We start from the raw sequence: 61379 nt of genomic DNA, 5'->3' as shown, positions 1-61379 counted from the left end.
GGAAGCAGGTTCAGCCTTGTCTCCAGGGTTAGAGCACAGCTTTGAATGAGCCTTGATCTGGACCCTGTGAGATTCCCAACAGAGTATACAACCAAGCCTACCTAGACAACTGACTTACGGAAAGTATGAGATGGTAAATTTAGGTTATTTTAAGTCCAGTTTTTGTGGTAATTGGTTACGCTGACACTATATATTTTTTTCCTTCCAATTTTTTTATTTAATTATTTTTCAAGTACAGTTTTCTGTCTATTACTCCCATCCCATCCCACTCCCGTGCTCCCCCACTCCCTCCCATTTCCACCCTTCTCAGTTGTTGTCCATGTATCCTTTATGTATGTTCCTCTAAATCCCTCCCCTATTTCCCCTGAAATTCCCTCCCCTCTCCCCTCTGGTCACTGTCAGTCTGTTCTCTATTTCAGTGTCTTTGGTTATATTTTGCTTGCTTGTTTGTTTTGTTGTTTAGCTTCCTGTTAAAGGTGAGATCATGTGGTATTTGTCTTTCACTGCCTGGCTTATTTTACTCAGCATAATGCTTTCCAGTTCCATCCATGATGTTGCAAAAGGTAGGAGCTCCTCCTTTCTTTCTGCAGCATAAAATTCCATTGTGTATATGTACCATAGCTTTTTGATCCATTCATTTACTGACGGGCACCTAGGTTGCTTCCAACTCTTGGCTATTGTAAATTGTGCTGCTATGAACATTGGGGTGCATATGTTCTTTGGGATTGGTGTTTTAGTGTTCTTAGGATACAATCCTAGCAGTGGAATTGCTGGGTCAAAAGGCAAGTCCAATTTTAGTTTTCTGAGAAAATTCCATACTGTTTTCCATAGTGGTTGTACCAGTCTGCAATCCCACCAACAGTGGACCAGAATCCCCTTTTCCCCACACCCTCTCCAACATTTGTTGTTTATTGCTTTGTTTATCATAGCCATTCTCACCGGTGTAAAGTGGTATCTCATTGTAGTTTTAATTTGCATCTCTCTGATAGCTAGCGATATTGATCATCTCTTCATGTGTCTCTGGATCCTCTGTATGTCCTCCTTGCAGAAGTGTCTGTTCAAGTCCTTTCCCCATTTTTTAATTGGGTTAGTTGTCTTCTTAGAGTGAAGTCGTGTAAGTTCCTATCGTGTAAGTCGTTTAATCTCCTATATTTTGGAGATTAAACCTTTATCTGAGGTATCATTGGCAAATATGTTTTCCCATACAGTTGGTTGTCTTTTTATTTTAACGCTGTTTTCTTTAGCTGTGCAGAAGCTTTTTTATTTTGATGAGATCCCATTTGTTTATTTTTTCCTTTATATTCCTTGCTCTAGGGGACATATGAGTAAAAATGTTGCTGCGTGAAATACCTGATATTTTCATGCCAATGTTCTCCTCTAGGACTTTAATGGTGTCACGGCTTATATTTAAGTCTTTTATCCACCTTGAATTTATTTTGGTGTATGGTGTAAGTTTGTGCTCGAGTTTCATTTTTTTTGCATGTAGCTGTCCAGTTGTCCCAACACCATTTGTTGATCTTCTTTTCTTAAATAAGTTCTAATATTTCATATAATAATGGTTTGGTGATAATGAATTCCTTTAGTTTTTTCTTGTCTGGGAAGCTCTTTATCTACCCTTCAATTCTAAATGATAGATTTAGTGATAAGATTCATGGGGGTAGAAATAGAAAGCTGTCCTTCAGTTCCCAGTATCCCATATCCATCCCTACTGACATGAAAAAATTTCAGTCTCATCTTCATCAAGGCCAAAACAAAGGCCTGTGTCCACAGGCCTGGGACATTGTTCTGGCATTGTTCTATGCCACTGTTCTGGCAACAGCAGTCACAACCCTACCAGGTAGCTTAGAACTGTTCCCAGCTGCAGTCAGTTGCTGTGCTGCTGTACCCAGGCTCCTGAACAAAGACTGTGTTTTGAGACTTGGAGGCTGCTAGGGCCATATGATTACTAAGGAGAGAGAACATGCTGAGCAAAGCCTGGGTCAAGGGTGGGGGGGCACATGTTTCCCAGGGAGAGAGAGAGGGAAAGAGAAGAAAAGAGAAGTGAAGAGAAAAGGGGGAGGGGAGAGGGGGGAGGAGAGGGAGGAGAGAGAGGTAGGGAGGTAGGAATAGAAGGAGGAAAGAAGGGAGGAAGAGGGATAGAGAGAGAGAGAGAAGTTCTTTGTTAAACTAGGTTATATTATCTTAGACTTGGTAAGGACTGGGTGCTTCTTTAAACTAACCAATGTACTTCCCAAGCTCTGGTGATCTCCTACTGGGCCCACCCTGTAACCTATCCATTTTCTAGATCTTTCTGGAGTTTGCATCTCTTATCCAATTCCAGGCTAGACTGACAGGCCTCTAAGGTCACCATCTTTGTTCCTACTGTGCAGGTGCTCACCTTCCCCATTGTATTGTCCTATTTCTTCCCCCATAGATCTGCTGGCAACAGACTTGTGGTTCCCTGGGGAATATGTAAAGCTGCAACTTCCTAGGGAAGCATGACTGTGCTCCCTAGTTGATTATGCTTAATAATGTCTGATTTCCTTTGCTCCCTTCCTTTATTTATATTTAGCTATCTCCACTAACAGGTAGATTAAGAGTCATTTTTAATTGTCATTGTTGAAGGGGAAGGGCTGTGGCCTACCTACTGGTAGGTAGAAGCCAGGGATGCTCAGTATCTTAATCAGGATTGTCAACTTTAGCGAATGAGAATATTTGTGGGTAGGGTGGACAAATTAAATACAGGACTCCCAGTTAAATTTGAACCAGGTAACAGCATTGTTCATCTGAAATTCAAGTTGAACTAGGTGCCCTGTATTTAATCTGGCGACCCTACCTACCTACAAAGCACAGGGCAGGCCCTTAAAACAATTATTCAGGCCAAAACATCCAGAGTGTAGAGACTGAGAGAACACTGAACAGAGAAGTGGTTCTGGAACCTCGGTTGGCCCCACAATCACCAGGAGGGCGGCAAGGCGAGAATTGCTGCACGGGCCCTCCAAGTGTGGTTCTATAGGTCTGTGACGGACCCAGCATTTTCATTTCCATCAAGTTCCCCATTGAAGCTGTTGTTGGTCACGGATCACATTGGAGAGCCACCGTCCTAGAGACAAAAAGTGAGGAGAGGGAGGAAAGGGTCTAGGCTAGCGTGGAGGACACCAGGGTGAGCGAACTACGAGTGGCTGGGGACACCTCAGCCATCCGGGCCGGGGTCTCGTAGGCACTTCCGGGTTCCCTCTAGGCTCAGGGGAGGCCCGGACGTCTCGATAGTTGCCCGGTTCGGGGCGGGCCGTGATGGGGCGTGGAGGTGGGCCGAAGCGCAGCGACTGCTCTCGTGCTGGACGTTGCGCTGTCGCCCGGACGCGGTGCAACGATAGCTGCTCGTGGTGTCCGGCGCGGCCCCTCGAGTCTCCAACTCTGCCAGCTCAGGTAGGTGTCGCCCAACTCGCGCCTCTGACTGTGCCGTGGCTTGGGTACAAGAAAGGCACGCCCTGGCTTGGCGTTCTCTCAATAGTGCCCGAGGCTTTTGCCCTCGTCGCTGGGAGTTGATCGGGTAGGGGAGGGATGAGACCAGGGACAATGGGCCTCTGGGCGTCAAGCTCCGAGGGCCGCTAGGGGGAGCTCCGGGCTCGGGGCCCTACGCAGGCCGAGGTGGGGCCGAGGCATGATTGGTTATATTGGAGGGGGCGGGTACCTGTGGGTGTGGTCTCTGCCACACCTCCTAGGGGAGGGCTGGCTCCACCCTGGGACGCGCTGGCTACTGGGTGGGTCCTGGTGTTTTTTCCGAATATTCCCTGCGTCTGGGGTCGCCTTGGTCGTACAGGGTGTTTGTGTTCTGCTCTTCGTCTTTTTCTTTGTTATTTACATGGAGAGAAGACGAGAGGAGGCCTGTATATTACAAAGGCCTTTTCTGAGCCGTTTTGCAACTTGTTCAGCTTTGAAGCATTTACGTTTATAAAATGTCTTATTTAAAATTTTTCATTTTTAATAATTTTAAGAAAGTTAAAAAACTAGAAATCTCAGGTTCTATTCACCTAGTTTCCTCAAATATTAACAACTTATTTAACAGAAAAGTTCTACAAGTTTTACTCAGATTTGCTCTTCTCACCCATTTCCTTTTTGTGGTATAGGATGCAAGTTGTGTCTTATTGGAAAATTTTACGTTTTCAACAGTGGAGATCCAGCCCACTGGAGGGTCTTTCCCCCAAGACCCTTCAGAGTGGCTCTGGGAGCACCAGGTCTCAAATGAAAGAGCCTTTTCTTCTTTGGTGCCAGTGCCAGCTAAGAACTTCCAGCTGGGCCTCTGGGCAGCTTGGAAACAGGTGGTCACCCTCTGCATGTTGACCCACCTGGCCCTGGCTGCTCAGCCTCTCCTGTTTTCCTATGGGTCAGGCTGACCTTCCGCCCTCGTATTTCTGAAGATGCCTTCTTGGCCATCTTCTTTTTCCGTCTGGGCTTCCTCCCTGGGTAATCTCTTGTGACTTCAAGGATTCTATGGTTTCGAGCATTCCATAAATCATTAGAAAAAGCACTTATTTGTGACTCCAGCCCAGACCATTTCTTTCCCCTAGACTCACAGAGAAGTCACCCACATCTGGACCCTTTCTGGTGCTTAAAGCCTCTGTGAATGGCACCACCCTACCCCAGCCACTCATTGGACTCTTGATTGACAACCATTTCCAATGAAAGGGTTGAGAGAATCCTTAGGAATGAATTTCAGTTAGGATCAGTACATATCAAGTCCATATTTTCAAGTAGATGACTGAAAGCCAAAAGGTGGAGATAAAAATGCAGGCCTGCTGCAGGATGAGGTGGAGGGGTGCTTTAGATGTGGCAATTTGCTCTGCAGCATTAGTTACTCAGTTCAGCAAGTATTTATCGGTTGTATCCTGCGTATCAGGAGTCATATTGGCCTTTGGAGATACAAAGATGAATACATTCTGCACCCACACAGTTATTGTGGCATGCGGTGGGGTCAGTGAGTAGTAATTGAGGTGAAAGCTGTAATGTGAAATCCTTGTGTTGGATAGCATTGCAGGGCACGGGGAGGACTGAGCTGAGGTCCAGGGCTGGGCGGGGGGACCAGACTGTGACTGGCAGTGGCCTTTGACCTTATTCTTGGGGCCTGTGGGATTGTGACCTAGGAAGGTTCTCTGCAGAATCTGAGGATGGGCTGGTATTAGCATGATAGGTTGGGGGCTGTCACTGAATGTTGATGAGTTGAGTGAACAAGGGACAGCCTAGGGCTCAATGGAGGAGAGAACAATGAGATGACCTACTGAGGGTCAGAGTGATGGAGATGGTAATACAGGTCATATTCCCTGACCCAAAGCTGTCATACATGGGTTAAAAAATCAGAGTATTTGAATTTTGTCAAAGTTATACTGCAGCACTGCTTAATCAAACATATTTCTGTTGCAAAATGTATAAATATTTACAGTAAGTAAAAGAAATAGAGATTATAAAGAGTCTCAGATCATTTCATATTTTTCTGCCAAAGAGTTTATTGCCAAATTTTGATATTTACTTTTCATAGCATTTTTTAATTCTGAGCATTGTTGATGGGGTTGTGGATCTGAAAGTTAACTCTTACAGAGCCTGCTATGTGCTTCACATGCACCAACTCTCGTCACAAGAAGCCTATGAAGGTAAAATGGAAATCTCATTTTACAGGTGAGCAGATAAGGACACAGGAAAGGTACGTGTTCTGCCTATAGTCACATAGCTTGTCACTGGTAGCTCCATATTCCACATTTCACCAGGCTATAGACTTATGAATGGGAGGTGGTGGGGAGTTGAAGGACCAAGCTTCTTTCCCTACTCTTCAGACATCTGGCATCTTCAGTCAGTCTGAAGTGCCCAGGAAGGTCAAAAGAGAAGGGAGGTTGTGGTCACATACTCAGACTCACTAAGAGTCCACAGAGTGGTTTCCAAGATGCCTGGAGCTGGTCTGGTCGGGGATGAGCTCCTCTCAGGAGCTGTGGAGGAAGTTAAGTGCAGTGTCAGGGACCAGAGGAAGAGGTGGGTGGTCAGAGCTGCTATGTAAACAAGCTGGGATGTTGGCTGGCTGGGCCTTAGAAAATTCAGGTAAACAGTTTCAGGAAGATTCTACAAAGAGATTGTTTATGAGATTGGATTGGGGAGATGACAGTATTTTAAATTTTTTCCATTAGGTGTTCAAGATACACAAGTTCTGGAACCTCACTGTAGACAGAGGTTTTCCCGAGTGGCACTGAAGGGGTCAACAGTATTTGCTTACTTGTGTATTTCCTCTGGGAGTGTGCAAATATCTAAAAAGCATAGTAACGGTTTAAAGAATAATTAAACAATTTTAATATTCTTATTTTAAGAAATAGAACCTTGTCAAAACCTTGGACATCCCCTGTTTGTCTGTCCTAACTGCATCTTTTCTCTTCAAAGGTAACCACTATCTTGAAGTTCCTCATAATCATTTCCTTGCTTTTCTTCATAGTTTTACCATGTGTGTGTGTGCATCTTCAGATTCATTATATATATCTAAGGGTGGGGCAAAAGCAGGTTTCCAGTTTTAAATACACGAAAAAGAGTATATTCTTTATTAACTGTATTGATTTCCATATGAACAACTGTAAGCCTACTTTTGCCCCACCCTGTATACAAATATGTATTAGTTTTTTTTTACTCTGGTCCTTATGAAATCATGTCGTCAGTTTCCTGGTTTTTTGTTGAGTGTGTTTTATTTGGGATCAGTGGTGTGTGGCTGAAGTGCTTCTTTCCCTTTTCTGTAGTCCACGGTGTTCTTTTTGCTGGTGGCCATTGGAGTTCTCTCTGCTTTTTGCCTCTTTAAAGAGACATTGGGTATTTTTGTCCGGATCTCCTGGTGCACAGATGTAGTTGTTTTTCTAGGGCTACTGGCTTTCAAATCGGATGGGAGAAGGAGGTTGGGGAAACAGAGAGATGCTTTTGGTTGTCCTGACTGGGAGATGGGATGCTAGTGTCTCTGCTGAGCCAAGCATGCCGCTAATTACAATGTAGGACAGCCTCCAGCCTCCTTCAACCTTCCCACACACCAAAGAATTGGCTGACCTCAAATGCCAGTGCCTGCTGAGCATCCTGCTCGGGGGCAGACACCTGCCAGGGGAGGTGGGGAGAGCTGCCAGGAGGATGGTTTGCATGATGTCAAGCTTACTGATGTACCACTGATGTTCCTTTCAGCAGCATGGGGCCTCTTGTGTTACTCCTTGTACTCTCTATAATTTTCATTTCCTGAATAGTAATGAGATTGAATGTCTTATCCTGTTTGTTTGCTGTTTGTATTTCCTTTGAGAAGTGCCTGCTAATACACTTCTGCTAATTTTCCTGTTGTGTTGCGTTCTTCTTAATTGCTCTGGAGATTTTGTCATTTATTCTAGGTACCAATCCTTTCTATTTTTTGCAGATAACTTCTCACATTTATGAGTTTCTTCTGATGAACAGAAAAGTTCTTAGTATAAATGTGGTAGAATTTACCGTTTTTTTAAAGGTTTATGCTAATAGCAGGCAGATGTGGTTCCTGCCAGATCCCCAGGTAGATGGGACTGCCCCCAGGACCACACTTGAGCAGGACTGGAGCCTGGTCACAGTGCTGCTTCACAGTTGGGACTAAGATCCACATCCCACCACTGAGGGTCCAGCCAGGCATGTCTCCCACCAGTTCCCTTGGAAGGCAATACTTCCCCTAGGCTGTAGCAGAGTGATGCTAAACCAAGTCTTAGGGTTGCTTCAGGTTCCACAGCTGGCACTGGGGTCAGAAAGCCTGCCACCAGGGGCACAGATGGGTATTGTTTGTTCCCAGGGTAAACAGGGTTAACACTGGGCCACAGGGCTGCTTCAGGATTTGCAGTCTGGTCCAGTCTGGCGAACCTATTACCAAGGCCAAGGGTATGAGCAGTGTGGCTCCTTCTGGGTCCCTTGGCACATGGGGCCTGTTACAGAAGCTTAGCCAGGCAGGTCTGACATGAGTCCATAGGGAGCGTGGGTTGCTTTGGGTTTGCAGGTGGGACCACATTTGGTGAGCTTGCTGCCAGGGTGCAGGCTTGTCTTTTCAAAGCGTCTCTCCTTGGCAGCCTCCTGCCTTGATCCCAAAGCTCCCACAAAGGCTTCTTAGTCTGTGGTTGGCTGCCATGTCATTGTCTGTGTGGGATTTGAAAACTGGGGACTTACTGTTCCTCCATCTCTCTGACGTCACTACCTGCCTTGTTTGTTTAGGATAGATCAAACATGTCAGTTTCTGCTTATCTCAGTAACTTTGTCTGCTTGATCATTAATTACTGAAAGAGATGGGTTGAAATCTCTCACTATTAATTTGGATTGGTCAATCTCTATAGTTCTGTTATCCTGAAGTTATATTGGTAGATGCATAAAATTTAAAATTAAATATTTCTGGTGAGTTAAACCTCTTTCCCTCTGAAGTGACTTTCTCTGATAATGCTTCCATTTTTGTTTAAATTTTGTTATCTTTGATTGTAAAAAAAGCAAAATAAAATTTATGTTAATTTTAATTTTTATTATATTTTATTGATTATGCTATTACAGTTGTCCCAATTTTTCTCCTTTTGCCTCCCTTCATCCAGCACCACCCACTCCCTCAAGGAATCCCCACACCACTGTTCATGTCCATGGGTCATACGTACAACTTCTTTGGCTAATTCTATTTCCTATACCGTACTTTACATCCCCATGGCTATTCTGTGACTACTGATTTGTACTTCTTAATCCCCTCACCTCTTCATCCATTTCCCCAAACACCCCTTCCAACTGGCAACTACCAAAATGCTTTCAACATCCATGATTCTGTCTCTGTTTTTCTTGTTTGCTTAGTTTGTTTTTTAGATTCAATTGTTGAAAGGTAAGTATTTATTGCTATTGTACATAGTTTTGATCTTCTATTCTTAAATAAGTCCTTTTAACATTTCATATAATAATGGTTTGGTGATGATGAATTCCTTTAGTTTTTTCTCATCTGGGAAGCTCTTTATTTTTTTATTTATTTTTAAATTACTTTATTGTTGTGCAATTACAGTTGTCTGCATTTTCTCCTCCCTGCCCCCCACATTGCATCCAAACCCACCTACCTCCTTTGCTTCCACTCTCCCCCTTAGTTTTCTCGATGTGTACTTTATAGTAGTTCCTGAAAACCCAACCCTTCTCCCCACTGTCCCCTCCCCCCTCAACTCTGGCTATTGTTAGATTGTTCTTAATTTCAGTGTTTGTGGTTATATTTTCTTTGCTTTTTTCTTTTGTTGATTATGTTCCAGTTAAAGGTGAGATCATATGGTATTTGTTCCTCACTGCCTGGCTTATTTCACTTGGTATAATGCTCTCCAGTTCCATCCATGCTATTGCAAAGAGTAGGAGCTCCTTCTTTCTTTCTCTCTGGTGCGCAGAACTCCATTGAGTAAATGTACGATAGTTTTCTGACTCACTCATTTGCTGATGGGCACTTAGGTTGCTTCCAGCACTTTGCTATTGTAAATTGTGCTGCTATGAACACTGGGGTGCATAGGTTCTTTTGAATTGATGTTTCAGGGCTCCTAGGGTATAATCCCGGCAGTGGAATTGCCAGGTCAAAAGGCGGATCCATTTTTAGTTTTCTGAGGAAATTCCATACTGTTTTCCACAGTGGAAATTCCCACCAACAGTGCACTAGGGTTCCCTTTTCTCTGCATCCTCTCCAACACTTGTTTGTTTATGATGGCCATTCTGACTGGTGTGAGGTAGTATCTCATTGTGGTTTTAATTAGCATCTCTCTGATGTAGTGATGCTGAGCATCTTTTCATATGTCTGTGGGCCCTCTGTATGTCCTCCTTTGAGAAGTGTCTGTTCAAGACTTTTACTCACTTTTCAGTTGGGATTTTTGTCTTCCTGGAGTGAAGTTGTGTGAGTTCTTTATATATTTTGGAGATCAAACCCTTCTCTGAGGTATCATTGGCAAATATGTTTTCTCATATAGTTGCTTCTCTTTTCATTTTAATGCTGTTTTCTTTAGCCATGCAGAAGCTTTTAATTTTTATTTTATCATTTTAAAATTTATTTATTTTAATTGTTGTTCAAGTATAGTTTTCTGTCTTTTACTCCCATCCGAGCCCAACCCCCCCACCTCCAGTGCTCCCTACCTCCCTCTCATTTCTACCCCCCTTAGTTGTTGTCCATGTGTCCTTTATACTTGTTCCTATAAATTCTTCCCCTTTCCCCCTGAAATTCTCTCCCCTCTCCCCTCTGGTCTCTGTCAGCCTGTTCTGTATTTCAGTGTCTTAGGTTATATTTTGAATGCTTGTTTGTTTTGTTGTTTAGCTTTCTGTTAAAGGTGAGATCATACTGTATTTGCCTTTCACCGCCTGGCTTATTTTACTCAGCATAATGCTTTCCAGTTCCATCCATGCTGTTGCAAAGGGTAGGAGCTCCTTCTTTCTTTCTGCAGCATAGAATTCCATTGTGTAGATGTACCATAGTTTTTGAAGATCAACCTAAGTGCCCATCAGCAAATTCATTGATTTCCATTCATTTACTGATGGGCACCTAGGTTGCTTCCAACTCTTGGCTATTGTAAATTGTGGTGCTATGAACATTGGGGTGCATAGGTTCTTTTGGATTGGTGTTTCATGGTTCTTAGGATATAATCCTAGCAGTGGAATTGCTGGGTCAAAAGGCATATTAACTTTTAGTTTTCTGAGAAAATCCCATACTGTTTTTCATAATGATTGTACCAGTCTGCAATCCCACCAACAGTGAACTAGGGTCCCCTTTTCCCCACACCCTCTCCAACATTTGTTGTTTATTGCTTTGTTTATGATAGCCATTCTCACCGGTGTAAAGTGGTATCTCATTGTAGTTTTAATTTGCATCTCTCTGATAGCAAGCGATATTGATCATCTCTTCATGTGTCTCTGGATCCTCTGTATGTCCTCCTTGCAGAAGTGTCTGTTCAAGTCCTTTTCCCATTTTTTAATTGGGTTAGTTGTCTTCTTAGAGTGAAGTCGTGTAAGTTCTTTGTATATTTTGGAGATTAAACACTTGTTTGGGGTATCATTGGTAAATATGTTTTCCCATACAGTTGGTCCTCTTTTTATTTTAATTCTGTTTTCTCTAGTCGTGCAGAACCTTTTTATTTTGATGAGATCCCATTTGTTTATTCTTTCCTTTCTGTTCCTTGCTCTAGGGGACATATGAATAAAAATGTTGCTGTGTGAAATATCTGAGATTTTCCTGCCTATGTTCTCCTCTAGTATTTTAATGGTGTTATGGCTTATATTTAAGTTTTTATCCACCTTGAATATACTTCTGTGTATGGTGTAAGTTGGTGCTTGAGTTTCATTTTTTTTGCATGTAGCTGTCCAGTTCTCCCAACACCATTTGTTAAAGAGGCTACCTTTCCACCATTTTCTGTTGCTTCCCCCTTTGTCGACTATTAATTGACCATAGAGACTTGGGTTTGTTTCTGGGCTCTCTGTTCTGTTCCACTAGTCGATGTGTCTGTTTTTATGCCAGTACCAAGCTGTTTTGATTACAGTGGCCTTGTAATACAATTTGGTATCAGGTATTGTGATCCCTCTTGCTTTGTTCTTCTTTCTCAAAATTGCTGCAGCTATTTGGGGTCATTTTGTTTCCATATAAATTTCTGAAATGTTTTTTCTATATCTGTGAAATATGTCATTAGTACTATGATAGGAATTGCATTGAATCTATAAATAGCTTTGGGTAGTAAGGGTGTTTTCATCATGCTAAGTCTTCCAATCCATGCACATGGTACATGATCCATTTGTTTGTATCTTTCTTTCTTTTTTAAATTTTTAAAAAATATTTTATTTATTTGTCTTTAGAGGGGAAGGGAAGGAGAGAGGGAGAGAAACATCAATGTATGGTTGCCTCTCATGTGTCCCCTGCTGGGAACTGGCCTGCAATCCAGGCATGTGCCCTGACTGGGAATCGAACCGCGATTGTCTGGTTCGCAGGCCCGGGCTCAATCCACTGAGCTACACCAGCCAGGGCTGTTTATATCTTTCTTAATTTCTTTCTTCACTGTTCTGTAGTTTGATGGATACAGGTCTTTTACCTCCTTGGTTAGGTCTATTACTAGGTATTTTCTTTTTCTTTTTTTTAAAATATATTTTATTGATTATACCATTACAGTTGTTCTATTCCCCCCCCCTTCATTCCCCTCCACCCGCACCCTCCCTCCCCCACCATTCTCCCCCCCTTAGTTTATAACCATGTATCTCAAGTTCTTTGGATTCTATATTTCCCCCACTATTCTCGCCCTCCCCCCTATCTATTTTCTACCTACCATCTATGCTATTTTCTGTGCCTTCTCCCCCCTTCTCCCCCTCCCACCCCCCTGTTTCTAACCCTCCATGTGTTCTTCATTTCTACGGTTCCACTCCTGATCTAGCTGTCCTCCTGGTTTGCTTTTGTTTTAGGTGTGGTTGTTAATAACTGTGTGTTTGCTGTCCTTTCACTGTTAATATTTTTCATCTTCTTTTTCTTATATAAGTCCCTTTAGCATTTCATATAATAAGGGCATGGTGATGATGAACTCCTTGAACTTGACCTTATCTGAGAAGCACTTTATCTGTCCTTCCATTCTAAATGAAAGTTTTGCTGGATAAAGCAATCTTGGCTGTAGGTCTTTGGATTTCATGACTTGGAATACGTCTTTCCAGCCCCTTCTTGCCTGTAAGGTCTCTTTTGAGAAATCTGCTGACAATCTGATGGGTACTCCTTTGTAGGTGACTGTCCCCTTATCCCTTGATGCTTCTAGGATTCTCTCCTTCATTTTGGTCTTGGCTAATGTAATTATGATGTGCCTCGGTGTGTGCCTTCTTGGGTCCAACTTCTTTGGGACTCTCTGAGCTTCCTGGATTTCCTGGAAGTCTATTTCCTTTGCCAGACTGGGGAAGTTCTCCTTTATTATTTGTTCAAATATGTTTTCCACTCGTGGCTGTTTCTTTCCTCCTTCTGGTACCCCTATAATTCAGATATTGGAACGTTTAAAGATGTCCTGGAGGTTCCTAAGCCTCTCCTCATTTTTTTGAATTCTCATTTCTTCATTCCTTTCTGGTGGGATGTTTTGTTCTTCCTTCTGGTCCATTCCATTGATTTGAGTCCCAGTTTCCTTTCCATCACTATTGGTTTCCTGTGCATCTCCCTTCATTTCAATTAGTTTAGCCTTCATATGTTCCTCTAATTTGTGACTATAATCTACCAGTTCTGTGAGCATCCTGATAAATAGTGTCTTGAATTGTGCTTCTGAGAGGCTGGCAATTTCTTGGTTGCTTAGAGTTATTGGCTCTGGGACTTTGAGTTCTTCTTGCACCATCTTTCTGGTTGTTCGTGCCTGTTCCTTAGCAGGATCAGAGCCCTAAAGTGTTCACTAGAACAGGGCAACTAAGTCGCTGGGTTGTGATGTTGTATGTGGGGGCGGGGTCAAAGAGGGACAATGGCTCTCACTGGTATTGCAGGGCAACTAAGTCCCTGGGTTGTGACGCTGTATGTGGGGGCGGGGTCAAAGAGGGACTATGGTGTCCTGTCCGCCGCCTGCCGCCATGGCCCTCACCGGTGCCGCAGTTGCTGCCGACACCGGGCCCACGCGTTTTGTCCCACTGTAAGCGAGTGTGCCACCGCCGTCAGCCCTCGCCCCCTGGGGCCTGCGTGGTCTGTCTCACTGTGCACGAATATGTGCCCTCGGTCTGCCTGCGCGCCTGGGTCGGGGGCCCTGTCCTGCCCGACCCTGCTCGCTGCTGGCTCCGCCTCCTTACCTTCCTGGTTGAACGGTTAGATGTAGTCCGACTTCCATATAATTCAATTTTCTGTCCTTTGGTTGTGTCTTTGTTTCTCCAAACCTTTGTTGTATTCAAACTTGGTTGTGGGAGAAGGCACAGTGTTTCCACCTATGCCTCCATCTTGGCGGAAGTTCGGTATTTTATTTTTCTTGTTGCTATATCAAATGGGATTTTTTTTCTGATTTCTGTTTCTGATGTTTCATTGTTGGTATACAAAAATGCCTTTGATTTCTGGATATTGACTTTGTATCCCGCTGTTTTGCCAAATTCATTTATTAGGTCAAGTAGTTTTTCAGAGGAGTCTATAGGATTTTCTATGTATACTATCGTGTCATCTGAAAACAGTGACAGTTTTACTTCCTTCTTTCCAATTTGAATGCCTTTTATTTCTTTTTCTTGTCTGAGTACTGTGGCTAGGACTTCCAATATATGTTGAATAAGAGTGGTGAAAGCAGGCATCCTTGTCTTGTTCCTGATCTTAGTGGAAAAGCTCTAAGTTTTTGTCCATTGAATATGATGTTGGTTGTGGGTCTCTCATTTTGATCGGTATTATGCTGAGGAATGCTCCATCTCTTCCCACTTTGCTGAATTTTTTTTATATAAATGGGTGCTATACCTTATGAAATGCTTTTTCCGCATCTTTTGGTATGATCATGTGAATTTTGTCTTTTGTTTGTTTATGCAGTGTTTTATGTTTATTGATTTGTGAATATTTTACCATCCTCACCTCCCTGGGATGACTCTCACTTGATCATGGTGTATGATCTTTTTAACATATTGCTGGATGCAATCTGCCAATATTTTGTCGAGGTTTTTAGAGTCTATGTTCATCAGTGATATAGGCCTGAAGTTTTCTTTCTTTGTTATGTCTTTATCTGGTTTTGGGATTAGGATGATGCTGGCTTCATAAAAAGAGTTTGGGAGTCGTCTATCTTCTTGAATTTTTGGAAATAATCTGTGGAGGAAGGGGGTTAGCTCTCCCTTAAATGCTTTTAAAATTCTCCTGTGAAACCATTTTGGTCCAGGGCTTTTGTGTGATGGGAGCTTTTTGATTACTGTGTCAATTTCACCAGCTGTTATTTGTCTGTTCAGTCTTTCTACTGCTTCTTCATTGAGTTTTGGAAGATTATATTTTTCTAGAAATTTATCCATTTCATCTAGGTTTTCAAATTTCTTGACATACAGTTCTTCATAGTAATTTCTTGCAATCCTTTGTATTTCTGTGGTGTCAGTTGTAATCTCTCCTCTTTCATTTCTGATTGTGTTTATTTGGGTCCTCTCTCTTTTTTTTCTTGATGAGTCTGCTTAAGGGCTTGCCAATTTTGTTTATCTTTTCAAAGAACCAGCTGCTGGATTCATTTATCCTTAGAATTGTGCTTTTAGTCTCTATGTCATTTAATTCTGCTCTGATCTTGATTATTTCCTTCCTTCTACTTGCTCTGGGCTGTCTTTGTTGTTGTTCCTGCATTTCCTGTAGGTATAGGGTTAGGTTGTTTATTTGAAATGTTTCTCTTTTTTAGGTAGGCCTCTATTGCTGTGAACTTCCTTCTCAGGGCTGCCTTTGCTGTGTCCCATAAGTTTTGGGTTGTTGTGAGTTCATTTTCATTTGTTTCCAGAAACTTTTTGATTTCATCCCTAATCTCATTTTCAACCTATTCATTGTTTAATATAGCATGCTATTCAATCTCCATAATTTTGAGTGTTTGTGGTTTTTTTCCTTGAGGTTGGTTTCTAATTTTCAGTCCCTTGTGGTTGGAGAAAATGCTTGGTATGATTTCAGTCTTCTTGAATTTGTTGAGGCTTTTGTTGTGTCGTATCATGTGGTCTAGCTTTGAAAATATTTCATGTGCATTTGAAAGGAATGTGTATTTTGCTTCTTTGGGATGAAAAGTTCTGTATATATCAGTTAAGTCCATTCCATCTAGGGCATTGTTCAATGCCACAATATCTTTGTTGATATCTTGTTTGTAAGATCTGTCCATTTTGACAGTGGAGTGTTAAAATCTACTATAATTGTATTGCTGTCAATATCTTTCAAGTTATCCAAGATTTTCTTATGCATTTGACTGCTCCTATGTTGGGTGTATACACATTTACAATGTTTATTTCTTCTTGATGGATTCCCTGTGAAGCTCTTTATCTGCCCTTTGATTCTAAATGATAGCTTTTCTGGGTAGAGCAGTCTTGGCTGTAGATCCCTGCTTTTCATGTCCCTGAATATATCTTGCCAGTGCCGTCTAGATTACAAAGTTTCTTTTGTGACATCAGCTCACACTCTTAAGGGGTTTGTCCCGTAGGTAACTGCTTTTCTCTTGCTGCTTTTAAGATTCTTGCTTTATTTTTAACCTTTTGCATCTTAATTGTGATGCGTCTTGGTGTGGTCTTCTTTGTGTCCAAGTTGTTTGGGACTCTGTGCTTTCTGGACTTGCATATCCATTTTGTCCACAAAATTAGGGAAGTTTTTTAAAATTATTTTTTCAAATAGATATTCAATTTATTGCCCTTCCTCTTTTCATTCTGACAGCCCTATGATGTGAATGTTGGAATGCTTAAAGTTGTCCCAGAGGCTGCTGACACTATCCTAATTTTTTTTTTTTTTGATTCTTTTTTGTTGTTGTTCTGATTGATTGTTTTTTCTTCCTTATGTTCCATATCATTAATTCAGTTCTCGGCTTCATTCACTCTACTTTGTTTCCTTGTACATTGTTCTTTATTTCAGTTAGTGTATCCTTCATTTCTGACTGGACCTTTTTATGCTATTGGGGTCCTCCCTAAGTTCCTCGAGCATCCTAATACCCAGTGTTTTAAACTCTGAATCTGATAGATTGCCATCTCCATTCTATTGAGCTCTTTTTCCAGAGTTTTGATCTGTTCTTTCATTTTGGCCATGTTTCTTTGTCTCCTCATTTTGCCAGGCCCCTGAGTTTGTTTTTATGTATTAGGTAGAGCTTCTATGATGCCCTTTCTTGGTATCGTGGCCTAATAATGTAGTAGATTTCCTGTATAGTCCAGTGGCACAGCCTACCCTATCACCCAAGCAGATACTCGAGATGCACCCTTTGTGTGGACTGAGTACCCCCTGCTCTTGTAGTTGATCCTTGGTTGCTGTTGGTTGGTCAATGGAAGGGATTTACCCAGACCAGTCAAGTTTCAAGAATTGGCTATGACCACTGACCACCAACGTCTGCCTTCTGTTGAAGTTCAGCTGTGCAGGTGCAGGGTGTTTGTGCTCTGACATGGTCCGTAGCTGTCCACTGGGTATGCAAGGTAGTGTAGGTCAAGGTCAACCCCCACCTGTGTTTTGCTTGGAGCCATCCTGCCTGATCTATAGAGCAATCTGAGATGGCTGCTACTTTTGCTGGGCATGGAGATTCCCAAGTGAAGCCAAACTGTGAATCTTAGCTGGCTGCTGCTAGTGCCTGGCCTGAGGCCACTTAGCAAGGGGTGAGGGGCTGGGGACTTACTGAGGCCAGCTGGTGCTTTTTAGAAAGGAGTTAGGAAGTTGTGAAGCTTTAGCCCAGACCAGGCATTTATATGGAAAAACTACTGATAACAGCTGTAAGTTGGGTGGGACAGAGTCTCAGTGGATCCTCAGGAGATCCTCAGGGCCTAGCAAACAGTATTACCCAGGTTGATGGAGTCTCAAATATGGCCTGCAGCTCCTTGGCTCTGCCTGCCTTTTTGTCTGGGGGAAAGCTGTCCCCCAGCTCTCACCTGGATGCCAGTAACTTCATTTCCTCCCACTATGCCACTGGTGCCTTTGAAGCTGCTACTGTGGTGCTGGAGCTCAGAGGGGGTGAGTCTAAGTCAGTGTGTACGTTCTTCAAGAGGAACTACTTGGGACTCTAGAAGTTTATTCCAGGAACCCAATTCCTGCTGGATTTGGCAGCCAGAAGTTATGGGGACTTACATTTTGACATTGGTACCTGGGGCTAGGGGTCTGGTGTGTGGCTGGGACTCTGCTCCAGAGATATACCTCCTAAATTTTTATCTACCACACATGTATGTGGAACCAGCCTGTTCCATGTTTCTGTTCTTCCTACCAATCTGCATGGATGTGGTTTCTTTGATTCTATAGTTTTCAGACTTCCATTCAACTCAATTTCTGTTGGTTCAGAGTGACGATTCTTCTATAATTTAGTTGTAATTTTGATGTGGTTGTATGAGGAGGTGAGCCATGTTTACCTATGCCACCATCTTGACTGAAAGTGAAAAGTAAAATTTACCATCTAACCACTTCTAAGTATACATTTCAGGAGTGTTAGATATACATTGTTTTGCAACCAATTTGCAGAACTTTTTCATATTGCAAAACTGAAACTCTTTATTCATTAAACATTAGCTTCTCTGTTCCACATTGACTTGCTCATGGTACCCACCACTCTACTTTTTGTTTCTGTGAACTGAAATACTCTAGATACCTCATACAAGTGGAATAATACAGTATTAGTCTTCTTTAAAAAGAATAAATATGTTTTTATTTATTTAGAAGCAGTAAGTGTTAACTTAAGCTTCCAAAATCATTTGGAAAACATGTCCTATGGAAGTACACAAAGAGTCTTGAAAATTACAATGTAATACTTTCAAATTTACTTCACACAATTAAAACAAATTCTGGTACCTTCATGGTGTGCAGTGAGTGCACCAGTATTCATCTTTTTTGTGTCTGGTTTATTGCACTTAGCATAATGTCCTTAAAGTCTATCCACGTTGTAAAATGTGACAAGATTTCTTTACCTTTTAAAGTTGTGTAATATTCCATTTTAAGTTTATAGCACATGTTTATCCATTCATCTGCAGATGGACATTTGAGTTTTTCCTGCCTCATGTCTGTTGTGAATAGTACTGTTTTGAACATGGTTGTCTCTTTAATACTCTGCATTCAATTCTTCTGGTTATATACTCAGAGGTGGGATTGCTGGATCATGTGGTAGTTCTATTTTTTAAAACAGATTTTATTTATTTGTTTTGAGAGACAGGGGAAAGGGAGAAGAAAGAGAGGGAGAAAAACATCAATGTGTGGTTGCCTCTTGAGTGCCCCCTACTGGGGACCTGGCCTTCAGACCAGGCATCTGCCCTGGACTGGGAATCAAACCCGTGACCCTTTGGTTTGCAGACCCATTCTCAATCCACTGAGCTACACCAGCCAGGTCTATTTTTAATATTTTGAGGAACCACCATACTGTTGTACATAATGGGTTGTACAATTTTACATTCCCATCAGCAGTGCAAAAGAGTTATACTTTTTCCATATCTCTGCCAACATTTCTTTTTTCTTTTTTTTACTTTACAGAGCAGTTTATTTTCAGATATTACTTAACACAGAGAAAAATTTGGTACATTACCATGCATTGTTTAATTTCTCTACTGAGCTGAAATATAAATGCAGTGAGAATTAACATTAATCCTTATGAAACATAGTACTGTGTCAAAGTAAATGATACTTGTTTTTACTCAGTTTTAGCTAAGAGTTCAATTTAACATGGTTATGAAAGAGTATAATGTGATTATACTTTTTATACTCTTATTATCGGATTTTTCTACCTATTCCAATAGCCAGATTAAATTTCCCTACAGAACTGAATTTGGACATTAGGTAATAGGAAATGTGGCTGCTGATAACCATGTTACTTTAAATCCCAAAGCAGTGACTAGGACATTTTGTCAATTAAATTTACAAATGGCAAAGTAGATATGCCATTCATAGCTGCATGCAGAGGATATAACATCTGTCTATATTAATCCCATAGATCACTTGATATAACTCATTCAGCCTTTCTATTACATGAAAAAGAAGCTAAGTGTCAACACTTACAATGATTTTAAAATGAATACATGCATTACCACTGTTTATTCTTAAAAGTTTTAGAGGAAAGTAGAAATACTTATTTCTTTCTACCAGGTAATTGGATCAACAGAGAGTACATTTTATTGTTTAATTTCTCTTCATAAACTTAGTAAGGCAGTCAAAAATTAAATCTGAAACAGTGCAAATAGGTCCAAAAATAGTGTACTTAATGGTATATGTTTCTTTAAAAAATTTTTTAAAATTGTTATTAAAGTATAGTTGTCTCAATTTTCACCCCACCACAGCCCCTCTGCCACACCCATCCTCACTTTCCACACTCATCCTCACCTTCCACACTCAAAGCAACACCTTTTGGCTTTGTGCATGTGTCTTTTTTTTTTTTTTAGATTTATTTATTTATTTATTTATTTATCTTTAGAGGGGAAGGGAAGGAGAGAGAAGGAAAGAAATATTAATGTATGGTTGCCTCTTGTGAGTCCCCTGCTGGGAACTGGCCTGCAACCCAGGCATGTGCCCTGACTGGGAATCAAACCGAAATTGTGCGGTTCGCAGGCCCGTGCTCAATCTACTGAGCTATGCCAGCCAGGGTGTGCATGTGTCTTTTATATATATTCCTTGATGGACCTTCTCCTATTTTCCCCTATTATTATTCTCTTCTCTCCCCTCTCATTACTGTCAGTTTGTCCTTTATTTCAATGTCTTTGGTGATATTTGCTTGCTTGTTTGTTTTGTTGATTAGGTTTCAGTTAAAGGTGAGATCGTATGGTATTTGTCTTTCACTGCCTGGCTTATTTCACTTAGCATAATGCTTTCCAGTTCCATCCATGCTGTAGCAAAGGATAGGGGCTCCTCCTTTTCTTTCTGCTGCATAGTATTCCATTATATAAATGTACCATAGTTTTTTTATTCACTCATTTACTGGTAGGCATTTAAGGTTCCTTCCAGCACTTGGCTATTGTAAATTGTGCTGCTATGAACATTGGGCTACATAAGCTCTTTTGAATTGGTGTTTCAAGATACTTAGGGTATAGTCCCAGCAGTAGAATTGCTGGCTCAAAAGGCAGTTCCATTTTTAGTTTTCTGAGGAATTTCCGCACTGTTTTGCACAGTGGCTGCACCAGTCTGCCTTCCCACCAACAGTGCACTAGGCTTCCCTTTTCTCCATATCCTCTCCAGGACTTGTTGTTTGTTCATTTAAGATGGCCATTCTGACTGGTGTGAAGTGGTATCTCATTGTGGTTTTAATTTGCTTCTCTCTGATGGCTATTGATGCTTACCATCCTTTCATATGTCTCTGGACGATCTGTATGTCCTCCTTGAAGAAGTGTCTGTTCAGGTCCTTTGCCCATTTTTTCTTTGGGTTGTTTGTCTTACTAGAGTGGAGTTGTATGAGTTTGTGATATATTTTGGAGATCAAACCCTTGTCTGAGGTATCATTGGCAAATATATTTTCCAATGCAGAGGGTTCCCTTTTTATTTTACTGCTGTTTTCTTTAGCTATGCAGAAGCTTTTTATTTTGATGAGGTCCCATTTTTTCATTCTTTCCTTTATGTCCCTTGCTCTAGGGGTCATATTGGTGAAAATATAGCTCCGTGGAATATCTGATATTTTTCTGCCTGTATTCTCCTCTAGGACTTTTATGGTGTCATAGCTTATATTTAAGTCTTTTATTCATCTTGAGTTTATTTTTGTGTGTGGTGTAAGTTGGTGGTCAAGTTTCAATTTTTTGCGTGTAGCGTGGACATCGATATGTCCCAACACTATTTGTTGAAGAGGCTATTTTTACTCCATTTTATGCTGCTGCTCCCATTGTTGAGTATTAATCGACTGTAGAGACTTGGGTTTATTTCTAGGCTCTGTATTCTGTTCCTTTGATATAAGGGAATACAGAATACAGTATCTTATGCCAGTACCAGATTTTTTTGATTACTGTAGCCTTATAATATAGTTTGATGTCAGCTATGGTGATCCCTCCTACTTTGTTCTTCTTTCTCAGAATTGCTGCAGCTATTCAGTATTTTTTATGATGCCATATAATTTTTTAAAATGTTTGTTCTATACCTGTGAAATATGTCATTTGTATTTTCAGGGATTGTATTGAATCTATAAATTGCTTTGGGTAGTATGCACATTTTGATGATGTTAATTCTTCCAAACCACAAACATAGTATATGCTTCCATTTGTTTGTGTCTTCCTTAATTTCTTTCTTCAGTGTTGTATAGTTTTCTTAGTACAGGTCTTTTACCTCTTTGGTTAGGTATATTCCTAGGTACTTTGTTTTTCTTGTTGGTAAAGCAAATGGGGTTTATTTCTTGATTTCTGTTCTTGGTATGTCATTGTTGGTGTACAAAAATGCCTTTGATTTCTGAATACTGACTTTGTATCCCGCTTCTTTGCCAAATTCATATATCAGGTCAAGTAGTTTTTTGGTGGAGTCTATAGGGTTTTCTACGTACACTAACATGTCTTCTGCGAACAATGACAGTTTTACTTCCTCCGTTCCAATTTGTATGTCTTTTATTTCTTTTTCCTGTCTGGTTGCTGTGGCTAGGACTTCCAGTACTATGTTTTGAATAGAAGTGGTGAAAGTGGATGTCCTTATCTTGTTCCTGATCTTAGTGGGAAAGATTTTAGTTCATGTCGAGTTTGATGTGGGCTGTAGGTTTTTTATATATGGCCTTTCTTATGTTGAGGTATACTCCCATTACTGCCACTTTGCTGACCATTTTTATCATAAATACATGCTGCACCTTACCAAATGCTTTTTCCATGTCTATTGATATGATCATGTGACTTTTGTCTTTTCCTTTACGTGAGGTGTTACATTTATTGACTCGCTGTATTGTACCATCCTTGCATCCATGAATGAATCCCACTTGATCATGGTGTATGATATTTTTAATGTATTGCTGGGTGTGGTTTGCCAATATTTTGTTGTGGATTTTAGCATCTATGTTTATCAGTGACATTGGCCTGTAGTTTTCTTTCTTTGTTTTGTCTTTGTGTGGTTTTGGGATTTGGACGATGCTGGCCTCATAAAAAGAGTTTGGGAGTATTCCCTCCTTTTGGATTTTTTTGAATACTCAGAAATATAGGGGTTGGTTCTTCCTCAAAGATTTTGTAAAATTCTCCTGTGAAACTGTGTAGTCCAATGCTTTTGTGTGAGAGGAGTTTTTTGGATTAGTGCTTCAGTAATGTCAGCTGCTATTGGTCTGTTCAGGCTTTCTGCTTCTTCTTCATTGAGTTTTGGAAGATTATATATTTCCAGAAATTTGTCCATTTCATCTAGGTTTTCAAATTTCTTGGCATATAGTTCTTCACGATAATTTCTTATGATATTTTGTATTTCTGTGGTATCAATTATAATCTCTCCTCTTTCATTTCTGAATTTATTGATTTGTGACCTTTGTTTTTTTCTTGTGATGAGTGTGCTTAAAGGCTTGTTGATTTTGTTTATTTTTTCAAAGAATCAGCTTCTGCATTTATTGATCCTTAGAATTGGGTTTTGGTTTTTTTTTGGCCTCTATGTCATTTAATTCTGCTTTGATCTTGGTTATTTTCCTCCTTCTACTTGCTCTGGCTATTTGTTGTTCTTCTAGTTCTTGTAGATGTAGGGTTAGGTTGTTCATTTGAGTTTTTTTTTGTTTCTTTGTATAAGACTGTACTGCTGTGAACCTAGCTCCCAGAACTGTCTTTGCTGTGTCCCACAGGTGTTGGTTTGTTGTGTGTTCATTTTCATTTGTTTTCAGATACTTTTTGATTACTTTCTTGATCTCATTTGTTGACCTATTCATTATTTAACAACGTGTTATTCATTCTCCATGTTTTTTATTGTTTTTGAGTTTTCCCTTTAAATTGGTTTCTAGTTTCAATACATTGTTTTCTGAGGACATGCTTGATATGATTTCAGTTTTTGTGTATTTGTTGATCTTGTTTCCTATCCTACCAGGTGGTCTGTCTTTGAAAATGTTACATAGGCATATGAAAAGAATGTATATCCAGCTTCTTTGAGGTGAAATGTTCTGTGTATGTCCATTAAGTCCATATGATCTAGAGTGTCATTCCGTGCCACAATATCCTTGTCGATTATTTGTTTGGAAGATCTACTCACTTTTTACAGTGGGGTGTTGAAATCCTTTATGACAACTGTGTCATTATCTATATCTTTTATGAAGTCCTTCAAGATTTTCTTTATATATTTAGGTGTTCCTATATTGGGTACATATATGTTTCCTAGGATTGTATCATTCTGTTGAACTATTCCTTTAAGTATTATGTAATGACTTTTTGGGTCCCTTTTTATAGCATTTGTTTTGAAGTCTATCTTTTCTGGTGTAAGTATTGCTACCTCAGCTTTCTTTTATATTCATTTGCTTGGAATATATTTTTCCATCCTTTTACTTTCAACCTGTGTATATCTTTTATACTGAGGTGTGTGTCTTGTAGGCAACATATATGTGGGTCATGCTTTCTTACTCATTCAGCTGCCTTGTGTCTCTTGATTGAAGCATTTAATCCATTTATATTCAATGTTATTATTGATAGGTACTTACTCATTGCCATTTTTTTCATACCTGTGTTTCTCTTTCACTCTCTCACCCCACTCTGTGTCTCTCTTTTTTCTCATTTGTATAGCAGACGCTTTAGTATCTCATGTGCTAGCTTTGTGGAGATGTACCCTTTTAGCCTTCTTTTGTCTGGGAAGCTCTTTATTTTATCTTCTATTTTAAATGACAGCCTTGCTGGATAGATTAGGTTTGGTTGTAGGTCCTTCCTTCTCATCACCTGAAATATTTCATACCTGTCCCATCTTGCTGTTAGTGTTTCTGTTAAGAAATCAGCTGATAGCCTATATGTTACCAGCTGTTTCTCCCTTGCTGCTTTTCCCTTGCTGCCATTAGGATTTTATCTTTGTCATTAAAATTTGCCCTTTTGATTATGATGTGTCTTGGAGTAGGCTTCTTTGAGTTCATATTGATTGGGACCCTCTGTACTTCCGGGAATTGCATGACTTTTTGCCTCACCAAGTTAGGGAAGATGTCTGTCATTATTTTTTCAAACAGGTTTTCTATCCCTTGCTCCTTTTTGTCTCCTTCTGATATTCCCATGATGCATCCCTTAAACTATCCTCATTCTTCTTTTTGTTTTGTTGCTCTGTCTGGGTCTTTCTTTTTACCTTGTCTTCCAGTTTACCATATTGGTCCTCTGCTTCATCTTGCCTGTGCTTAATTCCTTCTAGTCTACTTTTCATTTTAGATATTGTATTTTTCACTTCTTCCAGGTTCTTACTCATAGTTTCTATGTCCCTTTTCATGCTGCTGTAGTTCTCACTAAGTTTCTTGTAGTTCTCACTGAGTTCCTTGAACATTATTATAACCATTATTTTGGATTCTATATCCGATAAATTGCTCAATTTTGTTACCCCTTTTTTTGGGGGACTCCTCCTTTTCATTTGGGGGTTCTTTCTTTGTTTTCCCACTTAAATGACTTTTTAAAAATGTATTTTGTTGATTATGCCATTACAGTTGTCCCATTTCCCCACCTTCATTCCCCTCCACCATGCATACCCCGTCCCTGACCATTCCCCACCTTAAGTTTATGTCTGTGTCACAAGTTCTTTAGATTCTATATTTCCCATACTATTCTTACCCTCCCCCTGTCTATTTTCTACCTACCCTCTATGCTACTTATTCTCTGTACCTTCTCCCCCTTTCTCCTCCTCCCACTCCCCTGTTGCTAACCCTCCATGTGATCTTCATTTCTATGGTTCTGCTTCTGACTTAGTTGTCCTTTTAGTTTGCTTTTGTTTAGGTGTGGTTGTTAATAACTGTGAGTTTGCTGTCCTTCCACTGTTCGTATTTTTTATCTTCTTTTTCTTAGATAAGTCCCTTTTACATTTCATATAATAAGGGCTTGGTGATGATGGACTCCTTGAATTTGACCTTATCTGAGAAGTACTTTATCTGCCCTTCTATTCTAAATGAAAGCTTTGCTGGAAAGAGCAATCTTGGATGTAGGTCTTTGCATTTCATGACTTGGAATACTTCTTTCCAGCCCCTTCTTTCCCGTAAGGTCTCTTTTGAGAAATGAACTGACAGTCTGATGGGAGCTCCTTTGTAGGTGACTGTCCCCTTACCTCTTGCTGCTTCTAGAATTCTCTCCTTCATTTTAATCTTGGCTAATGTAATTCTGATGTGCCTTGGCGTGTTCCTTCTTGGGTCCAATTTCTTTGGGACTCTCTGAGCTTCCTGGACTTCCTGGAAGTCTATTTCCTTTGCCAGATTGGGGAAGTTCTCCTGTATTATTTGTTCAAATAAGTTTTCCACTTGCTCTTTTACTTCCCCTTCTGGTACCCCTATAATTCAGATGTTGGAACATTTAAAGATGTCCTGAAGGTTCCTAAGCCTCTCCTCATTTTTAAAAAATTCTTGTTTCTTCATTGTTTTGTGTTTGGTCATTTTTTTCTTCCTTCTGGTCTGCTCCATTGATTTGAGTCCCAGTTTCCTTTCCATCACTATTGGTTCCCTGTGCATTTTGCTTCATTTCACTTGGTTTAGCCTTCATTTGTTCCTCTGATTTGTGACTAAAATCAACCAGTTCTGTGAGCATCCTGATCACCAGGGTTTTGAACTGTGCATCTGATAGGTTGGCTATCTCTTGGTTGCTTAGAAGTATTGGCTCTGGGGCTTTGAGCTGTTCTTCTCGAGCCATAATGTTTTGGTCTGTTCACGCCTGTTACGTATGAGGGGCAGAGCCTTAGGTGTTCACCAGGGTGAGGCAACTGAGTCTCTGGGTTGTGATGCTGTATATGGGAGCAGGGTCGGAGAGGGACAATGGTGTTTTTTCTGCTCTCTCCCGGATTTTGGTCTCCTCTGCTGCTTCCTGCAAGCAAATTGGGCCCTTCTGCTGCTGATTCCTGGGTGTGTGGGCTTGTGTACCGTCCAGGACTCTGTGGGTCTCTCCAACAAACTCTCTGTGAGCCTGGGAGCCTCTCCCAGCACCTCGACCCTGAAAGTTTTTCTGATTGGTGCTTTTAGGCTTTATTTCCAGGCACTAGGACCCTGGTTTGTGCTGTCTGTCTCACTGCTTGATCCTCTGCCTGGTTTATCTGTGCGCAAATGTGTGACTGCAGTCAGTCAGCCACCCTGTGCCCTCACTGAGTCCGACTGTTGCCACCCCACACCTGGGATCTGCCAACAGCCGCCTGTGTGCGTGGGTCAGTCTGACCATCTTTTCCTGTGCAAATCTGCTCTGCCAGCCACTGGCTCCACCCCTCTTACCGGTCTGGCTGAATGGTTCGTTGTTGTCGGACTTCTGTACAGTCAATTTTCTGTGTTTTGGTTGCATTTTTGTTACTAAAACTTTGTTGTCCTTAAACTTGGTTGTGCGAGGAGGCACAGTGTTTCCACCTACGCCTCCATCTTGGCTGGAAGCTTAAATGACTCTTTTTGTTTGTTTCAGTGTCTCAGGTTGCTCTGCTTTGCCTGCCTATTTTCGTGGGCTGTAATTCTGGAGTAGAAGTTCTGTGGGACTCAGTGGTGCACTCTGTTTGATCTCCTGATCTGGATGCTCTAGGGTTGCTCTAGGGCTCTTGCTGTACTTGGGCTTTTGATTATTAGTGGCTCATTCATTGGTGGGTTCTCCTCTCCAGCTGGCTGACATGGTGTCACAACTCCCACCACATCTTGTAGGCTGTTGTAAAGGTGCTGGTTAACAAAGCAATAGTATCCTGAAAACCAAACCCACATCTGCAAAAATACCCTCTACCACCTCAGAAATATCAAAATCAATTGGACAAAGATTAGTAAAGGTGGAGAGAGATTGAGTATTATAAGATAAGAAAGAGTATGAGATGACTAAAAGAGGAAAAAGTGATTTTGAGTAGGAAGAGGGGGAGAAAGTAGTAAGAGTAGGAAATAAAAACAAGACAAAGAAAGGGAGAAAATAAAATTTCAAATGTAAGTAAAACAGGGAAGGGTGATCAGAAAGTGGAGTAAGAAAAGGGAAGATTATACTATATGGTTTGAAATAAAATTGAAAAGGCAGTGAACCAAAGGGAATTAAATTTCAGAAAAATCAAAACAGCATTAATGACAATGACAGCTGAGCAAAGATTAATAAAGAGAATGAGAATATTACACAAAAGAGAAAAGAGAATATAAGTTGACTATCATAAAGAAAAATAATTTTGAGAGGGGAAAAATAAATTCCTAACTCAAATAAGCAAGGGTAGGAGGAAGACAAAATGACTAAGACAGAGGTTTGATTTGAAATAAAAAAATAGTGAACAAATAGGAATACCATTGAAGAAGAAGAGCAGTAACTGTAACATTCTCACCAAACAAGCTACAATTTATAAAGGTAGGAAGGAAATAAGAATATTATGAGGGACAAAGGAATGTGAACTGACTAAAGGAAGAATGTTTTTGAGAGGATAGAGGGAGGAGAAATAGAGTATGGAATAGGAACAAGGCCTAGCATGGGGGAAAATAAAATTTACAATGAAAATAAGGAAGGGCAGGAAGAAGGCAAATGGAGTAATACAAGGGAAGGATACAATGTGAGGTTTGAAATAAGAATAAAGTAAAACATATATAAAATCTAAATAAAAAGAATAAAAAAGGAATATTGAATTAGTTTAAATACAATTGAAGGAAGAGAAGAAATATTAAAAGCTTATGAAAGGAAGAAAAATGCAAATTCTGAAGAACAGTGAGGTGAAATTTGTCTCAGCAGTTTGGTGTTCATATTCTGACTTCTCTTTGTGGATCTGCCTCTGGTTTTTTATCAGGTCAGGGTCCTTGAGTGTCACCCAGCTTCTGGCAGCACTGCCTGTATCACATTCACCTGCCTCTAGAGGGAGCTTCTGTTATTGGAGAGGTATGTGGGACCCCTAAGAGGCACTGTTCAGTCTTCTGGGAAAACTGTGGGTTTGTTCCCCTGCCCCTACATCATCCCTCTTGGTCTGTCCCAGCTTATTTCTAATAATGTATAGTTTCTGATGAACTATATGTCCATTTCAAGGGAAGGACCGGTCTATGTAAGAGGGTTGACTCTTTACTGTTTGGTATTGATGGCAGCTCTGTGTATGATCTGAGGCTAGGTGAGGTCCTGATTCCCCTTTGCTGCTTTGCTGGCCTAAGTGAAAAAGTGTCCTAGGAACCAGGTATTTTGTCTCCCTGAGAGAAGTTCAAAATGGGCCCTTTAGGCATTCCTCTTTCTGTCTTTCTCTTGAGGAATGCACCCTATAGGGGGTTCTTGAGCCTGACCTGCCTGTCCAATGGAGGTGTTTTCAGTCCTGCAGGAGGTGGGGGCTGGGTACATCCTCCTCTTCACAGAGGTTTGATCTCAACTGGGCTCTGTCTGGCTTTAATAAACTCGGGTGCTCAACTCTTGCCCATCCAGTTCCCAACCCACTGCCGAGGCAGTAGACAGAGTCCCACATTCTCCAATCTGGATAGCCTCCCCTTGCCAACTGCACTGGGCTTGGGCTAAGAAATCCCCTCACTTTGCACCTTTCTGATCAATCTGCCCAGCTGGAAGATTACTTAGTGGGAGCAAACCGCACCCTTAGTCCTTTCCTCTTGCAGGCAGGGTAGTTGCATGCAGGGTCCCTGCCTAGCATGCCTCAGCTCTCCCTTGAAAAAGTCTCTCTGGGCACTCCCACTGAAGTACTGAGTCACTGTCCAGCTTTCCATCACATCACCTCTCCAAAAAATCGAGAGTCTTTCACAGTCATGGCTTCCTGTGACCAGCCTCCTCCACTCAGCCCAGGTGTAGACATAATCCTTCTCAATTTCTGGTATTCTCCAAGTTGGTGTTTGCTGCTACAGCTACTGTGTGTGTATAGCCTGTATCTCCCTGGCTTTGTGTATCCAAGTCACTCCTGCCCAGGTCTGGGGGTTCCCTTCCCTGAGATGGGAGGGGTCTATGAAGCTGTGATTTCTGACTAGTCTCTCTGCAGCTGCAGGTGCCACTCATAGGGTATTTCCCCTTCCACCTAGAAAATCTCCTTACCACCACCCATTGGGAAGCATCTTCTGTACTCCTTGGCTTCCAAACTTCCTATCAGCTAAGATTCTGTTGACTGTTCCCTTTATTTTTTGGAAAATCAGCTAATTGTCCAAGTTGGGTGCAAGAGGAATTGGACTCAGCTTCCATGTACTTGGCCACCATCTTCCATTCCTTTTGAGCATTCTTATAACCATTGTTTTCAACTCTATGTCTGGTTAACTTCTTGCCTCTATTTCATTTAGTTATTTTTCTAGGGATTTCCCTTATTCTTTCATTTGGGGAATGTTTATTTTCCCCCATTTTGTCTGCTTCTCTGTAATTGTTTCTTTATGTTAGGCAGATCTGTTATGCTTCCCAACCTTGGTATGGTACCTTTATTTAATAGGTGCCTTGGGGGCACAGTTCAGTGGTTAAGTCCCCCTGATCACCTAAGCTAGATGCTCCAGGAATGTCCTTTTTGTGGGTTATGTGAACCTTTTTGTTATAGTTTAATCTTGACCATTGTTGACTTATTTGTGGATGGGCTTGGCCCTTAGGCAAGCTGTCTGCATAGACTCTGACCATATTGTATGTGGTGCTGTGCAGAGGTTTACCCCACAGTCAATTCATGCCATCAGGATCTGGTGTCTTCTGAGATTTTCCTTTGGGCGTGCCACCTGTGAAGCTAATTGGGTCATGCTATGATGTTGTCTGAATCCTGGTACTAGGTGTGTTGGCTTCGGGGCCTCTTGGGAGAAACTCTGGTGCAGATCAGTGTCAGGCACTGCATGTGACTGGCTCTGGGATACATGCTTAGAACTACAGAGCCTTCCAGACTTTGGCTGCCTGTGATGTGCTTGGGTATGCATAGGAGGGGCCACACTGTGCACCCAGGTTGGCTTTCACCAGCACCAAGCCTAGGGTCAGCAGAAGGCCCAAGGCACCCAAGATCATTCTCTCCTTGCTGGCTGCCTATCAGGCTCAGTCACTGAAAGAGCCTGTGGTTGTATATGAGTTGTGTTAGGTAGGTTTTTAGGGTGTCACAAGGTTGATACAGATTCAAACCTGGCACCAGTGCTAGGACTGAAGCCATGCAGCAAAAGTCTCAGGGTACACTAAGGCCAGCAGCCACCCTGTGGGTGCTCTCAGACCTATGTAGGGGGGTTGGATTTCAGGGAGTCAGCAGGGTAAGGGCAGTGGAGTTTATCAGGCCTAAACAACCCAGAATTTGGTGGTGTGACGAGATGGCAGTGCACAGGGATGGTAGTGTCAGTTTTGCTTGTGAGGGAAAAATAAGCCCAGCTCTAGAGCCACACGTCTCAGTCTTTTCCTTCTCGAGAGCCTTCTAAAAGAGTCCGCACCCAGGGCGCAAGCTGGTCACAGCCAGTCGACTCCTCTGTATGGTGTGAGCTTGGCAGGGCAGGGCCACCAGGAGTTGGGAGGCTGGGGGTAGTGGATTTTCTGTTTGGGACTATGCTGGTGAATTTTCACTTGAAGTGTGAACTGACCTTATGAACCTTTACAGTTAAATATTCTTAGGAAATTTCCCCCCTCCCTACCCCTTGTGTTCAGTGGTAAGGGTACATCAGCATGTTGATTTTTGTGCAGTGATGATGTATACTATATATTCATTGATATAGCTTTGTGCCTCACCCTGCAGCATTTTTATCCAGTCTGGTTTTATTAGCCCTTTTTTGTAGGTCTGTCCTTAATGTCTTTTAGTCTCTACATTCTATGTTGTCTTTAGAATTGAAGCTGAATGATGCCAGACTTCATGAGAGTTCCCTGTCGTAAATGCTAGTTAATGTGCTAACTTGCTGGTTATGGTTATTTATCTTTTTCTCGTTGTTTTGTAGAAATTGTTTATATGTTTTGGATACTGTTTCTTTGCTGGTTATATGGATTTTGATTATCCAGTGACATCTGTGGCTTTGACTTTTGTTTTTGGTGTTTTGTTACATAGATGTTGTTTTAGTTACCTTATTTACTGCATCACAAATTACCCCATGATGTAGAAGCTTAAAACAACAAGCATTTATTACCTCTCAGTTTCTTCCAGTTAGGAATCCAGGTATGACTTAGCTGAGTTCCACTGGCTTTCTGTGTTTTGATAGTGCAGTGAAACTGTCAGTAGGGACTGGTATCTTGGGGGTTTGACAGGGAGAGGTTTGTTCCTTGAGGTTCAGTTCATGACGGGTTGTTGGTCTCAGGGCTCAGTATCTTCTGGCTTCTGGCCAGGGACCTCCATCAATTTCTTGCCGTCTGGGCTTTTCCCTTGGAGAGTTCAGAACATTGTAGCCAGCCTCCTGTGGAGTCAGGAATGGGAGAGCAGTGTGCACAAGACCAAAGTCCCAGTCTATTTGTAGTCTGATATCAGGGAGTGAATACCAGGAGGTAGGGATCTTTGGGGGACATTGTAGAAACTGCAGACTATAGATTTGCTGAAAGTTTGATATTATTAAATTTACCCATCTTCAAGTTTTTGTGTTTTCTATAAGTCCCTATTCTATGGTCATTAATATACTTTAAAAGTGTAATGGTTTTGTGTAAAATTAGTGTAAAGTGTAAAATTAGTCCTTCATGTGTCTGGGACTTCACAGTAGTCAACAGTCAACCACACATGACTATTTATATTAATTAAAATTAAATAAAATTAAAAATTCAGTTTCTCAGTTATACTAGCCATATATTAAATGCTTAATTTATAACCATGTGTGGCTCATGGCTACCTTACAGGACAGCATGGATGTAGAACACTTTCTTCATTCTTGTGAGTTGTATCAATAACACTCAGTATTTGTCAGTCATGGCATATTTCGCCCCCAAGGGATACTTGGTGATGCCTGGAAACATTTTTGGTTTTCACAAATAGGGGTAGTGGATAGAGGCTTGGGACGCTGACACAGGACAGACTCCCGCAATGAGAACTCATTCAGCCCCAAATGCCAACATTTTTGACAGTGGGAAACCCTGCCATAGAACATACAACATAGGAGTTATAAAATAACATAGAAGTTATTTTTCCTTATAACTAGCCAACTAGGCACCATTTCCTGTGTGTACTCAGTCCATTTCCCTCTGGTTGATGGTGAACCTTAAGCTAGAGATGTTTTTCTCTTAAGTGGTAGAGATCTTACTACTTTGTTAATTACAATGCAATTTAAAAATCAACTTCTGTTGTCTTACAGATTCTTAGACTTTGCACATAAAGACAAACACATGTTTCCACTTCATCATGGCTTCAACTTCAAGGTAGGAGTGCTGTTTGATAAGAGACTTATGCAAGTAGTTATTCCTTGGTTTTTGAAAGGCCAAGCCCATGATGTTTTTAGCCCTTCATCCTGCGGCTTCATTAAGTACTTGGTGTTTAGGAATCAAAATGTAAGAATAATGAGAAGGGAAGGGAGAGGATTAGAGAAAAGAGGCAGACAAGGGAGTATGCATGGTACAGGTATAGCTGTGTAGCTCCTGTAGCTCCAATGCCTACACTTGATTGAAAAACATGATTTACTCAGAAGACAAAGACGGTTTCCCCTGGGGCCACCTCAGTGCAGGTTTTCCCAATTCCAAGGGTTAGACACCCATGTGCAGAAGTTGTTTGAAGGCACTGGGCAAACAATAGCTCAGTTATGGAGATGGGCAGAGACCCTGACTGGACTGTTCAAGATCTACTGTTATGAACTGAGCAAGACCAAAGAAGGCATGAAGATGGCTGTTGCCCTCTGAGAACCTAGCCCAAACACAACTTGAAGAATATCTTACTGCCCTAGAGGTTAGACCTATTCCCTAGTCTGCATCATGGGGGCTGGCAAAGTTAGTGTCTGGGGAGTTAGTGTCTGAGGTTGGAGTGAGTCTTAAATGAAACATTAACTCCAGAATCTAAGGGCAGGTCTATAGATAAATAGCCTTCTTGGTAAAACCTATATCCTCCCTCTGGGGCAGGGCTATTTTATGTGTGTACAGAGCTCATAAAGGGACACAGGGCAGCAGTAGTGCCCACCCTCCCCATCCAGTCTATCCTCACTGCCAGAGTGATGCATCTGACTCCTTACTACTCTGCTTCACCTACCAGTGGGCTTCTTGTGACAGCTGAACACAATCTGAAGCCCTGTGTGACCCAGGCCTGCTGCCTCTGCCCTACTTTTCTCCCCTTATTGCATCTGTGACCTTATTGGCCTCCTTACTCTTCACAGACCAGGCCTGGATCTTGAGCCTACATTCATTCTCCCTCCCTCCCTCCCTCTCTCCCTCCCTCCCTCCCTCCCTTCCTCTTTCTTTCATTTAAAAAAAGATTTCATTTATTTATTTTTAGAGAGGGGAGGGAAGGGAGAAAGAGAGAGAAACATCAATGTGTGGTTGCTTCTTGTGCACCCCCTTCTGGGGACCTGGCCTGCAACCTAGGCATGTGCCCTGGACTGGGGATCGAGCCAAGACCCTTTGGTACACAGGCCCACGCTCAATCCACTGAGCTATGCCAGCCAGGGTTATTAGAATTGTTTTATTCTCTGTTTGTCTGGAAACTTCTTTTACCTAGCACTGTGCCTGGGGTGCCACATTTGAGATGATGTTTAAGCCCAGAGGCTGTGCAGTGGCAATGACTACCTCATAAGGAATGCATTAACAGGGTTTTTGCTGAAATACTGTCTCCCTTATGTCCGCTTTCTCCATTCTGTTTCCTGTTGTTGCAGTGGCCCTACTGCTGGGCAAGGTGTCAGCCCAAAGCTGAAGTCTACGAAGGTGCTTGAAATTCTGAAAGCTCTGGAGGAGGAGTCTGGCTGCATCAGGGAAGAGATCTTTATCTCCCCTCCTGATAGTGCTGCAGGGGACTTCACTGATGAGGACTCAGGTGATGAAGATGGCCAGCAAGGTGCCCACCTGCCCAGCAGTATTTTGCACGCCTCTGTTGTGCCTGAGGATGACAGCCCGGGGGAGGAGGAAGACCTGCTGCTACAGCCAGCTGTGAAGAAGCAGAAGGCAGTAGTGGAAACTCAGCGAGTTTGGACCAAAAGAGATATCCAACCAGATTTTAGTAGTTGGATGGGGTTAGATCCTCATATGGAGGATCTCAAGAGCCAGGAACTGAGTCCTGTAGGCCTCTTCGAGTTGTTTTTTGATGAAGGAACAATCAATTTTATTGTTAATGAAACCAATCGTTATGCTTGCCAGAAAAATGTCAGTCTGGGTCTCACAGCTCAGGAATTGAAGTGTGTATTAGGCATTTTGATTTTAAGTGGGTATATATCCTACCCAAGGAGAAGAATGTTTTGGGAAACATCTCCCGATTCACATCACCATCTTGTAGCTGATGCAATTAGAAGGGACAGATTTGAACTGATATTTTCATATCTGCATTTTGCAGATAACAATGAACTGGATGAAAGTGATCGGTTTGCCAAAGTTAGGCCTCTTATAATTCAAATGAATCACAATTTCCGGCAGCATGCACCCTTGGAAGAGTTCTACAGCTTTGGCGAGTCCATGTGTGAGTATTTCGGGCACCGGAGTCCCAAGCAGTTGCCCACAGGAAAGTCTGTGCTGCTGGGCTATAAGATATGGTGTGGCACGACCAGCAAGGGATATTTGGTGTGGTTCGAGCCCTCCCAGGCCACACTGTTCACCAAGCCAGACCAGGGCCTGGACCTGGGAGGCAGCATGGTATTAAAATTTGTAGATGCGCTTCAGGAGCGCGGCTGTCTGCCATACCACATTTTTTTTGACAAGATTTTTACAAGTGTGAAATTGATGTCCATTTTGAGGAAAAAAGGGGTGAAGGCTACAGGAACTGTACGTGAATACAGGACTGAGCAATGTCCCCTTAAAGACCCCAAAGAACTGAAGAAAATGAAGAGGGGTTCCTTTGATTACAAAGTGGAAGAGCATGAGGAGATCATTGTGTGCCGCTGGCATGACAGCAATGTGGTCAACATCTGCTCCAATGCCACTGGCATAGAGCCCGTGGGGCTGGCCAGCCATTCATCAGGAGCACCCAGGGTACAGAGCCAGGTCTGCCAGCCATCCCTGCTGAGGTTGTACCAAGAGAAGGCAGGGGGTGTGGGGCGCATGAACCAAAACATGGCCAGGTACAGGGTGAAAATACGAGGCATGAAGTGGTACTCAAGCTTTATGGGCTACATTCTTGATGCTGCCCTCAATAATGCATGGCAACTGCACAGGATCTGCTGCCGTGACTCACAGGTGGACCTTCTGGCATTCCGTAGGTACGTGGCCTGTGTATACCTGGAGAGCAACGCCAACACAACCTCCCAGGGAAGGCGGAGCCGGCGGCTAGAAACTGAGAGCAGATATGACATGATCGGGCACTGGATCATACACCAGGACAAGAGGACCCGGTGTGCACTCTGCCACTCACAGACCAACACCCGCTGCGAGAAGTGCCAGAAGGGTGTGCATGCCAAGTGCTTCCGGGAATACCATGTCCGGTGATATGTTGGCAATGAGAGTGCTGGTGATGGATGGCGGGGGGCCTCAGTGTCTGGTGCATAGTATGATGTAATACAGTTGGAGCACTTGTGTGTTTTTTTGAGTTGCAAAAAAAAGACCAAAACCCATGATAAATGATGTTCTATTTTCTCCCCACCTCCATTACACTTACCTCTTCATTATGCCCTCATGTAATATAAATGAATATTTATATTAGTAATCATAAATGTTCGGAAATCTATATTTTGTATTATTATTTATTTATTGCCCTTTTCTATTCATATAAAAATCTTGTTTTGGTATACAGCTGAGTTCTAGTAAGAAAAATCAAATGTAACAAAATCCTTTAGAGAAACGTTCATGAATAGTAAAAAAGATTTCACAGTTGTATTCTAATGATTATAATCTAAGATATAGGCAATAGTGTATAAATACTATATCAATATGAATATGAAGGCTATCTTAATTATGTTTATTTCACTTTAATTCAATGGTAGTGAACTGTCCAGGCATAGATAAACTGTCTTGTATTTATCCAGAGGGCTACCTTTGTAGTTTGTATTTTCCTGATAAAAAAATATTTTCCTAATACACATATATCCATGTGGAATTCATTTTTTATAAATAGTATGAGGTAAGGATCTGTTTTTTCCCCTCAAATGGGTGGTTTGCATAGTTTACTAAAAGTTGTATGTATTTGCTCACTGATAGAAATTAGTCTGAAGAAAAATATTGAAATACAGAAAATATTTTTTATTGGAACACCTAATGGAATATATTTCAGAAAAATGAAAAAATTAAAAATAATTTAAAAATAATTTGGACCTATCAAAAATTAAGGGAAAGAACTTTCTATAAGCACAAATTAAAAAGGAGCACATCAGTATATTTGACTGTAGAAAACTATGAAATCAACACTCATTATCAAAGTTAAAATGCAAAAAAATTGAGAAAACACTCCAAATTATTACATTTGTAGTAATATTCCCAGTGAATCAAGATCTCTTAAAAACCTAGGTGGCTGAGGTAAAATGTACAATGTTATATAAAAAGACAGGCGATGGAAAATGTAAAAGAAATGAACAGTGAAGATAAATGTAAGAGGCTCCATTCTGTTGTAAATAGTCATCATCAAATATTATGTGCAGTTCATATATATATATCTGCTATACTCTTATATAACTGGCTGCACAATAGGTTTGTTTTCACCATTAGCACCACAAAATCCCTGAGTAATAAAATATGCTATATTAGGATTGCTGCAGTGTTACTAGGCAATAAAAATTTTTCAGCTTCATTATAATATGGGACCACCATTGTATATGCAGTCTGTCAGCTAACATTACATTATGTGGTGCATGAATAATAATTTTCAGGCAAGAACTATTAGTGGATTCTAAAGTTAGGGCAAAGCATCTTCTCACAAAATACCCATTAGTTATAAAGGGAATAAACAGTAACTCCTTAGTGGAGAAATCAGGGAGATACCACTTCGCCCAAGCAATCAAAGTTAAAACCACCAGTAATGAGACATAGATATGTGTCTCCCAAGTATGATACACTGGTATTCCTGTCCCAAATGTATAAACTGGATTCCAAATCATAAAAAACCTAGGACAAACCTCAACTGAAGGGCAGTCCACAAAATTGTAGACTAACACACTTTTTGTTGGTGTCAAATTTGTAAATCTCTATGAGAATAAGGAACTGTTGAAGATTAGATGAGACCAAGAAGGCATAACAAAATGCAATGTGTGATTCTGGCCTAAGTCCCCCCAAAATGGCTTTTGAAAAGGACATTAGTGGGAGAATTATGAAACTTGATTAATGTCTGTAGATTAGTTTATACTGTTTTATAGATAGGAATTTCATTGTTGATAACTGTCCTATGGTTATACAATATGTCAGCATCTGGGGAAGAGGGTAGAAGGACTTTGTATTACTGAGAACTTCTAGGTCTGAAATATGTTCACAAGAAAATTTTTAAAATGTTCATACCTTTGATGTACTGCTTCAGCCTTTAGAAATCTAGCCTGGGCACTCTAAAATGTTTCTCCTAGGAAGACTTTGTTGAGCAAAATCTGCTTTTTTATTTTTATCTCTTGCATCACAATGGCCCAGAAATAGTAACAGATGCTTGTCAAGTGTTTTTTTTACTGATGGCCCAATTTAATTAAATTGGCTGTGAAAATAGTCTTTATAGCTTTCAGATGCTACAGAATAGCCAATTGTGACTTTTCCCTTGGAAGAAAGGAAGAGCTGAAGGAAATCTTGCCAGTGGGACAGGTGACTAGTCTCTGGTTATAAAAGATATTGGAGAATATGCAGTCTTTACCAGGTCAATACCTGAAGCCAAAAAATACATGTAACAGTGGAAAACTATGGACTATATCAAGAATTACAGCTTGCTGTCAAGTCAGATGACATTCCTTGTTGGCATACCCAGAAGAAGACTTTCAGGTGCAAATCATACAGGTGGTCAACGGCCTCTTTCTGAAATACGTAAGAAGCTGATCACATGGATGTGCCAGATTCCAGAAAACCTTCAAGAAGGAGTTTACTCAAGATGGCAAAGTAAATATACTTATGGACATAGGCTGCTTCCAAATCTTGGCTATTGTAAATAAAATTTCAATTAACATAGGTGTGCATACATATTTTTCAAAATAGTGTTTTGGGTTTCTGCAGGTAAATTTCTAGAAGTGGAAATATTGGGTCATAAGGCAGCTTGATTTTTTAGTTTCTTAAAGAAACTACATAGAAGATGGCGGCTAGGTAAGAGGGAGAAGATTCCACTTCCCCCTACACATGTAAGAGAAACCTGGTCCATCTATGGAGAAAAAGCAGACAGGCAATGGTACCACAGCATATGTGAAAATAGGAGATCAAAAATTGTAGTGAACATTGAAAAAGCATGTGGTAAAGAGAGTGCTTCAGGAGAATAAGGGCGCAGGGATCAGTGTGGGGACCAGGGAGGCTGCAGCCCCAGGGCCAGGGCCCACTGGGCTGGCCACAGGGTTCTTGGGAAAGAGCTGGGTTGGCACTCCCTCGCCAGCCATGCAGGATTTGAGCAGCACTGGGAGAGAACTGGTTGCTTGAAGTTGCGAGTGGGGAGTAAGGACTGAGTGGCAAACACACAGAGGCTGTGAGCACCCATGCATAGCCCTGGAAAGAGTGTGTGCTGGAGCCTGTGTAATTGGAGGCAGCCTGGACAGGTGCATGCACCTGTGACCCAGAGAGAGAGAGCTTTGTGAAACACCTAGGGACCCAGAGAGAGCATGTGTGCCTCTGAAGACCCCGAGACTGCACCAGTAAACCTGCCCCTCAGCTTCCTGCAGCCAGCAAGAACAGAAAAACTGATTTGGCCAATTTGAAACCAACAAGAGGGTTTTTTTGTTGTTTTTTTGTGTGTGTTTGTTTTTTCTTTGATTTTTTAAAAGTAATTTTTTATTTTTTAATTTTTATTATTTTTATCTTACAATTGTTTTTGCTTCTCGTTCCTTCTTTCTTATTTTATTCCTTCTTCCTTTCCAATTTTATCTCTTCTATCTTCCTTAGTCTGCTTTTTTTTAAATAACCAAAAATGAGACAAAAACCCCAGAACTGTGAAAAGACCAGAGTTGCACCCAAAGAGGGGGAATCTCAACAGCTGAGACAGAGAGCCAAATTACACTCTGTTATTACAAAGAACCTGTAAGATATTGCACAGTTGTATTATTATTTTTTCATTGTTCTTACATATTTTATTTGGATAATATTTTTGAATTTCTCTTTTTTCTGTTTAGTCTTCTTTGCTTGGCTGGTTATATTGTATCATATGACAGGTTTCCCCCTGTGTATTGCTAATTCACTCTCCTTCACTTCACCTGTGTTCTATTAGCACACTACTGAAGGTCTGATACTCCCTAGTCTTGGTATCTAGATCTCATAGATTCTGTCATATGATTGTTGCTCTACTATTGTAAATAACAGTTGTTCCATATTATTGTAAATACTACAAAACACCCCTCCAAAATCTCATACTACTTCACATATTCCTAAACTCTATTACTGTAGTGGTTAACTCTATTCTCTCATACACTACACCTATTTACTACCCTTTATTAACACCTTACCTCAGAATCTGACCTCCCACAACCTCATTGCTTTCTATATCCAACTCACAATCCTTCCCTCCCCAACACAAGTCTTAATTTCTTTCCATCCTTTCTTCAAAGTGGCTAGTTGGGGTGGAAGATCACAGTTAACACTATACATAGCCAAAGGATTTCCTATCTCTTCCTTACTGGCTTCTACTGCAAATAGCATAGAATACTCTCTTGCTTTCTTAAACCATTTTGCCTTACCCCTCCAACTGACCACAAAAAACAGTAGGTGGAAGCAGTGAACACCAAGATACCTGAAGGAAACTGCACCGCTGAATCTCACAGGTATTCTGCCACAGAAGTTCACACCATACACTCTGGGAGTCAGAACAGATCAATTTAAGAAGCTGAGGCTAACAAGAAGACTCTCACAAACAGTGGGAAGATGAAGAAACAATCCCCAAATGAAAGGAAAAAAGGAATCCTCAGAAAGAATGCTAAATGAAATAGAAGCAACTAAACTATCAAATACTGAGTTCAAAGCAATGGTTATCAGGAAGCTCCATGAGCTCACAGCGAATTCCTAGAAACTAGAGGGAAACTACAATAAACTTCCTGCAAACTATATCAATATGAAAAAGGAAATAGAATCTATCAACAAGGTCCAAGAGTACACGGAGAGTACAATATCTAAACTGAAGAACACAGAAGAAATCAAAAGCAAGATAGATGAAGCAGAATATCGGTCAGGGAGCTGGAGGACAAAATAGAAAAAACACCCAGAATAAGCAATAAAAGGAAAAGAGGCCCAGAAAGAATGAAGTGGAATTAAGAGCAATAGAAGACAATATGAAATGTAATAATATCCAAGTAATAGAGATACCAGAAGGAGAAGAAGGAGAGAAAGGGATAGAAAACCTATTTGAAAGAGTAATGATGGAAAACTTCCCTAATTTGATGAGAGAAAAAGTCACACAGATCCAGAAAATACAAAGTTCCAATCACAAGGAACCCAAAGAGGCCCACTTCAAGACACATCATAATAAAAATGGCAAAAGTCCAAGACAAAGAGAATCTTAAAGACAGCAAGGGAGAAAAAGGAAATAATGTACAAGGGAGCCCCTATAAGGTTAGCAGCTGATCTCTCAATGGAAACACTCCAAGCCAGAAGAGAATGGCAAGAAATATTCCAAGTAATGAGAGCCAAGGGCTACAACCCAGGCTACTTTACCCAGCAAGGCTCTCAGTCAAGATAGAAGTCCAAATAAAGAGCTTTCCAGACAAAAGAAGTCTAAAAAATACACCTCCATCAAACCAGCTCTGCAAGAGATGCTAAAGGGACTGCTTTAAGAAAAGGAAGGAAAAGCAGAGAGAGAGAGGGAGAGGAACACAGGTACAAAAATGGCAATGAATAGCATGCTATTAAACAATGAATGAGTCAAGAATGAAATTAGGGAAGAAATCAAAAAGTTCCTGGAAACTAATGAAAATGAACTCACAACAACCCAAAATTTATGGGACACAGCAAAGGCAGTCCTGAGAGAGAAGTTCATAGCAATACAGGCCTACCTAAAGAAGATAGAAACATTTCAAATGAACAGCCTAACCCGACACCTGCAAGAACTCGAGGAACCACAACAAAGGCAGCCCAGAGCAAGTAGAAGGAAGGAAATAACCAAGATCCGAGCAGAATTAAATGACATAGAGAGTAAAAGCACAATTCTAAAGATCACTGAATCCAGGAGCTGGCTTTTTGAAAAGATAAAATTGACAAGCCTTGAAGCAGGCTCATCAAGAAAAGAAGAAAGAGGACCCAAATAAACACAATCAGAAATGAAAGGAGAGATTACAACTGACCCCACAGAAATACAAAAGATTATAAGAAATTACTATGAAGAACCTTACGCCCCAAAATTTGAAAACCTAGGTGAAATGGACAAGTTTCTAGAAAAATATAATCTTCCAAAACTCAATGAAGAAGCAGTAGAAAGCCTGAACAGACCAATAACAGCAAATGAAATTGAAGCAGTAATCAGAAAAATCTGGACACACAAAAGACCTTGACCAGATGATTTCACAGGAGAACTCTACAAAACGTTTAAGGAAGAGCTAACCCCTATTCTTCACAGACTATTCGAAAAGATTCAAAATGATGGAAAGCTCACAAACTCTTTTTATCAAGCGACATCATCCTAATCCCAAAACTGGATAAAGACTAAAATAAATAAATAAATAAACTTCAGGTCAATATCGCTGATGAACATAGATGCTAAAATCCTCAACAAAATATTCGGAAATAACATCCAACAATGCATTAAAACAATCATACACCATGACCAAGTGGGATTCATCCCAGGGATGCAAGGATGGTTCCACATTTGCAAATCAGTAAATGTAATACACCATATAAACAAAAGCAAAGACAAAAAACACATGATCATATTAACAGATGTAGAAAAAGCATTTGATAAGGTACAGTTCCCATTTATAATAAAAACACTCAGCAAAGTGGGAATAGAGGGAACATCCCTCAATATAATAAAGGCCATATGTGAGAGACCTACAGCCAACATCATACACAATGGGCAAAAACTAAGAGCTTTTCCACTAAGATCAGGAACAAGACAAGGTTGTTCACTTTCACCACTTCTATTTAATATAGTATTGGAAGTCCTAGCCTCAGCAATCAGACAAAAAAGGAAATAAAAGGCATCCAAATCAGAAACAGGGGAACAAAACTGTCACTGTTTGCAGATGACATGATAGTGTACATAGAAAATCCTATAGATTCCACCAAAAAAACTGCTCGATGTAATAAATGAGTTCAGAAAAACAGCAGTATATGAAGTCAGTATCCAGAAATCAAAGGCATTTTTATATACCAACCATGAAACAGCAGAAGCCAAAGTCAAGAAAAAAATCCCATTTGGTATAGCAACAAGAAAAATAAAATACCTAGGAACAAACCTAACCAAGAAGGTAAAACCTGTGTGCAAAAAACTACAACACTGAACAAAGAAATCAACAAGTACACAAAGAAATGGAAACATATTCTTTATGGATCAGAAGAATTAACATCAAAAAGTCCATACTACCCAAAGCTATTTATAGATTCAATGCAATTCCTATTAAAGTACTAATGACATATTTCACAGATATAGAAAAAACATTTCAGAAATTTATATGGAAACAAAATGACCCCAAATAGCTGCAGCAATTTTGAGAAAGAAGAACAAAGCAAGAGGGATCACAATACCTGATACCAAACTATATTACAAGGCCACTGTAATCAAAACAGCTTGGTACTGGCATAAAAACAGACACATCAACTAGTGGAACAGAACAGAGAGCCCAGAAACAAACCCAAGTCTCTATGGTCAATTAATAGTCGACAAAGGGGGCAGCAACAGAAAATGGCGGAAAGATAGCCTCTTCAACAAATGGTGTTGGGAGAACTGGACACCTACATGCAAAAAAAAAAAGAAAGAAAAGAAAAGAAAAGAAAGAAACTTGAGCACCAGCTTACACCATACGCCAAAATATAATCAAGGTGGATAAAAACTGAAATATAAGCCATAGCATCATTAAAATACTAGAGGAGAACATAAGCAGGAAAATCTCAGATATTTCACACAGCAACATTTTTACTCATATGTCTCCTAGAGCAAGGAACAGAAAGGAAAGAATAAACAAATGGGATCTCATCAAAATAAAAAGGTTCTGCATGACTAGAGAAAACAGTATTAAAATAAAAAGATGACCAACTGTGTGGAAAAACATATTTACCAATGATACCTCAAGTGTTTAATTTCCAAAATATACAAAGAATTTACACAACTCTACTCTAAGAAGACAAGGAACCCAATTACAAAATGGGCAAAGAACTTGAACAGACACTTCTCCAAGGAGGGCATACAAAGGATCCAGAGATGCATGGAAAGATGCTCAATATTGCTAGCCATCAGAGAGATGCAAATTAAAACCACAATGAGATACCACTTTACAACTATCAGCATGGCCATCATAAACAAAGCAACAAACAAGTGTTGGAAAGGTTGTGGAGAAAATGGGACCCTACTTCTTTGTTGATAGGATTGCAGACTGGTTTAACCACTATGGAAAACTATGGAATTTTCTCAGAAACCTAAAAATGGATTTGCCTTTCGATCTGGCAATTCCAGGCTAGGATTATCCCCCAATGAACCCTGAAACACCAATTGAAAGGTACCTATGCACCCCAGTGTTCATCAACACAATTTATAATAGCCAAAGGTTGGAAGCAACCTGGGTTCCCATCAGTAAATGAATGGATCAAAAAACTATGGTACATTTACACAATGGAATTCTATGTAGCAGAAGGAAAGAAGGAGCTCCTACCCTTTGCAACAGCATGGATGGAACTGGAAAGCATTATGCTGAGTGAGATAACTCAGGTGGTAAAAGACAAATACCACATGATCTCACTTTTAACAGGGACCTAAACAGCAAAACAAACAAGCAAGCAAAATATAACCAAAGATACTGAAATAGAGAACAGGCTGACTGTGTCCAGAGGGGAGAGGGGAGGGACTTTCAGGGGAAAAGGGAAAGGGTTTAGAGGAACAAGTATAAAAGACGCATGGACAAAACACTAGGGGTGGTGGAAATGGGAGGGAGGTGGGGAGGAGTGGATGGGTACATTGGGATGGAAGTAAAAGAAAACTCTACTTGAACCACAATTAAAAAAATAAAATAAAATAATAAAACAAAGAAACTACATAGTGTTTTCTATGGCTAGTGCAGTAAAATGCATTGTGATCCAATGTACATGAGGATATTTACACAAAAACATCTTCTTGGCCATAAAAAAGAAGAAAATGTATCTTTTGTTATAGCATAAATGAACCTGAAGTGCATTATCTGAAATGAAATAAGCAGTCATTAAAAAGAAATACAATATGATTTCATTTATATATATAACACAGTAAACAGAGTAGAAACAGAGTCATAGATATATGGGAATGAGACTAACACGTCAGAATAGATGAGGTTAAAATACTGGTCAAGGACTTCCAGTCAAGATGGCAGCATAGGTAAACATGGCTTGCCTCCTTCCTAAATCATATCGAAATTACAACAAAATACAGAACAACCATTATACAGAATGACCAGAAATTGAGTTGAATGAAAGTCTGACAATTATGGAATTAAATAAACCACATCTATCCACATTTGGAGGAGGGGTGGAGATGTGGAGATAGTGAAAAGGCTAGTCCAACATCCACACGTGGTGAATAAAAATTCAGGAGGTATATCTCAGGAGTTAGGAGTCCTAAACCCACACCAGGCACCCCCAGCCCAGGGTTCCAGTGCCAGGAAGGTAAGTGTCCATAAGTCCTGGCTGTAAAAACCAGTGGGGATTGAATTGGTAGAAGAAACTTCTAGAGTCCAAAGCAGTTCTCCTTAAAAAAAAACAAAAAACCCACATATGGACTTAGACTCACTTCCTCTGAGCTCCAGCACCAGGGTAGCCCCTTGAAAGGCACCAGTGGCATTCAGGGAGAAATAGTAGTGTCTGGCATCAAGGCAGGAGTTGGAGGAAAGCTTTCTTCCAGAAAGAAAGTCAGGCAGAGGCCATTGTATCTGTTTTGAGCCCTCTCTCAACAGAGTGACAGACCCAGAAGGCAAGTGCCATCAATCTGAGACTCCATTAACCTGGCTAACATTGTTCATCATTCCCTGGAGATCACCTGAAACTCTGTATCATCCACCATATGGGCCCACCAAAACTGTTAACTGTGACTTTTATGTATGAATGGCTTGTTTTGGCTTATGCTTCACAATTTCCCAAATCTTATTGAACCAGCAACAGCTGGCCTCAGTAAGCCCTCAGCCCCCATTACCCTTGCTAAGTGGCCCCAGGCATGGCATTAGCAGCAGCCACCATACATTCACAACTTGGCTTTGCCTAGGAATCTCCAAATCCAGCACAAGTGCCAATCATCTGATATTGCTCCATAGATCATGCAGAGTGGCCCTGGCCAGAATGCATGTGGGGTCTGACTATGAGAAATAAAATGGCAATAAATACATATCTATCAACAATTAAATCTAAAGATGAAGGTGTAGGTAGATATGTTTTACCTCCTTGAAAAACCAAAAGGACAGCAACACATTTTAAAATAAAAAATAACCACAACTGACAGAAAATCAAACTGTACAGAAGTCCAACAACCAAGGAGTTAAAGAAGAAACATTGAAACAGACTGCTAGGAAGGGTGGAGATGGGCAACAGGGGTGGGGAAGACTCACAGCAAGGTGATGGTTGGAAGTCTGGGGAGGGCAAGGCAGCAGTGTATGTGGATAAACTGGGAAAAACAACGGGAGTGAGACAGACCGCTGTCTGAAAACACAACCCAGTGTTTCAGCAGAAGGAAGCAAAGCCTCAAAACTTCTGACTGAAAAGATCTGTGGTGGTTGTGGTAGTGGGAGAAACTCCCAGACTCTTAGAAGAGTTCATTGGAGATACCCACCGGTTCCTAGAATGTAAACAAACCCAACTACCTGGGGATCATAACCAGAAGGGCATAATTTGCTCATGGGTAGTGGAGAAATTGACAAAGTCAGCTGAGCGCTGAGCAAGTGGCATTGTTCCCTCTTAGAACCCTCCCCACATATAGCACCACAACTTAGCAACATGGGTTGCCCCACCCTGAAAATACCTAAGGCTCCACCCCTTACTATCTAACAGGTGTGCTGAGACAAAAAAAAAATACTGCCCAAATAAAAGAACATATCAAAACTCCAAAAATTGAACTAAGCAATCAACCTATCAGATGTTGAGTTTAAAAAATTGGTAATCGAGATGCTCACAGAAATGGTTGAGTATGGTCACAAAATAGAGAATAAAGTGAAGGCTATGAAAAACAAAATAAAGAAAAATATACAGGGAACCAACAGTGATGAGAAGAAATCCAGTCTCATATCAATGATTTGGATCATAAGGAATGATAAACCAGAATAGAATGAAGAAACAAGAATCCCCCCAAAATGAGGAGAGGCTTAGGAACCTCCAGGACATCTTTAAACGTTCCAACATCTGAATTATAGGGGTACCAGAAAAAGAAGAGGTAGAACAATACATTGAAAATGTATTTGAACAAACCATGAAGGAGAACTTTTCCAATCCGGCAAAGGAAATAGACTTCCAGGAAGTCCAGGAAGCTCAGGGAGTCCCAAACAAGTTGACCCCAAGAAGGGCCACAGCAGGGCACATCATAATTACATTAGCCAAGATTAAAGAGAAGGGGAGAATCTTAAAAGCAACAAGAGAAAAGGAGACAATTACCTATAAAGGAGTGCCCATAAGACTGTCAGTTGATTTCTCAAAATAAACCTTGCAGGCAAGAAGGGGCTGGAAAGAGGTATTTGAAGTCATGAAAGGCAAGGACCTACATCCAAAATTACTGTATCCAGCAAAGCTATCATTTAGAATGAAAGGGCAGATAAAGTGCTTCTCAGATAAGGTCAAGTTAAAGGAGTTCATCATCACGAAGCCCTCATTATATGAAATGTTAAAGGGACTTATCTAAGAAAAAGAAAATAAAAAATATGAACAGTAGAATGACATTAAATCACAATTATTAACAATCGAACCTAAAACAAAAACAAAAACAAACTAATCAAACAACAAGAACAAGAACAGAATTGCAGAAATAGAGATCACATGTAGGGTTATCAGTGGCAGAGTGGGTGCGGAGAGAGGGGGGAAAGGCACAGAGAATAAGTAGCATAAAGTGTAGGTAGAAAATAGGGTGAGGTTAAGAATAGTATAGAAAATGTAGAAGCCAAAGAAGTTATATATATGACCCATGGACATGAACTAAAGGGGGGTAATGTGGGAGGGAGGGTGTGTGCAGGCTGGAGAGAAATAAAGAGGGGAAAATGAGACAACTGTAATAGCATAATCAATAAAATATATTTAAAACATCAGGCTGCCTGATAAAATGGGCACCAGCTATATGAGGTTACTTAAAATTAAAATTAAATACAAATTCAAATATATATATATATATATTAGAACTTAAAATTTTTAAAAAATAAATCTTACCATTATCATCAGCTCAAGGAAACCATTACTTATAAACAGGTGAATCTCAGTTATATTCCAAGAGTTGCCCCTACACAAAAAAATTATTTCAATAATCTTCAGCCTGAAGTGGAAAAATACCAATTGGATTTAAGAAACAACCTAAGCAATCAAGAAAAACAGACAGAACCATGGATACAGAAAGCATTTTGGTGTTTTCTATATGGGAGAGAGGTGTGTAAGAATGAGTGAAGAGGTCAGGCGGTTAAGAAGTATAAATAGGGCCCTGGCTGGTGTAGCTCAGTGGATTGAGTGCGGGCCTGTGAACCACACAATCACAGTTCAATTTCCAGTCAGGGCACATGCCTGGATTGCAGGCCAGTTCCCAGCAGGGGACACATGAGAGGCAACCATACATTGATATTTATCTCCCTCTCTCCTTCCTTTCCCCTCTAAAGATAAATAAATAAAATCTTTAAAAAAAAGAAGTACAAATAGGTAGTTATAGAATAGGCATGGGGATGTAAAATACAGTATAGGATATGAAGTAGCCAAAGAACTTATACACATGACCTATGGACACAAACAAAGATGTAGGGATTGCCTGAAGGAGTATGGGGTGCTAGGTGGAAGGGAGCAAAGGGGGAAAGTAGGACAACTGTAATAGCATAATAAATAAAGGATAAATAAATGCTGGTTAAAAACTGCAAAAACATTAAGCAAAAAAAATAGTCATAAAGACAAAAGCATGGATATTAAAGAAAAAAGTGGGCGAGGTGAGGTAGAAGAGGGTAAAGTTAAAAATTGTTGATGGAAAAATTCTTGACTTTGGATGATGAACACAGAATAAGATTTTGTCCATATGTCCTTTATAGTTAGTCCTGAAAACCCTTCACCCTTTTCTGCCCATTATCCCCTCCCATCTCTCCTCAAGAAACTGTCCATTTGTTCTTAATTTTAATGTCTCTGCTTATATTTTGCTTATTTGTTTGTTTTGTGGTTTAGGTATCACTTAAAGGTGAGATCACATAGCTTTTGTCTTCTGCCTGGCTTATTTTACTTAATATAATGCTCTCCAGTTCCATCCATTGCTGTCACAAAAGGTAAGAGCTCCTTCTTTCTGCTGCACTGGATTCCGTCGTGTAAATGTACCATAGTTTTTGATCCATTCATTTACTGATGGGCACCTAGGCTGCTTCCAGCACTTGCCTGCTGTAAATTGTGCTGCTATGAACATTGGGGTGCATGGGTTCTTTTAAATTAGTGTTTCAGGATTCTTGGGGTATAATCTTAGCAGTGCAATTGCCAGGTCAACAGGCAGTTCCATTTTTAGTTTTCTGAGGAAATTTCATATTCTTTCTCATAGTGGATGCACCAGTCTGCAATCCCACCAGTGGTGCATTAGGGTTACCTTTTCTCCACATACTCTTCAACACTTGTTGTTTGTTGTTTTTTTAATAATGACCATTCTGACCAGTGTGAAGTAGTATCTCATTGTACTAATCTGCATCTCTCTGATGGCTAGTCTCTCTAATGGCTAGTGATGCTGAGCATCTTTTCATGTCTCTGGACTCTGTATGTCCTCCTTGGAGAAGTGTCTGTTCAAGTCCTTTGCCCATTTTTTAATTAGATTGTCTTCCTAGAGTGGAGTTATGTGAGTTCTTTATATATTTTGTAGATTCAACCCTTGTCTGAGGTATCATTGGCAAATATGTTTTCTCATACAGTTGGTTCTCTTTTCATTTTAATGCTGTTTTCTTTAGCCATGCAGAAGCTTTTAATTTTGATGAGATCCCATTTGCTTACTCTTTCCTTTATGTCACTTGCTCTAGGGGACATATTAGTGAAGAAATTTCCCTGCCAATTCTTCTCTAGGTCTTTAATGATGTCAAGACTTATATTTAAATCTTTTATACACCTTGAATTTATTTTTTGTGTATGATGTAAGTTGGTGGCTAAGTCTCATCTTTTTTTTGCATGTAGCTGTTCAATTCTCCCAATACCATTTGTTGAAGAGGCTATCTTTGCTCCATTTTATGCTTGTTCTCCCTATGTCAAATATTAATTGACCATAGAGACTTGGGTTTATTTCTGGGCTCTCTATTCTGTTCCATTGATCCATGTGTCTGTTCTTATGCCAGTACCAGGCTGTTTTGATTACAGTGGACTTGTAACACATTTTTTATATCAGGTATTGTGATTCCTCCTACTTTGCTTTTCTTTCTCAAAATTACTGTAGCTCATTGGGGTTGTTTATGGTTCCATATAAATTTTTCAAGTGTTTGTTCTATATCCGTGAAATATGCCATTGGTACTTTAATAGAGATTGAATTGAATCTGTAAATTGCTTTGGGTAGTATGGATATTTTTATGACAATTCTTCCAGTCCATCAACACAGCATATGTTTTCATTTGTTTGTGTCTTCCTTAATTTCTTTCTTCTGTGTTGTATAGTTTTCTGACTGCAGGTCTTTTACATTCTTGGTTTGGTTTATTCCTAGGTATTTTATTTTTCTTATTGCTATATAAAATGGATTTTTTTCCTGATTTCTGTTTCAGATGTTTTATTTTTGGTGTACAAAAGTGCCTATAATTTCTGGATATTAACTTTGTGTCTCACTGTTTTGCCAAATTTATTTATTAGGTTGAGCAGTTTTTTGGCCAAGTCTATAGGGTTTTCTATGTACACTATCATGTTATCTGTATAAAATGACAATTTTGTTCCCTCTTTTTCAATTTGGATGCCTTTTATTTCTTTTTCTTGTCTGATTGCTGTGGCTAGGACTTTCAATACTATGTTGAGTAAGAGTGGTAAAAGTGGACAACCTTGTCTTTTTTCTGATTTAGTGAGAAAGTTTTTAGTTTTTGTCTTTGGGTATGATGTTGGTGGTAGGTCTCTCAAATAGGCCTTTATAATTTTGAGGAATGGTCCCTCTATTCACACTTTGCTGAGTGTTTTATCATAAATGGGTGTTGTAACTTATCAAATGCATTTTCTTCATCTATTGATATGATGTTGATTTTTATCTTTGCTTTTGTTTATGTGATATATTACATTTATTAATTTGTGAATGTTGTACCATCCTTGCAACTCTGAGATGAATCCCACCTTGTCATGGTATATGATTTTTTTAATGTGTTGCTCAATGTGATTTGCCAATATTTGGTTGAGGATTTTAGCATCTGGGTTCATTAGCAATATTGACCTAAAGTTTTCTTTCTTTATTGTGACCTTGCCCGGTTTGGGAATTAGGATGATGCTGGCTTTATAAAAAGAGTTTGGGAGTCTTCCTTCTGGAATTTTTTGGAATAGTCTGTGAAGGAAAGGGGTTAGTGTGGTGAACTCCAGCCAGCAGAGTCTGCCTGTACTGGCTGACAATGAGAATAAATGCACAGGTGACAATAATCCTGTGCAGAAAAAGGGAACAGCATGGCTACTCATTCAAGGGGAGAGTGTCTATGGATGCCTCAGCCACTCTCTCAAGTGAAGAGCGCCTCGACCCTTGTCTAGTCAGGCTTTAATTGTTTTCCTCGGGTCTTACATCAGAGAAAGATTTATTACCTATTACATAGAATATTATTGTCTACATTTCAGGTATAGTCAAAGGAATGAAAATAACATGCAGAAGGGAATGGTGATGAGTTGCTTAGCTTTGTCCTTGGGAAAATTCACACAGGCTTTGGAAATTACCTTGAAGATAAACAATACACATTTGTTGTTTTAGACCAGGGTGATGGAGTTTTAACAAGAGCAAGCTGTAACAGTCTGTATGCCTTTTCTAGGCCTGATTCCCATAGGAACACTCAGTTTGAAGGTCTGGCTCCTGCCCACCACCTCTCTTCTGTAGGTTTTCCATACAGAGTTGAGTCACATTTGCCAGACTAAAATAAACCAGTCCCCTACAATTCCCACCCCCTTTTTTTCTTTTTGTTAAGGCTGTTGTGGTGACATACCCCACAAGACTTGCTCCTTGCTGGTCTCTTTTGTGACCCTGGGAAAATAATTTGTAAATACATCATAATATACAAAGCATTATTAAAACCAGTAAACAACTAGCGGCTCCAGTGACCCACAATTTTAGGTTGAACCTCTCAAACCAGTGTTTTGGGTTTAACAAGCCAAGATTATCACTAAGGGTTTGAAGACTCTCCTGCTTAGTTAAGCGTTGAATGTCCTGCAACTGTTGATGTAACTCCAGTTGCAATTTATTGATTTGTCCTTTTAAATTAGTAAAAATTCTCCTCTTAGGTGATGTTGAATATCACTCCAGGAGTATTGGCTGGAGTTCCATTGTGGTGGAGTGACACACAGTTTGGAGAAATCAGGATCACAGGTCAGCTGCTGACGGGTCACTAGCGCATCCTGGAGTTCACCAATCCAGTTGAGTGCTGATTCGACTGCAGAAAGTCGAGTCGGGATTTCTTGATCAATCTAGACCTGTTGAAGCATTTCTAAAGTGGAGTTTTTTAAGAAAACATCAACAGTATGAGCAGTTTGAACTGACCCAATGAGGGCAGCAGTTGCTGTGGCCACAGTAGCCACGACAACTATAGCAGAAACAATAAATGCAATCAAAGTGCCAACAAACTGTTGGACTCTCAAACAGGCCAGTGCACTGTTAAGTGCTATTATGCCATGGGAGTCTTCCCATTCTCTGGTTACATTAACTTGCACCCATAATTGAGTTTGTCTTCTAGCTATATAAACTGTAGTGAGGCTTACCTGTGTAATATTGAGATGAGTAAGACAGCTGGCATATATGGAGCCTGCAGGAACAGGCAAAGAATAAATTTTTGTTGATTCATTATAAAAGACTTGGGCTGTCCCTGGAGTTGCCAAAAACAAGTAAGGGTGAGAGGTACAAACTGTGACCCAATCCTGTTTTAGAGGGCCATCCTGATAGAGGTTTTTTAAAATTTTTTTTATACAGGTGTTTTCTAGCAATAAAACGCAAACCGATTTTCCATGAATTGTAATACCAAGGGCTAGTGTGGTTGGGAGAAACAATGCTGATAATAGGTGCCCCAGTCTGGCCCCTCCCACCACATATCAGTATATGGGATTTGAGGCAGAGCTGAAACTATTGTTGTGCTAAATTTAGCTAGTACCTTCCAATTATCCCCCCAGTTCTCCACTACAAAAGGACTTTTGCGGAGAAAAGCAATAGTGGCATTCAATCCTCTGCACAAAGACCAAGAGACTGAGTCTTTGTGGCTTTTGTCTAAAGTATAAAGAGGAACTGGAGGGGGATTGAGAGTATGATAAATCCTCTCCTGGGTACATAGGCCAATTATAGTTACTATGGAAAGCTGATAATAATTACTGTATTGCTCTTTACTTGCAACATAAAGTTGCTCATTTAAAGGAAGACACAAGTATCAATAAGAACAGAAAAAACAAATTAGTAAATACTTAGCAACATAAACTGTATTTTTTAGCACCAGAATTCAGTGCTTGTTTTCCTCCAATGGGCTATCTGGTCTATTAGCTGATCAGTTTTTATTTCAGGTAGCAGAGCTTGATGTCTATTTTGTTCATGATAAGGCTTCACCCTTTTAGCTGGAAGCCAGACAGGATCTATAGGGATGGATACCCACATGCATACCCACTTCCCCATGTTAAGAGATCTACAGGATTCTGCCAAGGACCAACTCTCAGCAGATCTCTGTATAAAACCTGAGGATAAGATGACTTTGGCTCTTTCTTCTGAAAATGTTTCTCAGTTGGAGTACAGAGTGATTCATCACAGTTTAGAAAATTATAGGTAATCATAGTTAACATAATCAAATTTGGGGGGGTAGACTCCTGACTCCCCTTTTTTGTTTTTTAAGTAGATTTTTAAAGGTATGATGCACCCATTCAACAATTGCCTGACTGGTTAGATTATAAGGTATTCCTGTTTTATGTTGGATATTCTAATGCTGAAGGAAGGCTTGAGTAAAATGTGCAAGATATCCTGGCCCATTATCAGTTTTAATTTGCTGAGGCCATCCTGATACGGACACTGGTCCACAGTGTCTGCATCATTATGGATGAAATGAGACATTCACATGGACTGCCAAGTCTGGTGGAGGAAAAGGGACAGCGTGGCTTTTTCTCTAAAGGGAAGCAAAAGCCATGGCCTCCACCATGACAGGCCTTTATTGGGTTTCTCCAAACATTACATGATGGTCCTCATTTACTAGGCACAGGTTGCTTTAGGTGGTTACCTTTTACAGAAAACAAAGGAGCCAATGCCACTAATCACATCACAGAAGAGGGATATTTTCAAATAAATAGGGCAAAAGTGGTTGGACCAGGTACACTCCATAATGGGGAGGTTTAGCATGATTTTAGGAAGTTACATTAAGCACTTGTTATCTCAATTCAGGTGAAGGAGTTTTTAGCAAAAAGCAAGATGCAAAGTGGCCTAGGCATATTGCAGGATTCCCCATGGGAGAACCTATCCATGGGTGTGGGTTCTGTGCATCTCCGAGTGGGAGCTGGGCCCATGCCACGCAGAACAGTCCCCTACACTGTCCTAAATGACTAAAGGCTTCAAGCCAATGGACTTGTATATTTTTAGCAGATTCTCCTGTTAAAGCAGATGCATGTAGGGCACCAGAATAAGTGTCAATAGAAATAAGAATGTATTTGAGTTTTCCAAAGGGAGAGTAGTAACATCTGTTTGCCAAATCATTTGAGAACTTAGTCCTCAAGGGTTAACTCCCGTGGATGGAGATGCCTTAGTAAGGGCTTGACAATCAGGGCATTCTTTAATAATTTTCTCAGCTTGGGAATGACAAAGAAACAGTTTTTCAACTTTTTCTATTGCTTTTTTTTCTGTAGCTTTGGGGGTCTGATTTTTGCCCTCTTGGGAGGGCTCCTCTTGGCTTTTAGCCCTTAACCTTTGGCTCTTCGATTTGTAACAGGTAGGGAGCAGTTGGCTAAAAAATAGCCTCAGTTTTACAAGTGTCATTTTTCCCCCTCTATTTGGAAAGACAGGTCCTCTGCTGTTTTTACAAGCTGCAATGAGTTGGAGCAGCAAGTTAACTCTCTTGTTGTTTTCAGGACTTGCTAGTTCTTAGGTTTAGAGTTTACAGGGAAAATGGGGAGTATGAGGGGGGTTCTGCTCAAATATGTTTTAGACAAAAATGGTTACATGCCAAGGGCCTTTTGTGACTTGATTGACTAACCGTTCCCTCTGGGAGAAGAGCCAGTTCTTCCCCAAGGAAACAATCAGTGTGTATAGGTACTGAGTTAAAAAATAATACTTAGTCTTCCGTGGAGAAGGGCTAGTTCTCCCCGGGAGATAATACACTTATATTTTATTTTTACAATAAAAGGTCATGGCTCCAGCATAAACAAGCAGGGTTCTTAATATTTCCTTAACACGTCACACCTCCTATCCCACTTATAGCATGCTTTAGATTGACAAATTTATGAACATATTCATAACTTTTAGAAACAGTTTTTTCTCTACTGGCAAATACATTTACTGTAAAAAAATTCTTGGTAATTACTGCATTCTTGCAATGTGCTCTAAAGTGAGTTGTTTCATTATCTAGTGCCCTTGACAGCTCTTAGGGAGAAGAGGGAGGGAGGATGCTAAGCTTGGCATAGCTTGTTCCCAGGATCTAAGCAGTCCCTGGGTCTTTAGAAAGAGGATTCAGAATGTTTAAAAGACACATTTTCTCATTGTTTTGCTTTCTGTGTTTTGCACTGTCTGAGAGAAGTGAGATTTCTACTTTTTTAAAAAATATCAATTTAAATTCTTTTTTGAGTAGAATCTTTATGATGTAACAACATTAGAAATTTTATTCTATTTACTAAAATATTTTGAGACTGAGACATTATTTTTGTTACAGAACAAGCACAGCCCCCCCCCCCCAAGGACTGTATACTAATACCGTCCAGACCCCCTACTGGGCTCAATTGTCTGCCACCAATCAAAAAGACATCTCTCAATGCCAGAGATTTGTGAAAAGGAAAGGAAATGTTTATTTAATGCTCTACAGAATTAAAGTAGTGACCTAACATCTTCGTTAAAATATTAAAGTCCTTTAGGATATCCACAGACACACAGCATTTTCTTCTCCCCTTGCCCTAATTTAGGGTACCGTAACTCAGGAAATGAAGCAAAAGTCCAGGGTTCGGGGTCTGGGATCCAGGCTCCTGCCACTGTCTGCTGTGTCACTGTCCAGGCAGGATCTCTAATTAATCCAAAGCCATGTGGCACCTTCTCATGGTCTACTGGCAAGAATTCTTTGTACCCATTTTCCAGGCAAAGTTTCTCCTACTTCCCAGGCCACATGGCCAAAGGGAGTGCCCCAAAGCTGTAGGGGTCTGCACTCTGGTCAAACCACGTGGATTTCTTTTCATGGCCAAGCCAAGATGGGATCCTTACTCTAGCAAAGCCGCATGGCACTCTCTTTTTCTTCTTACATGGCTGAGAGAGTCCCCACTCTGGCTAAGTCTTGTGGTTCTCTTGCAACAGCTGCTGTGTCTGGGTTTAAATCCCCACACCAACCTTCCTCTGTACCCCCATTTCCGACTCCTCCCACAATGAGTTACACCTGCCAGCATTCCTGTATTATTTCAAGTTTACTGGGCTGCCATCGTGAATCTGGGCAGGTGTGGCCTCATGTCATGGAGCCAATCTTCTCCAACCTCCCACACAGGTGCTGTAACTCGGCGGACCCACCTCCAGTTACATCTTGGGGTGGGGGGAGTGACTTCCATCCCCCTGGCTCCAAGCATGGCCACAGCTATTTAACATGTCTAAGTGACCCACCAAAGGTTATAGATATGTTAAATGACCATGCCATAGATTAACTTCAAGGCTGTGGCTGTACAAAATAGCCCTGCATGTTCCTGCTTCATATGTCCCTTCCTCCAACTCATACCTGTCAGGGGAAGGGGTGAGGATATCTTATATGTCTCTCCAATATTTCCTAGACACTTTGAGTTCTGGACCCCATTCCAGATCCATTTTTGTGCCCCTCCCCGGCTGCACCCTGTATCACTTTGAAAACAGAAACAAAAATAAAATTCAATCAAACCAGTATTTTCAAATTAAATTCTCTAAAGAAGGGAGTGAGACATTAGCCCTTGTCTCAGACATTCTGGTTCTGTTTCATTATCTGTCCAACTTTTCTTAGATAACTAAGTCTAAAGATCCCTTATTGGGGAGATAGTTAGTAGCTTTAAAAAAAAACCCTGCTACATTAGCATAAACATTGCTGCCCTTTCAGACTCTGTAGCCCATACTAAGCTCTAGCTAAATAGCTATTGGGGCGTATAGTGTGTTGCGTCAAAAATGTACTGTTGGGCCCTGGCTGGTGTAGTTCAGTGGATTGAGCATGGGCCTGTGAACCAAAGGATCATGGTTCCATTCTCAGTCAGGGCATATACCTGGGTTGCAGGCCAGTTCCTGGCAGGGGACACACAAGAGGCAATCATGCATTGATATTTCTCTACTTCTCTCCTTCTCTTCCCCTCTAAAAATAAATACAATTCTAAAATATAAACAAAAACATTGTTAAAAAATGTACTGTTGGTGGGAGACAGTAGAGGAGAGCTGCCTGTCATCCAGAGTACCCTACCCCCACTTATGGGTTTCAGGTTTTTCCCATGTGTCTAAGACTGCAAGGGGACGCTTGAAGCACCAGGTGACCAACCTTTATATTGTGCTCCCTGGCCAAGCCAAGAGTTAAATTACTGTGATTGGAATTCCCTGTGAGGCCCCTCAACATCTCTGAGATTGACCTCCTCCCCCCGATGCCTCCGCAATGCCCCTACTCACATAGGAATGCCTGAGATCTCAAGTTGGAGGAAGAAATGCCTCTTATCTTCAGTGCTTCAGCAAGAAGCTGAGACACTCATAAACAGCTCTGTTAACTAACTCTGAGTTCCCAAAGCAATCTTCAGAGTCCGGCTGAAACTGAAACACTCATTTACTATCTGCTTTTCTGTTTGCAGGTGAGCAGAGGGAAAAGGCAGAATCAAAAGGGCTGCAAAAAGCGGCTTTAAAAAAAAAAGAGTACACAGAGGCGCTTGTAAGAAAAAAAAGCTAATTGAAAGAAAAAATTATTGCGTTCACTCCCAAGCCTACCTCTTGTCGTTTGGCCTGTCATGGGTGATTTTGTTATGGTGAGCACCCTTGTGGCTGTTTAATACTTGACCCATGCCCACGAGATGTGATAATTGCCAGAGAGAGAGCAAGGCTTCTGCTTACTAAGAGTGTGGTCACAAGAGAGGGTGACCATGGAAAAATACCCTTTTCCCCTGAAATACAGCACACCCTATCCCTCTAAAAAGCACTCAGGGTCATTGGACCTCACCTGGGCTGTTGCTCCCATTCCACCCACCTTGGTGTGTTGGCCAAACGACAGCTAGTAGCCTTTGGGCCCCTGTTCCTGGGCACCAGATATGGCAGACTCCAGCCAGCAGAGTTCGCTTGTTCTGTCTGACAGCAAGAATAAATGCACAGGCAACAACAATCCTGTGGAGAAAAAGGGAACAGCATGGCTACTCATTCAAGGGGAGAGTGTCTATGGATGTCTCAGCCACTCTCTCAAGAGGAGAGCGCCTCAACCCTTCCCTGGGCAGACTTTAATTGTTTTCCTTGGGTCTTACATCAGAGAAAAATTTATTACCTCTTACATAGAATATGTTTTTTAAATATTTTTTATTTATTTATCTTTAGAGGGAAAGGGTAGGAGAGAAGGAAAGAAATATCAATGTATGGTTGCCTCTCATGAGTCCCCTGCTAGGAACTGGCGTGCAACCCAGGCATGTGCCCTGACTGGGAATCAAACTGCGATCGTGTGGTTCGAAGACCCACGCTTAATCCACTGAGCTACACCAGCCAGGGCTACATAAAATATTTTTAATGTATTTATTTAATTATTGTTCAAGTACAGTTTTCTGTCTTATATTCTCACCCCAGCCCAACCCCCCCGCCCAGTGTTCCCCACCTCCCTCCCATTTCCACCCCCCACCTTAGTTATTGTCCATGTGTCCTTTATAATTGTTCATGTGAATCCTTCCCCTTTTCCCCTGCGATTCTCCCCACTCTCCCCTCTGGTCCCTGTCAGCCTGTTCTGTATTTCAGTGTCTTTGGTCATATTTTGCTTGCTTGTTTGTTTTGTTGTTTAGATTCCTGTTAACAGTGATATCACATGGTATTTGTCTTTCACCGCTTGGCTTATTTCACTCAGCATAATGCTTTCCAGTTCCATCCATGCTGTTGCAAAGGATAGGAGCTCCTTCTTTCTTTCTGCAGCATATAATTCCATTGTGAAAATGTACCATAGTTTTTTGATCCATTCATTTACTGATGGGCACCTAGGTTGCTTCCAACTCTTGGCTACTGTAAATTGTGCTGCTATGAACGTTGGGGTGCATAAGTTCTTTTGGATTGGTGTTTCAGGGTTCTTAGGATATAATCCTAGCAGTGGAATTGCTGGGTCAAAAGGCAGATTCATTTTTATTTTTCTGAGAAAATTCCATACTATTTTCCACAGTGGCTATACCAGTCTGCAATCCAACCAACAGTGAACTGAGGTCCCCTTTTCCTCACAACCTCTCCAGCACTTGTTGTTTGTTGATTTCTTTATATTCGCCATTCTGACTGGTGTAAAGTGGTATCTCATTGTGGTTTTAATTTGCATTTCTGATAGCTAGCGATATTGAGCATCTTTTCATGTGTCTCTGGATTCTCTGTATGTCCTCCTTGGAGAAGTGTCTGTTCAAGTCCTTTGCCCATTTTGTAATTGGGTTGCTTGTCTTCTTAGAGTGGAGTCGTGTACGTTCTTTGTATATTTTGGAGATTAAACCTTTGTCTGAGGTATCATTGGCAAATATGTTTTCCCAAACAGTTGCTCTCTTTTTATCTTGATACTGTTTTCCTTAGCCACGCAGAAGCTTTTTATTTTGATGAGATCCCATTTGTTTATTCTTTCCTTTATGTCCCTTGCTTCAGGGGACATATCAGTAAAAATATTGCTCCATGGAATATCTGAGACTTTCCTGCCAATGTTCTCTTCTAGGACTTTAGTGGTTTCGCGGATTATATTTAAGTCTCTTATCCACCTTGAATTTATTTTGGTGTATGGTGTAAGTTGGTGCTCAAGTTTCATTTTTTTGCATGTAGCTGTCCAGTTCTCCCAACACCATTTGTTGAAGAGGCTATCTTTACTACATTTTATGTTACTGCCCCCTTTGTTGAATACTAATTGACTGTAGAGATTTGGGTTTATTTCTGGGCTCTCTGTTCTATTCCATTGGTCTATGTGCCTGTTTTTATGCCAGTACCAGACTGTTTTGATTATAGTGGCCCTGTAATACATTTTGATATCTGGTATTGTTATCCCTCCTACTTTGTTCTTCTTTCTCAAAATTGTGGCTGCTGTTTGGGGTCTTTTATGGTTTCATATAAATTTTTGCAGTGTTTGTTCTATGTCTGTGAAATATGCCATTGGTACTTTAATAGGTATTGCATTGAATCTGTAAATTGCTTTGGGTAGTATGGACATTTTGATTATTTTAATTCTTCCAATCCATGAACACGGTATATGTTTCCATTTATTTGTGTCTTCCTTGATTTCTTTCTTCAGTGTTGTGTAGTTTTCTGCATACAGGTCTTTTACCTCCTTGGTTAGGTTTATTCCCAGATATTTTATTTTTGTTTTTGCTATATTGAATGGGATTTTTTTTCTTGATTTCTGCTTCTGGTATTTCATTGTTGGTATACAAAAATGCCTTTGATTTCTGGATATTGACTTTGTATCCTGCTGTTTTGCCAAATTCATTTATCAGGTTGAGCAGTTTTTTGGTAGAGGCTATAGAATTTTCCAGGTACATCATCATGTCATCTGCGAACAATGACAATTTTGTTTCCTCCTTTCTGATTTGGATGCCTTTTATTTCCTTTTCTTGTCTAATCGCTGTGGCTAAAACTTCCAATAGTATATTGAATAGAAGTGGTGAAAGTGGACAAACTTGTTTTGTTCCTGATCTTAGTGGAAAAGCTTTTAGTTGGTCTAAGGTGGTCTAAGATCCAAGAGATGTGTTGTGAAGTGTTTACCATTGTATAGAATAGCTATTATTTACAATAATAGTAGAGCAACAATCACATGACAGACTCTATGTGATCTGTCTGAATGGTGGGTATAGAGCTTTGGGTAGTATGCCAAAGGAAAACAAATGGTGTGAAGCATAG

General features: G+C 40.6%; 1 protein-coding gene across 2 annotated transcripts; it reads left to right on the top strand.

Moving 5' to 3' along the window:
• Window positions 1-3312: 3312 nt before the first annotated feature.
• Window positions 3313-36262, top strand: PGBD2 (piggyBac transposable element derived 2). 2 transcript variants are annotated; one of them, XM_037068855.1, is made up of 4 exons: window positions 3313-3408; window positions 5575-5652; window positions 32769-32832; window positions 34269-36262. In XM_037068855.1, exons 3-4 carry the CDS (start codon window positions 32816-32818, stop codon window positions 36022-36024), a joined length of 1773 nt encoding a protein of 590 aa, XP_036924750.1. In that variant the 5' UTR covers window positions 3313-3408; window positions 5575-5652; window positions 32769-32815; the 3' UTR covers window positions 36025-36262. The 2 variants fall into 2 exon arrangements, with proteins under 2 accessions (XP_036924750.1, XP_036924751.1); XM_037068856.1 differs by lacking the exons at window positions 3313-3408; window positions 5575-5652 and adding an exon at window positions 28383-28467.
• Window positions 36263-61379: the final 25117 nt, after the last annotated feature.

This window comes from Sturnira hondurensis, unplaced genomic scaffold, assembly GCF_014824575.4.
Source record: "Sturnira hondurensis isolate 20B ecotype Veracruz unplaced genomic scaffold, ASM1482457v3 Scaffold0018097, whole genome shotgun sequence".
NCBI classification, from domain to species: Eukaryota; Metazoa; Chordata; class Mammalia; order Chiroptera; family Phyllostomidae; genus Sturnira; species Sturnira hondurensis.
This window is presented reverse-complemented; position numbering and strand designations above follow the sequence as displayed.